Source organism: Ixodes scapularis, unplaced genomic scaffold (genome assembly GCF_016920785.2).
Source record: "Ixodes scapularis isolate PalLabHiFi unplaced genomic scaffold, ASM1692078v2 PGA_scaffold4__175_contigs__length_147842914, whole genome shotgun sequence".
In the NCBI taxonomy this organism is placed as follows: Eukaryota; Metazoa; Arthropoda; class Arachnida; order Ixodida; family Ixodidae; genus Ixodes; species Ixodes scapularis.
In genome coordinates, this window is record NW_024609879.1 from 84067359 (window position 1) to 84139447 (window position 72089).

General features: G+C 47.2%; 1 protein-coding gene and 1 pseudogene across 1 annotated transcript; both read right to left on the bottom strand.

Moving 5' to 3' along the window:
• Positions 1-31416: 31416 nt before the first annotated feature.
• LOC115326852 lies at positions 31417-48790 on the bottom strand (annotated as a pseudogene).
• A 3747-nt stretch (positions 48791-52537) lies between these two features.
• LOC115326843 lies at positions 52538-53719 on the bottom strand. The gene has a single exon (XM_029987772.2). It carries the CDS (start codon positions 53702-53704, stop codon positions 52538-52540), a length of 1167 nt encoding a protein of 388 aa, XP_029843632.2. The 5' UTR covers positions 53705-53719.
• Between the last annotated feature and the right edge of the window lie 18370 nt (positions 53720-72089).

A 72089-nucleotide genomic window follows, 5' to 3' on the forward strand; every position in this document is an offset into this window, starting at 1 on the left:
CAGTCTACAACATGTTTAGCTATTTCTGAATGCTGCGCATTGTCTTTTACCGCCCTTTTATGTTCCAGCAACCTATCATTCAAACAGCGACCAGTTTGGCCTACATAAGACAATCCACACCGCAACGGAATGTCGTATACAACTCCTACTTGACAAGTTTTTTTTTATTTTTCCGTGTCTCCGGTTTACGATGGAAGACAAATTTAGAGCTCGCGACCACCGCTAGGGGCTGTTTCGCGGCCTGTGGTTGGCCCCGCGATGCTCGCCTATTCAAACCAATGTATGGCCAAACTCTCTTGATAAACGGCTCTGCGCTACTCCAGCGCTACTCTGCTCCGAAGGAGCTATGCGGAGGGCAAGTTCGTCTGCTTCTTGCGCAGGGGGTAGCGGTGACGTCAGAACGCCGAGCCCTGATTGGCTGATCGCGACCCCCTATCTGAGCGTCGTCTGCTCGCAACGTCGCCTGCGTCTGTCTTACCTTTCCTGCGGCTTTCGGAAGTGCAGAGGTCAGATTCACGAAACGATCTTACGCCAGAAATGTGCGTAAGACATAACTTAAGAACAAATTCGTATTCACGAAACAAAATTGTCGTAAGTTTTGCGCAGGTTACGACGAAATCCCACGACAGCTCCGAAGCTGTCTTAGCACTTCTTACGATCAAATCAGCATGGCCGACAGCGTCGCGGTCGCGACGACCCACGGACGTTTATTTTTCTACGTGCGCTTCTCACACGTCCCGACTTCAAGCAAGAAGAAAAAAGTAAAAAGCACTTAAAACAGACCACGACGAACAAGAACGCTGGATCCACAAACACCCGGGAAAAGCTCCGACGTCCAGGATTCCACCGAACGCGACCAAGCGAGCTTTGCAGTTAGGCCTAGCGGGCACTCCGCAACTCGAATCCCGGACAAAAGCTCACCGGACAAAAGCTCACCGGACAGAAGCTCACCGGACAAAAGCTCACCCATTTTTTCACAGACCCGGACAAAAGCTCACCCATATTTTCACAGACCCGGACAAAAGCTCACCACGAGAAAATTTCATGTTGGTCTTCACAGGAGTGCGGACAACTTAGGTGCATGCGTGCGACACAAAAAGGCAACGATAAATTAAATCTGGCAGGCGCATGGTTTATTGATTTTAGTAGAAACAAGTTTATTTATCGATTGGTTAGAAGCGAATGCAGTCCCCCACTAGCTCCAGCAGTCTTGGTAGATCTCGATGTACATGCAAGCCCTCGCAAATATTTCTAAGACGATTCTGCAGGTGCAGAGTAATTTTTCGCACCCGCTTTACGGTGGGCTCACCTCTCCGGGCTTTTGTCAATGCCGTGGCAACGAGCGCCTGATTTTGCTGCAGGCATTCAATCAGCCTCAAGACTCTTGGATGGGCGTGGCCGACGAGCTTCTGGAACCCGGTACTCTATCTTTCGCAGGTGTTCATCCGGTTTTTATCTTGAAGATTGGTGTCGTACATATTCCACCGTACCGGGGGAAACTCCGGTCGCCGTCGGCGCAGAGTCGGGTGAAGGGAAGAATTCGCTCTGAGTGCCGCCGCAGATGGAACAGAAGCATGACGGAAGCGGCCGTTGAAATACGTGCAATCAAAATAGTCCAGCAGGTAGCCGATGTCACCGGTAAACTTTTCCCTGGTGGTTAGTCCTTGTGGAACAAGCTGTGGTGGAAGGAACCCGAGCCTATCTAAAATCCCGCACAATTTTTTAAATTGGTCATCTGTCTTGTACTTTTCCAAAAGGCCGAACTCCCGTTCTTTCAAAGTACTTTTAAAAAATCCTAAAAATGGTCGAATGTCCATTGCGTCCGCACTTTACTTCAGCCCGTGTTTCGCCCGGGAAGGAAAAAAAAAAAATCGAGGTGAGCTTTTGCCCGGGTCTGTCAAAAAATGGGTGAGCTTTTGTCCGGGTCTGTCAAAAAACGGGTGAGCTTTTGTCCGGTGAGCTTCTGTCCGGTGAGCTTTTGTCCGGTGAGCTTTTGTCCGGTTACCCCGCGACTCGGCGACCGCCTGCCCACGACCGGCTGGCGTGCTGAATGGAATATGCCCGCGCGACCCTTGTGAACCCTTCCCGTATTATACTTTGATCGCTGACCTCAATTTCAGATTGAGAGATCAATTTCTTCCTCATGTTATCTCCTTGTTTCCCGAGGCAACGGTGACTCTCATCGGTGAAAAAGCGGTACCTTCGACAGACGCAGGAAAGGTAAAGCAGCCATCGCTTTGACTAGCAGACGTAAAGCAGACGACGTTAACTGCGCCAACCCGCCGACGCCTTAAAGAGTGAGGGGTCTCGCCGCACACGAATGGAGGGAAAAAGTATTTGGGAGAGAACTTGCGGACACTAACACACTCGTTGTACTTTTGCAGGCGCTACGAAGCCCTCGCTGGGAGTACGACTGTCGAAAACTCCGCAGAAACCCACAGCGCACAAGCTCCTCGTTCCTAACTCTCAAGTGAACACGCTACAACGCACGAAGGGTTTATATGGCGCTGATCTAAGTGTGCGCGAAGACGGGCGCGAGTTCGTGCATCTGAAACCCACCACTGGTGCACGTTTTATCCCGCTGTTGTGTGGCAGCGACGTACTACGTCGTCAGTAAGAACCGCAATAACGTTCAAACACATACCCGGGAAATCACAACAGCCAAACAAAGTCACGCGGGCTACGAATCAAGGTCCTGGATTGGATTGTCTTGTTTGATTTCTTACAAAAAGTTCAAATCGATTTTATTTTTACTTGGTCAATAATTCAATTTCTTATTCCTTCTCGAAGCTAGAAAACAATAGCTTAGAGAAATTAAACGTTGATTGCTACATAGAGCAGAAATTATGTGTTAGGGTAGTTCCATCAGTTCCACTTTCGTTTTCGAGGAATGCACCAAACGCGCGTGTGACGCCATGGGTCAAAACAAACCGTTGCTAGGGTCGTTGTTACGGAAAAAGACATGTGGCTAGGTTTCGCTACGAAAACCCGACCGTTCAAAAATCAAAAATCAAAGGTACAAAAAGCTTGCACATGACGTCATTTCTGATGCCCTCCAGAGAAAAGGGGAAGAAGGAGCTCCCCTCTTATCAGGACCCTCCTTTGTGGCTCCCGGATTTGCACTCCTCGCAAGTGGGCTCATTTTCGTCTTCTGCGCATGAGAAAGGAAGTAGCGGTGACGTCAGAACGCCGAGCCCTGATTGGCTGATCGCGACCCCCTATCTGCTCCTTTGCAAGGAGCAGACGAGCTCGACTTCGCCTTTCGGAGAGGGCAGACGAACTAGCTCGAGCGGTACGGAAGTCAAACGACTCACTGACGAGGTGTCCCGAGGCGCCGAGGTTTGTTTGCTAAGCACCGAGAGTGAGCGTGTTAGTGTCCGCAAGTTCCCTCCTAAATACCTTTTCCCTCCTTTCCTGTGCGGCGAGACCCCTCATTCTTTAACGGCGTCGGCGGGTTGGTGGTGTGGCGGTGTGGCGCCTGTCAATCCGAAGGTCTGTCGCTCTTCAACTTTCCCAGGAACCCTTGACTGAGGAGTTAATGGATTCGGATGGTCAGCAGGGATCGCTCTAATATCTCCGATTCCACCGTGGTGTGTTCTAGACAGTTCCCACAATATCTGATAGGGACGAAGGCCCAGCCCCGAGTGAAAAGGGGCTCCTTTCCGACGCTGCAGCTGCGAGGAGCGCCGACTGTGAGTACCGGAAGAAAACGATTGCGCAGTCGTGCCGGTGAGTGGCCTTTGGTAATCGCGGCTTGCCGATTTAATCAGTGACCCGAAATCACACTGTTGCCGACGTCAGAAGCTAGTGGGGCCAATAAACCAGCAACAAAAGCGCCTTGCACGTGACGTCATATGGCAAAATAGCAACCGCCATTGCGCCGTACCATGCCCCTGTGCGCGGAACTTATGCAATTTGCAAAGTTGCAATGATGATGATGATGAGGATGCGGCTTGTTCCCTTTGAAACGGGCGAGCGCGAACTAAGTTCGTGCCCAAGCCTGGGAGCGAAGAGGTCCTAATGCCCCCTGAGGTGGATCTTATTCCACCAGTCTTCAAGTCTTCGTTTAGTGGCCACTACAAGCCAGTGCCGGCCGCTAGAAGGCCCCTTTATCTGCGTAGCTGCAGAGCTTTGTGCATCAGAGTAGTCTGCTTGGTTGCGCCCGATTTCAGTAATTGTGAAGCCCAACGCCTCTGCGAGCACTAAGGGGCTCTGCAGGCGTGGGCACTGGGAAGGCTGAAGTCCCGCACAATCTAGCACAACGTGCTCCACCGTTTCATCGTAGTCTCCGCGAACCCGACATGCGCTCGAGGTCACCGTAGCATCAAACCGGCGTCTGTAAACTAGTGTCCGGAGTGCCCCTGCGCGCGCCTCAGACAACAAGCGGCTGCCCAGGCTGTTGTCGTACAGCAGTGCTTCCGATGCGATGGTTGTTTTGTGGGTCAGGTACACTTGGAGCGTCGACTTTGTTTTTGCGTCTCGAAGCCATTGTTGGGCCTCGTTATCACGGACTTTCTTCTTAACCTCTGACGCCCATTCCCTTTCTGATGACGCTTCAACGGGGTCAGAAAAAAAGCCATACTTGTGCTCAAGTTGATGAAGGCGCTTCTGCCAGCGTGTCCGCAGCCCCGTCAGGTGAGTGTACATAAACAACCTCCTGGCCCACTTGCAGCTGTCCATATGGCGAAGACGCCCGTAGTAGGTAATTTTGCTGGTTGCCTCCCGAGCCTCAAAGGAGGACCAGCCCAGCTCTCCCTGAACTGCCTTGTTGGCGACCCCCCCGTGGCAGCCCAATGCCTGGCGTCCAATCTCTCTCTGTCGGCGTTCCATATTGGCTCGGACATCACCGGGAATGCATACTACGGCATTTGCAAATGTCAGTCCAGGTACTACTACCGCATTCCAGAGCTCCCGGGACACAATGAACCGATTGCAGCTCCAAAGGCTTCGCTTACGGAGAATGTTGGCTCCTCGTGTGGCTGCGTGGCGAAGATAAGCGTGGTGGTCTTGTAGGTAGTCTGCCGCATTTGACAGATTTGAAGTCGGGGCTCTTGTAGAAAATTGAAGAAAAACTTGTCCCCTGCCCGCTCCCGCTTTCGCACCGCAGGCTTAACCCAATTCCAATAAAAATGAATAGGATCATGTGATCAAGTGAAAATTTCAGGAAAAAGCCAATTGGGATTAAAGGGATATAAATGAAACCAACTATTGTGTTGTACAGCCAGTGGAACGGCCCGGGAAAACCAACCGGTACTAAAAGTACACACGTGCTCGACTCACTGTCCGGCTCCGCTACTAAGACATGAGTGCGTCTCACAGCGGGTCCGACGGTCACTGAATGGCAACCATGAACCATCTAGCCCCGCCGCTCAGTGATCACTTTTATATCCCTCGGCTCCCCTGGAGATCACCCCCGCCACCATGCGGGGGCACCTCCCTATCTGGGAAGTTAGTGCGATGCCCAAGTACTTATATGAGTCGAGTATTGGCACATCGCATCCGCCGAGGCGAAGGCTGCCGAGTGTTGGCTCGAGGGAGCCTGAAAACACAACCGCCGCAGACTTGCCCGCGTTGAATCTCAAGCCAAGCTCTATAGCCTCATGAGTGCAAATGTCAAGAAGTTGTTGCATTCCAGACACTGATGCCGCTGTCAGTACCACATCGTCTGCATAAGTTAGTCCCGGCAGAACCCAGTTGACGGTCTCGCCATGCTCCAGGTGAGTTAGAGAAAAGCCCAGCCCTGATCGGATGAGCTGCCTCTCTAGAGTGGTCACGTAGAGCATATACAAGAGCGGAGATAGGGGGCATCCTTGCCGCAAGCCCCTCGTCACCAGCACCTCCTCAGACATACCCTCACCGAGCTGGGTTCTAACCGTGTTACCATCGTAAAGACGGTAGATGAGCGCTGTCCACTCCGGTCGCATGTTAAGATCCTGGAGTTGACGAACGAGCCGGGTATGTGGGACGCTATCGTAGGCCTTCGCGATGTCTAGAAAGCAACAGATAAGATTCCTTTTCTCCCTTCGGGCCACCTCAATACATTGTGTAAGGGTGTACAGGTGATCTTCCAATCGGCGCCCCTGTCGGAAGCCTCCTTGGAGTTCCGTCAGTAAACCCTCTTCCTCCGCCCATGCGGTCATGTGCTCTTTCATGATGTAAGCGAAAGTCCTATACACCGTACTTGTTACGGTCAGGGGTCTGTAGTGTCGAAGGTAATGACGGTCACATCCTTTTTTAGGAATCAGTATGACCAGAATGTTCTCGAAGATGTCCGCCAGCTGATCCCTGGACTCCCTCCCCAACGCCTTAAGCACACTTGCCGGAATCTTATCTAAGCCTTGGGCGGTGTTGTTCTTAATATGCGCCAGTGCGCGTATAAGGAACACCCTCCCGATTGTTACACAGGTAGCGTCATCCGGCGTCAAGGCCGTACCTTCCGTCTGGCTTAGATCCTGTAGCGGCGCCGCTTCCGGAGGTGAGAACACCTCTACCAAATGATCTGTAAGACATTGTCCCAGTCGCTCTGTTGGCTGCCCTGTGTCTTCGTCCAGGATAGTGAGGCACTGCTCCCTTTCGTTGAGAGTTCCTATTTACCTCCAGGACTTCCTAGGTGCATCTCTTCCGTTTGCACTGATTTCTCTCATTGTGACCATGTCAGTCTGAGCCATTTTCTCTTGGACAAGTTGCTTTGCGGCTTGTTTCTGGAGTTGGTACGCATGCCACTTTAAAGGAACTTGGTCACTGTGGCCGCCAAGAAGGACCGTGCGGTGCTCCTTGTTCAGCTCTTGTCGCAATCTGATAGCGGCTTGTACTTCCGCGTCCCACCATCGCTTTCTTTGTCGTCGTCCACCTCATTCTTTTGTAGAATGCTGTTTGATGAGGCGCTTTAATTCGTCCACATATTCTGCGTATCCAGACGCACTCACCCTCTTGCTGCTGTTCTCGAACTCCTCCACAACCTTCTCAGCTGCCGTCGGGGATAACCGGAAACCACCTGTCCGAGGCGGCTTTTGTTTTCTTAGTTGTCGTGTTGCCTTTGAGAACTGTAACCTTATTCGGTTGTGGTCGCTCCCAACACTATGGTCACCAGCTTCATCGATGTCTGCGTGGACAAGGTAGCGGGCCAGCTTCTGTGAAACCAAGGCATAGTCAATGCAAGTTTTGCTTCCACGGGCACTCCACGTATATTGCCCTTCACATGAGGCTCTAAGGTTGACTATCTCCAGAGCGTTATCTTCGGACATCTGCATCATCATTCGTCCATTTTCGTCCTCCAGTCCATCCAGTTCATGCAGGTGTCCGTTGAAGTCACCCATAATCAGCATCTCTCTTGTAGCAGCAAGGGCCTTGGCATCGGTTGTCACACAAGCCATTAAACGCTGGTTCTCTCCTCTGCGCGCAGTTCCTACCGACAGGTACACTATGCAAACGGCTACAGGGATACATATTATCTCCCCTGTCACCCAAATATGGTCCCAGCACTCTCGTGGTTCCTTCTGCTATTAGCGCCGAGAAGTTTCGGTGGCGCCCTCTTATGGTTTCCCTCCGTGACGTCACGACTGGGATTTGCCTCGCCGTGACGTCACCAGTTGTTATTCTGGCTACTTACCATCGGGGGCGACGACGAGTTCGATGGTGTGTTTAAAAAGCACAGTAGAAGCTAGGAGCGATCGCAATCCGAAACTAACACCGTCAAAGTTGACAATCTGACAATGCTTATATGCCCATGGTTTGGCCAATCGTGAAAAGCTGACCACAGCGACGCTTTTGGCCGCGCACATCGCTAATACTGATGTATTGCGCCACTATACGCCCACTCCTCCACCTCGGCGCTGACCTTCCACACGATTGCGTCCAGCCCAACACCAATTTTCGTTGGTTGGAGCTTCTTACAGATCACGTAGGTGCGTCTCGGCTACTCCAAAAAGTATAATTTTTTCGTCCTCCAACTGGCTGAACAACTCTTCCCATTTCTGCTGCCGTCGGGCTCCTTGGAGATTGAGATATCCTACCACCTCTGTCGGTCGTCTGCTGCGTCTACGTCGCCTTCGTCTTTTTTTAATACTACTGATTCTGACGCTTACCCCTGACCCCCCTCACTGAAAGTGTCTTTAAACTCCTTGCCGTGGACAGTGGTAGCCCAGCTGCTGGTTCACCATCTCTGTCACGATTGCACGCAGATCGTGGAGGGGGAGGGGAGGCACCACATGTGTATACAACTGGGCGACATGTGCTGTCTTTGGGGAGGTCCAAGGTCCCGAGGAAGGCACCGGAAGTCCCCCGCTTGAATCTGTCTGGCACTGAGGGTGGAGTGGGGGCATCTCGGGAGGCCATCCGAACGCTGCAAGATTGTTGTGTGCGACCTGTGTGGACATCAGTGGTGATAACCCTGGAACTCCAGTCGCCGGTGGTAGGCGTATGTTCGAGTCCACGTAACGAACTTGCTGCTCGAGCCCGGGTGTCGGAGTGTAGTTTACCACAGCAGGATAAGGCAGCTGTTGTCTCACCTCCGCGTCTCTGGGGTGTGGAAAGGGATTGTCTGTTACAGTGTTCCCGTAGGGCCGCACTTGCGGGAAACTTTGTTGGGGCCTCTTTGTGTATGGATGAGCCCTGGAATCTGGCCGACAGGAATGTCTGGATGGCTTGAGCAGGCGAAATGCAGGCGTCCGGTGGCTCTTTTGGTGAGCATCGTTGAAGCCGAAAGGAGGTTTCGTCCTCTGCTCTTCGCGGTTCCATTGGTAGCGCCGCTCAATTTTTTCTGGCGCTTTCCACGATTGGCTTGCTGTCCCTCCAACGCCTCTCCGGACATTGCCTTCTAAAAAACGCCTTGCCACTTGTGCCAGTTGTTGGGACTCCACACAAGGACCCATTTCTCCGTAGTGCACGCCATCTTTGTCCATAGTGTTGTGGCCAGTCAGCTCCGCAGTGAGGTCAACGTACCGTGCACGTATCTTCCTGCACAATCCCTTGATCTTAGCGTTCAGCATCATTGTCGCAGCCTGTACAGCCTTGCCTTTGCTCACGACCTCTGGCACCGAGCAGATAGTCAGCGATGCTTTACGTGAGCTCCATCTTTTACGGAAAACTTCTACAACATCCTCTGGTTGGTGTCCCTTCAGCAGGTCATTAATCCCCACATGTATGATGTACATACGAGGAATTTTCCGGGCTCCTTCCTCGTACTCATCAATCATTGTATGGACCTGCTCTGCTGTCGCCTTTCTGTTGAACATCACCTCAACACTTTGTGGGTTATTCACTGCAGATACGAAAGGCTGGGCAATGCGCTCCACGTTGCTGTCCCCAACAATCAAGACCTCTCGTGTGACCCCAGGGGGAGGTCTGTCCAGTCTTGTGAGGCCCTTACTGACTTCCTGTCGTTTAATGAAACTGGTGAGGCGCAAACCCGTGGTCGCCCCGTCGGGGATCCCAGGTCTCTTCGAATCATCCGGGTTGTTTGAAATGTGCAGGAAGTTTAGATCTTCAGTTGAATCATCCTTCGGCTCATCTATGCCAATCAGCCCTTCAGACTCCGGTCCTGTGACACTGGGTATTTTATTCAGGTCGGTTTCAAGCTCCTCTCCGTGTTGCATGAAATCTGACACGTACTGCGTCAGATCTTCGCACTGTGTTCTACCGGCGCTGTTTCGTCGGTCGCTCAGGTTGCTTATGTCGAAACCCACGAGCGCGTCGTTGGACTGCCCCTCGGACATCGACAGTGTAGCTGGCAGAGTAGTTGACGGCATTGATTTTAGTGACCTAGCCTCCCTACCCTGTAAGAGCTCCCTCCATTCCAACAGCTCTTTAAGCTGTTGCTCCATCAACGTGAACTTCCCTTGCATTTCACGTAGTATGTTTCCTTCCGTCGCCGCCTGCTGCAGTCGTTCGGCGAAACCACCTATGCGTACTTCCAGCTCCTCCATCTCCTGCTTGTGCATCCGCCGCAGTTCAGCAACAGAGTCACAGTCCTTGCATGATACCTGGGACAGACCTCTGATAGTCTGAAGGTGTTCATCGGTGACCGGCTCGATGAAATGGTGCGAAGCGTGTTTGGTGGTTGTATCTTCCGGCGGCTCCTGGGAAGGTCTGCCTTGGCTCCCCGCAGAACTAGGCGCCCTGCTTGGGATTGACAGGAAGTCCTCATCGCGATCACTGAGCGATCCGTTGCCAGCCTCTCCCACCGGCGGGGCGAGCAAGGTGTCTGCGCTCACCTTCACGGTGCTGTCCAGCGGTATACCGTACAGCGATGTGCTGTATGGTATACCGCCATCTCGCTGACACCTGTCTAACCATCCTAACCGCGGACGTGATGCGCCTTCGCGAATTTATGCGAAAACGACAAACTTTTTCATTCCGAGTTTTGGTGTGCCACCGTCCAATCGGGCCGTCCCTTCTGTCGGATCCTTGCCCGTGCCGTCATAGAAATGAAAGTGGGAGAATGATTCGGAACATAGAATGATTTTGATAAGGCTTTCCGCCAGGTTCAAATACTGATGGGACGAATCTTTATCGAATCAAGATTCAGATCCGAATCTGAAGATTCGGAAAGATTTGGAAAAGTAGCCGAATCTCAAGAGATTCGGAAAAGTTTGGAAAAATTCGGAGCGTTGCGATGGTGTCCAGATCACGTTGATGACTGTTTCAACTTTTCGTGATATTAAATTCACTAAATTCTACAAAGTGCACAAAAGATTGTTGTAATATAATATCATAGTAATAAATAAAATTTTCCGCTCTGTTTATAATATTTCGGATGTTTGTCGAGAACGGTAGCCAGACATCGCGGGAAAGTTTTCATCGCCCCGGCCCCGGCGGTTCGGCCAGTTCGGTGACAGTCAATCGTGGGGCAGGCGGGGTCATGGCAGTGACCACCGCGGCTGCCCTTGCGGCGAAATGCAAGCGCGATAAGCTCTTCGTTGATTTCGTCAGGCTTGGCGTGGCCGCCCCAGTCCGGCGGGATTCGGCGGACGTGCAGCAGGTGCAGCGGCGGATCGACGGAGAGGGGTGCATCTCGAAACAACCCATTCTTATTTTAACCCTTCTCGTTTGAACCCATTCGCAAAACGCCCTTCTCGTTTTAACCTTTCGCGTTTCGACCCTTTCTTATTTATACCCGTCTCATTTGAACCCATTCTCATTTGAACCCTTCTCGTCTGAACCCATTCGCAAAACGCTCTTCGCGTTTTAACCTTTCGCAGTTCGACCCTTTCTCATTTGAACCCGTTGTCATTTGAACACCGTAGTGAGGTATAGAAAGAAGGAAAAACAGTTGAAGGATGAAGGTTGAAGATGAAGCGAAGCGGCCCCATCTCTTGCATAGCACATGAAACAATTTTCCTTATGCCTGCGTGCCACCCCGAGTCTGTTGACATAGCTACGTGGTCACATGGTGACGTGGTTTCAAAAGTGCTAGCGCAGATTCGGTACTTCATTTCTCTTCTGTCGCTGTATGTCGTTAAGATGTCGTCATGTGGAGCGGATGGATCATTGTGCTAGTCGTGTGTTATTGCTTGTAATGGCCAATTCGGGTGTTCATTTTCCCTGAAAAAAGGTTTTCCCATATCTTCGGCAAGTGCGTTCGCGTGGTCAAAGGCTGGCGGGTGCAAGCTTTTCGGGTTGCGCTTCTCAGGCGTGTACCGGCAATTTACCAGCAGAAGTTTTCCCAAGCTCCAAGACGTCGGGCAGCTTGTCTGCCAGACTGTATCCAGTATCGTCACTTCCGAATCGAGATAGGGAACCAAACGAAACAATGCTCGCTGAGGCGGCAAATAGCGGGTTCGAGTGGCAAACGAAGCCATCGAGACAGGCACCCTTTTGTGCTCTGAGACAAGATAGCAAAAACAACAAAGAGAAATATAATTTATGTTTCAAAGAAAGTCAGCATTTTTGGAAGAATTTATCCAGCCTCAGCAAGGTATGTTTGCTCTGAGACACGGGCTGCATCATACATCACTTTATTCTACAACTCTGTAATAACAAGTTATTACACCACTGAAAAAAAAGTATGCATAGTGATGCAGTTTGAAACTTGAACACGCATTACAATTTCAAGGAGGGTGGGTCCAATGAGGAGGTTGAGGATTCCAAAAAGGTACTAGAGAGTTTTATTAGACCGTTCCGATACCCCTGTTAGCCCCAATAACGATACTATGCATGCGCAAGGGAGGCGGTGGTGGAGTATTGGGTATCGTTATCGGAGTCATGAGAACGATCTACTAAAACTCTCGACTAACAGTAAACAGAATATGGAAAGCGACGCTGGCAAGCCTCCGAGGCAACAGTTAATCGAAAATCCAAACAAAGTTTATTGAAATTTGATGCGCGTGCGGGCAGCACCACACTGATTACTACATCTGCCCTTTCATTGATTTTATATTTTAATATTCTGTCAGCTGTACGGACTGTGGTAATGCCAATATTTTGAAAAGTTTTGTGAAGCCGCTTCTGTTTACACACATCTCAAAGAGTCGTAATTTATGTTGTTGGCGTATGCAGCGTGCTCATGGTACCATAGAATGATCGAAGAAGAAGTTAACAGAGCTCACTCGCGACCCAGTCAAATAAAAACGCCAGTTCATTGTGCTTTGCATTCGGGTGGAGAGAGTCACGTGATGCGCCGCTGGCGCGTTGGTCGCCGGTGCCATAGGCAAGGGCTCGAAGGCAATTAATTACCCGAATTCGCCATAAATACCGCAGAAAGATTGCGTGATCACGATGGATTAATTTGGGTTCGAAATGAGAGAGGTTAAAATGAGAAAAGTCTTTCTGACAATGGTCAAAACCAGAAAGTATGTTTTGAGAATTTGAAATGAGAAAAGTTAAAATGAGAAATGTCGTTTTGAGAAGGGTCAAAACCCGAAAGTTCGTTTTGAGGACGGTTTAAACCAGAAAGGGAGAAACGCGAAAGTTGTTTTGCACTGGGTTGGAATGAGAAGGTAAAAACGAGAAGGTAGAAATGTGAACGGGTTGAAATGAACCACCCATTAATACGTTGAAGTAAACAAGAGAAATCTGATTATATGCAGTAACAGTACCTAAAAACAACACAACTGACCGCATTCGCGAGGTTTACGAAAGGGTTCACGCTGCCGTTTGCAACCAGCGACAAACCTGACGAATATCCGAATCTGCCGAATATTCATTGCGGGAAGTTTGGAACTTTCCGAATCTGTCCAATCCGAATCTCTGGTGATTCGTCCCATCACTAGTTTCAAATTGTTTATAAACACTAAAAAAAGCGACAAGGTCAGTGGAAGCTGTCAACGCCCACCTGTCAGTGGAAGCCGTGAAACTCAAAAAAAAAAAATAAAAAAGCTTTATTCTCCAATGCGATGCTCACCTGCAAGCGCTTTGGATTTCACCGGACTACCGGTCGTGCTTGCATTTTGGGGGAGGGGGATTGCAGTAGGGTGAAGACTTGGGCGATCGAGTGGCCGGCTGGCGCGGTTTTCTCATGGGAGAGCCCACTGCGCTAGGTGAACTTAGCTTTCCGAAACCTTTGCGATTCCAACCTGGCGCACGCATGAGCCCGAGATTATTTTAGAACGGAGCAAGGGGTGGAAGCCTAGCTCGTCATTACGACCCACGGCTCACGGCTGTAAATTCGAGATGTTCCCGTGGCAAAACATGTGTTTTTGACACACCAATCTGTTTCGAAACAAGTTTCATTTCAGGTCCGGGAGTCGGAATGAAAACGTCCAAGCGTCGTTTTCTCATAAATTTGTGAGAGGGCACCTGATGTCTGTGGTTCATATAGCATTGCTCATAGATCAGTCAACCGCAGTGAAGGCAGCGTGACCACGCTTTTTAGTGTGCGTGTTTGGATTTGTATTTATTCCAGCTTTTGACTACGCTCCGACTGATCGAAACGCAGTGTAGTGTAACTCATAGTCGCTCATCAAAGGCTTGCCTCCCGTGGCAATTCTCAGCGGCCCAGGGTTAAAGTCCGACGCACAAAATGAAATTCTTCCTGGCAGAAAATTCCTCTTCTTTCCTTTGTTTCCCCCTTCCATTTTTTTCTTACTTCTTTACGTCCTTCTCGCATGCTAAGCGGTTTATAGCCCCCAAACCTGAACAGAGGGGATTAGTCACACGGAAAGGGAAATGAGCACCGAAAAGTGCTGTTGCTATTGCTTGACTTGGTTTTGTGGATCGCTCTTCGTACTATTCTGCGACGGGATCACAAGTTTCTTTTCGGGACGGAACACACTTCTTTCATTCTTAAGCTATCAGAACAGTGGAAAATATGTGTTTGTCGGACCATTCCTATGTCTCTCTTTAGCCACACAAACAAGTGACTAAGACAATTTGCTCGGTCAACCCACCTCCAGAAAGGATTCAATGCGACCACAATACCACCCTATTGGCCCAATTCAGTACCAGCAGAGGTTGCCCTCAAGCATTCAAAATGTAATTCCTTTGCAATATAATGATATAACTTGTCCACCTGAAGTCACATTGGGAGGCCAGCATAAAACTTAATTAATATTCATTCAATAATAATAATAATAATAATAATCCTTTGTTTGTATAATGCCCCTGTTGCGCTTTGAGGCGCTCTTTCGCTGGGTACTCGTTGAGGACATTGAGGTCGAGAAAGAATAACAGCACAACCGGCTTGTGTTAAACGGTTTATCCGACTGCTCGTTCCCTCGCGCTCGCGATTCCCCATCCCCCTCGTCTTCTTTTAGCTCCAGGCTAAATGACTCGTGTCAGTGGTGTTCATTGTTAGTTTTTCAACATCCTCCAACCGCTCACGAAGTGAGGAAATTGGAGATAAGATTTACAAAGTTTCCAAAGGGTAGAGCAGCTGCACTGGCTGTCGGATTACACAACCAGACGGCAGCTTCACAGCACACGCCCTTACATTTCCATCTCTTCCTGAAAAAACTTCAACGACACGTACCAAGGTCCAAAGATGTCTTGGAGTGATGCGGTCATGCAACAGTACTACATCACCAACGTTCGGTGCACGGCTGCTGAGCGGTGGTGCAAGGTGGGCCGAACGAAGCTCTAGTAGGTATTCTTTCTTCCAACGTACCCAGAAGTTGTTCATGAGCCTCTGCCTATATTTCCACCGGCGTGTTAGTGAATCTCTCGATGACGCGTGGGTTGGCTCCGCCTCTTGAAGAGTTATCAATCGCCTTCCTATGAGTAGGTGAGCGGGGGTCAAGACCGCTGGTTCACTATTATCGGCATGAAGGTAGGTGAGTGGCCGAGAGTTCAGCGCTGCCTCGATGTCAGTTAGTACCGTCGTTAGTTCTTCAAACGACAAGCTCTGCCGTCCAAGAATTTTCCGGAGGCACGTTTTCACCGACCTCACCATCCTTTCCCACCAGCCTCTCCACCAGGCTGCCCGTTCTACAATGAACTTCCAGGTGATTCGGTTAACACTGCAGAAGTCTTGAGATTCTGCACTGCGAAAAGCCTCCCACAAGGCCGGCAGGTCCTTCGCTGCTCTCTTGAATGTCAGCGCATTGTCGCTATAAATGGTGCTTGAGAGACCTCTTCGTGACACGAAGCGTCGCAGGGCCAAAAGAAATGGCGCCGTGGCCGCGGTAGATACCAGCTCGAGGTGTAGTGCCCGAGTGGTCGCGCAAGTGAATAAGGCAACGTAGGCCTTAACGCACTGCCCTGCTGAGTTGACCAACAGTGGCCCCGCGAAGTCGATTCCCACGACTTGAAAGGGTTGACTCTCTTCCACTCTGTCCCGTGGTAGCGGAGCTACGGGGGCTGTGGCCGGTTTTGCTTGGAATCGTCGACAGATGCGACATTCCGCGATGATCTTCTTCACGGCTCGTCGTGAATTTAAGAGCCAAAATCTGTCACGAATTTCTGTCAGAGTGGCCTGCAAGCCTCCATGTAATACCCTGATGTGAGCATTCATGACATGCAACTTGGTAAAAGGGTGATCTCCTAACAGGAGAGTAGAATGTCTCACCTCCTCCGAGACTGTGGCTTGGTGAAGTCTGCCTCGAATACGCAAGGTTCCTGTGTCGTCAAGAAAGGGCTGCAGATCGGTTATTCTCGATCCTTTTGAGATACTTCCGCCTTGAACCAGCTCCTGGGTCTCTCTGCCGAAGCATTCTCGTTGAACATTCTTGATCCAGAAAGCTTCTGCATCTCTAATATCATCTGCCGTTAGGGGCAGTTCAGGTGACTTGTTCTGTCGACGACAACCTTGAACAAATCGTTTTATCCACGCTGTGACACGCAGCATCTTGGTATAGCTGCTGAAATTCTCCAATGTCAAGAGTGCGGTTGGTGCACTCACAGTGGTCAGCAGTATTTCCCCGACCTGGTGTCGTCTCTCCCCATCAATTCCGTTGAGGTTTTCATCTTCTGAGGTACTGCCAATTGGCCAGTTTCCTTCTTCTCGGGAAAGCCACTCAGGCCCAGACCACCATAACTGATACGCACTTAGCTGCATTACCGTCTTCCCTTTAGTTAGGCCGTCTGCTGGGTTCGCGCTGCCCTGGCAGTGGTGCCAATTAGAGGGATCGCTTAGTGCTTGTATTTCTGTCACTCGGTTACCGACGAAAGGTTTCCATGCAGTTGCTGATCCTTTAATCCAACCGAGGGTTATCATTGAATCTGTCAAGTACCATAGCGTAACTACGACACCAAACAAAACAGTACACAGATATTTAGCCATGCGTGCTCCCAAGAGGGCTCCCATCAGTTCTAGTCGTGGGAGGGTCCGCGTCTTAAGCGGGGCAACTCTGGACTTGGCAAACACCAGAGTGACGCTGACGTTTTCTTTTCTGTCCACGGCACGAAGATAGGCACAGGCACCATAAGCCTGAGGGCTGGCGTCTGTGAAAACGTGAAGCTCCAGCTTGCTCTCACCATCCGCATTCTGTAAGTGTCTCGGAGCCATAATGCGTGGCAAGTCCTTTAACTCTGCGCACCACGTTGTCCACTCTTGCCGTAGTGCTTCTGGTAGTTCTTCATCCCATCCGAGACCATGTTGCCATATACGTTGAAACAAAATCTTTACTCGTATGACATAAGGTGAGAGGAACCCTAGGGGATCGAAGATCCTAGCAGAGGCTCTGAGGACGAAGCGTTTTGTAGTCATGCTTGTCGAGAGAATATCCAAGAGATGGTCACTAGAGAACGTGAAGGAATCTGTGGTTTTGTCCCACACCAGTCCCAGTACCTTTGTGACTTCGTGTGACTTGATTGACGTAATGTGAGGTGAATTATCGACGTTCCCCTCCTTTTTATTGAATAGGTTCTGCAGTTGGCTGGAATTGGTATTCCATTTGCGAAGTTCCATGCCGGCCTCTCTGAGCAATGTCTGTGCTCCGTCAGCGAGTTTTCGGGCTTCTTCGGTGCTTGCGGCTCCAATCGGTAGGTCGTCCACGTAAAATGAGTCCAGCAAAAGAGCCGCGATGTCTTTGTTCGAATCACTCACGTTCTTTAAGTGATGACGAATTGTCGCTCCAAGTAGGAATGGACTGGCAGTTGTTCCAAAAGGAACTCGCGTCATGCGCCACTCTTTGATATCGGACAGCGGCTCGCCTGGTCTGGGTGTCTTCTCAAACCAAATAAACCGGAGAGCATCTCTGTCATACTCTGCAATTTCTATCTGCAAGAAGGCCTTTTGGATGTCAGCTGTGAGAGCCACCTTTTGCATACGAAATCGGAGCAGCACCGGCAAAAGTTCTGTGTTAATGGTAGGCTCTTTCTCAAGATGGTCGTTGAGAGATCCGGTGTTTGGCGCGTGTGATGAAGCGTCGAACACCACTCGAATTCTTGTCGATTCCGAGTTTTCCCGAATCACCGCTCGATGAGGCATATAATAAACACGTCCATCACATGGGGACTTTTCGTTCACCTCTTCCGCGTGTCCGTCCTCAAAGTAATGGCGTATCGCTTTGTCATATAGTGCGATGGAGCCATCGTGCTTGAGACGTTGGATCGGGCTGCGGAGTCTAGACCTGGCAGTGATGTAATTATTTCCAAGTGTTGTTGCTGTCTCCTTCCAGGGTAGAGCGACTTCGTAGCGGCCATTCTTCCAACTTATTTTCTCTGTGAATTGTTCGAGTACCGTACTATCTTGCTCTTTCGTACTGGTCGGTTCATCCATGATTCCAATGGACTCCGCCTCCCAGAAGTTTCTTAACGTTGCCCCGTCGTCTTCGGCGGTCAATGCCACTCCTAACACGCATACCATCAAGTTCGCGGTAGTATTCGACAAGACTCTCACGGTGCCTGTTGGACCCTGAAAGGTCCATCCTAGGCTAGTTGAAATGGCCACCAGGCCGGGGATGGATGATGAGCGGCGTGTTTCGCCAGTCAACAATCTCCACATTTGGTCAGCGCCAATGAGCAGGCTTATGCCTTCCTCTGCTTGGACGGAGGGAAACATCAACTCGTCAGCGATGGACCCCGTGATCGCTTTAAGGAACGAGTGTTCGACGGGTGTTTCGATGAGATCTTGGCAGATAAATGGGACGACAACGGCTTCTAAAACATACTCCGTCATCGCATACTGGCCTCGAAGTCGTAGTCTGACCAGTGTGAAGTTCTGTTTTATTACGTCCGAGCAGCTGTTGGCAAAGGTGTTAAGCTTCATGCTTCGTTGGCCTATAATTTTCAAGTTAAGTTTCCTTGCCAAGTCTTCTCTGATGAACGTCTTCTGGCTTCCACCATCGATAATACCGCGGATATATGCGCAGCTCTCATCACTGATGGCCCAGCTCCTGAAAGTTTGCAGTAGAACGCTCGATGCTCGGTGAGGCGTCGTATTACTGGTGGTGAGTATATTGGCGGTCTCTTCCGGAACTGGTCTTGTTGTCTGCCAAACAGGATTGCACATTGACGAGACATGTCGTCCCCTGCATCCACAACATCTCGCTTGCCTGCGGCAGTCTTCGGACCGATGCCCTCGTTTGGTGCAGCGAAAACATCTCATGTCTTGCGCTAATCTTCCTTTCTTTTCACCAAGTGCGATGTCAGCAGTACAGGCGCCGGTACTGTGACTCTGCTGGTTGCAAAAAAAGCAGTAGTTGTCTGTCCCGCTGGTTTGTAACGCGAACATTGATGGTGGATAAACAGTTTGTATCGGTTTAGGAGCTATCCTCGGCACGCTTGCTGGTCTTTTCTCGAGCGGTACTGATCGTTCTCTGCTCTCGATTTCCGCGCGAAGAAACCGCAAAAGTTTCGCCAGCTCCTCACCGGCATCCGTTGTCGATGCAGCGACGTTGACTGCTCCATCGCCAGACGTGCTAGCCCCCTCCTCTCTGCCGGCGGAAACTACAAGTGGTGTTCCGTAGCTTTTGTGTCGATGGTAATCCACAACGATGTCCGTTGGAAGACTGGACAGGAGTATGTCCGTCATCATTGTGGCGTACGTCGCGCCTGAAACATCCAAGGAGCGCAAACCGCGAATTGCAGAAGTGTAGTAAGTTGGGCGAGTTGGTATGATGACATGATGAACAGAACAGCGCACACAAAGACAAGGACAGAGAAAAGGAACATGCAGGACACACAAGCGCTGACTCGTAACTGAAATTTATACACAAAAGAAAGAAGAAGAAAACGTTCTGAAAGACACGCAGGGCACGCAGTGCTTATGACACGCGACACAACACCATCTAACTGCAATGTCTTTGCCCCATAGTTCTTTCTAAAAACAAGGTTTCAGTGTTTAGTAGTGTCACTGATGGGTGGCTGACGCAGCAGTCCCCCAGGCTGTTGATGCAATGTGCTTCTAAGATTTCGCGAGTTGTCTTGTCTCGATAGTGTCCAATTATTGTTGTGCCTTTTAGAATCGGAACGCACGAGCAGGAATTGCAGTGAACTGGAAGGTGACCACCCACCGTAGATTTTAGCGAACGATCATGCTCGAGAAGGCGATCGTTTAGGCACCGTCCGGTTTGGCCCACATAGCTTTTACCACACGTTAATGGGATTTTGTACACCACACCAATTGAACATGGCACATAAGGGTGGCTGTGGCGTTTCTGGCACTTGCCTTTGTTGAGGTTATCCGCTATCGAGCGAACCTTTGAACAGATTTGTGCCATTCTTTTTGGAGCCGAAAACACCACAGGCACATCGTACCTTTGGGCTGCTCTTTTTAAATTATGAGAGGTTTTGTGCATGTATGGTACAACAACCTTTCGTTTCTGTGGTTCTCGAGGTTTCTTTCTCCGAATCACTTTAGTCTTGCGTACTAAGACCGCCACCACCTCGTTTAAGACCTGTGATGGAAAGCCCGACTTTTGGAGTCTCTCAACTTGAGCATTAAAACTTTCACGAACAGTGTGAAAGCAGGACTTCGTAAGTGCAGCCCCAAGTATGGTAACCGCAATCCCCCTTTTAACAACTTTGGAATGTGCGGATGTGTAGTGAAGGATGCCCTTTTTTGACCTAGGGGAGAAACTCCAGCAGATATGGTTTGTTTGAAGAGATAACGAAAGGTCCAGGAACTGTAACTTTCCGTCCGAAGGTTTTTCAACAGTGAACTTAAGCCCAAAGCCGCACCTGGAAAATACGCTCATAACCTTATCAACGTAATCACCTTCAACAGACTTGGGATACACTAGCAAAAAATCGTCAACGTATCGGAACACCTTTGACACTTCTGATGTGCTAAGGGCACCTTCAATAGCTCTATCAACACTTGCTAGAAAAATATCACTAAGAACGGGGGCCACGCATGATCCTATGCACACCCCTGACCGCTGCGTAAAGGTACCATTGTTCCAGCCAACGATCATAGAGTTCAAATAGAATTGCAGAAGTTCTAGAAAGCCTTCTAAAGAAACACCACTAGAGTTTCTGAAGGAGAGCTCCCCTTGCTCTTCAATGCAGGACTTGACTGAGGCAAGTAATGCTTGGTGTGGAAGAGAATAAAAAAGGTCTTGCACGTCAACACTGAACACAGAGTGGTTGTTGAAATTATTGTTCTTGAAAGCTTCCACTACTGCTTCAGAATTGCTGACTAAAAAGGGGTCCTCGATTTGCAAACCTGATAGGTGTTTTTGAAGAAAGCCCGCCATCTGGCGCTGCCACGTGCCTCTCTCAGTGATGATGGCACGGAATGGGCAGGCTTCCTTATGGATTTTCACACTAAAGAACACCTCAAGGTTAAGCCCTGTTGCTTTCTTGATGTTTCCGGACAAGCTTGTCAAGGAATGGCGTTCACAGAGCTTTAATGCCTGCGCCTTAATCTGCTTGGGGGACACTTGTACCCGCTTGAAGTTCTTGCTCATGGCGGTACAGGCTTCCTTTTCTTCTTCTTTCTTTTGTGTATAAATTTCAGTTACGAGTCAGCGCTTGTGTGTCCTGCATGTTCCTTTTCTCTGTCCTTGTCTTTGTGTGCGCTGTTCTGTTCATCATGAAACCGCGAATGTTTGTCTGGACGTGATCGTACACATTGCGCAGTCCTTGGACATCACGCACTGACTTTACCGTTGGAAGGTTTCGAAGCCGTTCCAGATATTCCCGCTGAATGTTTTGCTTGTCGCCAAAGCGTTCAGTAAGTATCTCTATTGCATCTCTGTAGCACGCTGCCGTAGCCTGCAGCCCGGAAACGGCACTGGCGGCAGGCCCATTCAGAAGCGACCGCAGGTACTAGAATTTTTCTCCATCAGAGAGCTTGGTGTTCCGATGTATTGAGGCGTCGAACTACTCCCAGAAGGGTTGCCACTGCGTGAGCTCGCCTTGATAGTGTAGAAGTTGCAGTTTGGGGAGCTTCACTCCCGTAGCTTGGGATGGGTGGCCCCTGTCACCGTCGGCTCCCGTAGCGGATGTGGTTGGCGTTGCCTGCAACCGCGCGATCTTGTTGCGCAGTTCGCTGAGGGTCCTAGCCACTTCGTCTTCATATTCTGCGACAGTGATGTAGTCTGTATCCAGGTCACTATCGCTGATGTGTGGTTTGATCTCCTCGTTGACTTTACGGAGTTCCTCGTTGCTGGTTACCAGTCTGTCTCTCAGGTTCTCGAGAGAAGAGGCATCAACGGTGACGGACTGGAGCATGGTCGTTATCTCGTTGATTATCTTCGTATTCTGATTGCGTCGGACTTTACGCTTGGTCTTGAGCCGATCCATTTTCAGGTTGATTCCTCAAGTCCAAGTCCCGGTTTTCGGCACCAAATAATTGTTGCGCTTTGAGGCGCTCTTTCGCTGGGTACTCGTTGAGGACATTGAGGTCGAGAAAGAATAACAGCACAACCGGCTTGTGTTAAACGGTTTATCCGACTGCTCGTTCGCTCGCGCTCGCGATTCTCCATCCCCCTCGTCTTCTTTTAGCTCCAGGCTAAATGTCTCGTGTCAGTGGTGTTCATTGTTAGTTTTTCAACAGCCCCAGAACAACCTATTGGTTACAGTGTGGTGGCACATAAAAAGTTTAAAAAGGGGGAAAAAAACACCTGAAACAGTACACAATCTCAACACCCCGCCCCCCCCCCCTCCCCCCCCCCCCCCCCCGACATATGCTCTCGAAATTAAAACATTTCACAATCACAAACCAAAAATATGCATATCAAGTAGTCGTTTGAACGCAGCAAAATTTAAGAATATGTCTGCATGAGTCGGAAATTCATTTAAACAAATTTGCATTCTAGCCAAAGGGGACGGTCTCGTTTGGATAGATCTATAAAACACGCTTGAGTTTCTAACGACTCGGGCCGGTACATGAAAGTTTAAAGACGACACAAGATTGCTATCAATTTGGCCGTGAACCACTTTGTATAAAAATATAATGTCACGAGCAATCCTTCTTTTTGAAAGGTTCTGGAGTGAAAGTTATCTAAGAAGGTATTCATAATCAAAATAACATTTTCTATCAAAATATCTATCGTAAACAAGGCGTATAAATCACTTCTGAACTCTTTCTATCCGTGCAGCGTCGGTCATTGTTAGCGAATTCCACACTGAACTACAAAACTCAAGTTTAACTCGTACAAGGGAACAAAACAATCGAACTACGCACATTATATTTGAAAAATCATGCGTCAAACGTGATACCATCCCCATTGTTCTAAAGGCAGAAGCAACAATTTGTTTAACATGATATGAAAAGGTACGATTACTATCGAAATAAACACCAAGGTCACGAACTTGTTCCACACGTTCAATAGTGGAATTCCCGATAAAATATTGATGTAAAACTCTTTCGCGTTTTCTACACATAAATAGCACTTTTGTTTTATCTGGATTGACCAGCAAAAAGTTACATGAGCACCAGTTTGAGATACGTGATACATCTTGCAAAAGAGCACAATCATCTTCCGACTGGATACTAAGATAAAACTTAATATCGCCCGCAAATAAGACCAGTTTCGCATTTTGTATGCACAATTCTATATCACTGAGGAATATAAGAAAAAGTAGCGGCCCCAAATTCGATCCCGGAGGGACTCCAGAAGTTGGAGTAAATACATCTGAGAAGCTAGTCAAGATTATTATTCTACTCTTTCTATCCGACAGATAACTACGACATAAGTTTAAAAGAGACGACGAAACGCCGTATAAAGAGAGCTTATACGAGAGTAAGTCATGATTTACCTTATCGAAGGCTTTTGATAAGTCAAAATACACAATATCAACTTGCCCACGTGTAAGAACAAATGGGACAGTATACTCAAGGAGAGAACAAAGGTTCGATCGTTTCTACTGAACGCCCTTTTATAAATCCATGCTGAACGGTGCTTAGTTTTCGACAATAGTAAAAAGAAAGACGGGCATGTAAAACTATCTCAAAAACCTTTGAAAAGGTTTTTGAGATAGTTTTGAGACAGTCAATTATAAATACTTGGTTAAAATTCATGACACAGTGAAAATCATTGCATTCTTTGCTTTTCCTGTCTATTGTTGCAACTTGTCAGCAAACATTTTAGAACAGGCAATTTGATTCCCTCAAACACTTGGCTAGCTGTCCATTCGGGTTTGCAAGCACCAGATGGGGAAAAAGGATTATTGTGACAAGATGCATCATTTTTCCGTTGAAAGGTTCATTGCAGGAGATAAGGAGGAAACCAGTCTAAAAGGTAAGAAATAATCATATTCCACTAAGATATGATAGAATGAAAAATATGTTACCCCGAAATTGGACATTTTCTAAAGTTCTTAAAGGGGAACTGACACATCAAAATCATAATTTATTTTATTATCCGAAACGATTGAAAATGATGCCGGGACATTACCCTCAAAATTCGAAACTTGGGAATTCCGTATTTCTGAATTAAAAAAACAATTTCCAAATGCCGAATTTGAAGTTCCCGCGCGATCCGCGCCAGTGCAGTGAGTCAAATTTTGCGGTCTCCTGCGACTCGACTTTCTTTCGGACCTCCGCACCACGCTGTGAAGCAAAGCGCCGTTGCTAACGCGACCCGAAGAGAGGAGGAAGTGAGCAAGCGGGATAGAAGGGAGCCGGCGCGGGGGCGGGAAAAAACCGGTGTCTTCCCCGACTCGGCGATAAGCCTCTGCTCGAGCGCCGCCAAGTTTTCTGAGGGAGAACACAAATCCAGGAAGCGACATCACACCGAAATCTGATTTTTGGTATTTCAAAAAGAAAGGCCGTAGTGAGTTCGTCGTTGCGTTAAAAAACATGTTTTACGATTGCCGTTATTAAATGTTATAGAGATGTCGCCTACAAGGCTTCTAAATTTCCTGATTTTTGACGTCACCGATCAAAAGAAGCAAGGAGGTGAGCGCGGGAAATATAAACGCCAAAAATAAAAAGGCGCGCGCGCGCGCGGGGAAATCTTTTTTCGCGATGCGGTTTTTTTTGCGTGTCTATGAGTACAACTTGCATCGTTTTAGACAATAAAAAAGAATACGACCTTTGGGGTGTCAGTGCCCCTTTAAGGTTACAATGGTTGCAAAAATATTCTAAAAACCGGGACTCATCTTGAAACTAGAGCGACATCACATAACAAATATAAGAATTGGACGTTTCATCTCCCGTACATAAAACCAGATATGTGATGCCAAGTTGGCAAAAATGCCAACTTAGCATATTTGATATTGTCACGGGTGGTGACCAAAAAAACAGTAAATGAACAGAATGAAATAAACGTTTAATGTGGCGAACTTGTGCCAAAAATAAAAGGGGTACAAAGAATAATAACAGAGCGTCGCGAGCGTCGAAGTCGGCGAAAACGCAGGATCGAGCGCTGGGGCGAGACTGACTCGACAAGGTCGCGGGCGGCCTCTTATCTAGAGCGCGTCGCTATCTCGAAGATTCGGCGAAAGCGGTTCGAGCGTCGCGTGATCGGGGCGAGAATGAACACGCACTTTCTAGAAAACAAAAGCAGGGATAAATGATAGAAGTTACTTGCGGTACATGAATAAACGGGAACTTTCTGGAGGACCGTGACCGAGCGTTGCTTTCTCAGCCTTGCGCGCGGCATTACTCCCCCCTTTAAAAGTGCATCGCCCCGATGCAGTGTAAAACAAATCAAAATAAAAAAGAACGATAAACTAAAGAGTCTTTTGGAGCACAAAAGGTCCACATTCCTACCGAGCGTAGTACGGCTTCAGGCGCACGACGTGGACGACCTCAGGTCGTGGTGGGCGGCGTGACGATGTTCGTGTTCCGTCGGGCATCACCTCGTAGTTCAGCTCGCCGAGGCGACGAAGTACCTTGTATGGTCCAAAGTACCGTTTCAGCAGTTTCTCACTGAGGCCGCGACGACGGATGGGCGTCCATACCCACACCCTGTCTCCGGGCTGGAAGTGGACATTCCTGCGACGAAGGTTGTAGCGGCCCGCGTCGACGCGTTGCTGGTCTTGAATCAGGAGTCGGGCGAGCTGGTGGACTTATTCGGCCCGTTGAGCAACCACCTGGGCGTCGTCGCTCTCACTGTCAGCTGGCTTATGGGGTAGCATCGCGTCCAGCATGGTCGTTACTTTGCGCCCATGCACTAGTTGAAAGGGTGTCACTCCGGTGGTCTCCTGTACGGCCGTGTTGTAGGCAAATGTGACGTACGGCAACACCTCGTCCCATGTCTTGTGCTCCACGTCGACGTACATGGAGATCATGTCGGCGATGGTTTTGTTGAGTCTTTCCGTCAGCCCGTTGGTCTGCGGGTGGTACGCCGTGGTGCGACGATGGCTGGTGTGGCTGAGACGAAGGACTTCTTGAGTCAGCTGGGCCATGAATGATGATCCACAGTCTGAGATCAGGACTTCGGGAGCGCCATGCCGGAGGACAATGGACTCGATGAAAAACTTGGCGACTTCAACAGCCGTTCCTAATGGAAGGGCTTTTGTCTCGGCGTACCGCGTGAGATAATCGGTTGCAACGATTATCCATCGGTTTCCTTGCGTCGACGGTGGGAAAGGTCCGAGTAAACCCATACCGATTTGCTGGAATGGGGCAGATGGCGGCGCAATAGGCTGAAGAAGTCCTGCCGGTCTCGTCGGTGGCTTTTTCCGTCGTTGACACTCGTGGCAAGATCGGGTGTAGTGGTGTACTGTCTTCGCAAGCTTGGGCCAGTAGTACTTTTCGCGTATCCTCGCAAGAGTCCTGCTGTAACCAAGGTGTCCCGCCGTCGGGTCATCGTGGCAGGCTTGAAAAATTTCTTCTCGAAGACTGGAAGGGATCACCAACAGCCACGCCGTGTTGTTGTCGCTGAAGTTCTCCTTGTACAGTACGCCTTGTCGGATGGAGAAGGTTGGCAGTGTTCGTACAAAACCGCGGGGAACGGCGCTTCCTTGTCCCTCTAGGTGCTCGATGAGTGCTCGCAGCTCAGGGTCGTCTCGTTGGAGTGCTGCCATGTCGCTGACATCCAGAGCGCCGAGGAAACACTCATCGTCGTCCTCTTTGGTGCAGGCAGGACCGGCCTCGACTGGGGCCCTTGACAGGCAGTCAGCGTCATTGTGCTTCTGGCCGGACTTGTACACCACGGTCATGTCGAGCTCCTGCAGTCGTAGGCTCCACCGAGCGAGGCGTCCGGAGGGGTCCTTCAGATTCGCCAGCCAGCAGAGCGAGTGGTGGTCTGTGACCACATGAAAAGGACTTCCATACAAATATGGGCGAAACTTTGTTATTGCCCAGACGACAGCAAGGCACTCCTTTTCAGTCGTTGAATAGTTCGTCTCCACGTCAGACAGCGTCCGACTTGCGTATGCGATAACTCGCTCTGCACAGTCCTGCACTTGGACTAGTACCGCACCAGTCCGGTGTTACTGGCGTCGGTGTGGATCTCGGTTTCAGCAAACTGGTCGAAATGGCCAAGAATCGGGGGCGTCTGGAGTCTTCGTTTGAGCTCGCCGAATGACCTTTGGTGTTCTTCTGTCCACTCGAACTTTGCGGCGTCCTTTGTGAGGTGTGTCAGCGGTGCGGGTAGTTTGGCGAAGTCTCGAAGAAAGCGCCTGTAATAGGCACAGAGTCCGAGAAATCGTCTTACTGCCTTTTTGCCAGACGGCGGCGCAAATGCAGCTACGGCGCGGGTCTTCTCGGGGTCAGGTAGAACACCTTTGTTGTTCACGACGTGGCCGAAGAACTTTAGTTCCCCATAGGCGAACCGACACTTTGTTGGCTTGAGTGACAGGCCGGCGGTCTTGATGGTTTGAAGCACGGCTCGAAGTCGTCTGAGGTGTTCATCGAAATCTCGTGAGAATACCATGACGTCGTCCAGGTAGACGAGGCAGCTCTGCCATTTCAGACCTGCCAGCACGGTGTCCATGACGCGCTGGAAGGTGGCTGGTGCTGTACAAAGTCCGAACGGCATCACTTTGAATTCGTACGGTCCGTCGGGAGTGACGAAGGCAGTTTTCTCCTGGTCACGTTCGTCGACTTCAATCTGCCAGTAACCACTCTTCAGGTCCATCGACGAAAAATATCGGGAGTGGCGCAGTCGGTCTAACGTATCGTCGATGCGGGGGAGCGGATAGACGTCCTTCTTCGTCACAGCGTTCAGTCGACGATAGTCCACGCAGAACCGCAGGGTCCCATCCTTCTTCTTTACAAGGACGACTGGGGAAACCCATGGACTTCTTGAGGGTTGAATGATGTCGTCGTCGAGCACCTCCTGGATTTGATCTTGAATCACTTTCCTTTCCTTTAAGGAGACTCGATACGGCGACTGGTGGACAGGGAGTGCGTCGTCGTCAGTAATAATGCGATGTTTCGCCATTGGTGTTTGGCGAACTTTCGATGTCGTGGCAAAACAGTCACTGTATTCGGCGAGGAGGTCAACCAGTTGCCGGCGCTTCGGAGCTGGGAGCTCGGGGTCGATGTCGAGCGGCGGCGGCGGCGTGCTCTTCTACTGGGGCGACGAGGTTTCCTCGGAGATTGTGGTGACCACGGCTGGCGCCTGAAGCTCCTCGATGTGGCCCACGGTGGTACCCTTCGTTAGGTGCTGCGGCTCCTCTCGAAAGTTCGTCACAAGAACCGTTGTAAGTCTTTCTTGGAGATGCGTCACGCCTCTTCCGACACGAATTCCTTTTTCGAGGAGCAGTTGGACGCTGCCTTCCAGAAGAGCTTCACCGTGCATGGCTGCGTCGGTTATAACGGTGACGAAAACACTCGACCGCGGCGGTAGGTTCACACGGTCGGCGATAACTCGGATCGCGGTTGACGTCGTGTTGATCTCCACCGGCGGCACGACGGGCTTTCGAAGCGTCAATTGGTTTGCAGCGAGGTCGATGACGGCGCCACACTCGCAGAGAAAGTCCATTCCGAGGATAACGTCCCTCGAACAGTCTTGCAGAACGACGGACTTCACAGGGCACGCCTCACCGTGGATCTCGACGCGAGCAGTGCACCTCCCGACTGGTGTGATGAGGTGCCCTTCGGCGGTTCGTATTTGAGGTCCATCCCACGGCGTCGTGACTTTTCGAAGGCGGCGGGAGAGCCTCGATCCACTCAAGACTGAGTAGTCTGCTCCGGTGTCCACGAGTGCCGATGCGTTGTGGCCGTCGATGATGACGTTTAGGTTGTTGGACACCGTTTCAGGAGCGTCGTTTCGGTCTCCGGTAGCGTTCGAGTGGGGGCCCTCCGACGTTCGTGGAGGATCTTGGCGTCGGTCGTCTTCGGCAACTCCACCTCCAGGGGTTGTCGCGCCTAGTTTCCCCGGCGTGGAGCGAGGGGCGACAGGCTTTCACGTCGGGGTCGGTGCATCGGCGAAGCTGGACGTCGTGGTGAAGGCGATCGGAACTCTCGGCGGGACGCAGGCTCGGGGGACTGGGGTCGTCGCAAGTACTCGTCGATCTCCCGAGGGCGTTCACCATACCTGGGGCGCGGATCGCTTGGGTGGAATCCGCGCAGCCCGAGTCGTCGGTATGGGCATCGGCATTACACATGGTCAGCTTCCCCGCAGTGGTAACACAGCGGGCGTCGGTCGGCCGTCCTCCAGACGTCTGTCTTCCTCGGCGCAGGTCGGTCTGGGTGAACGTGCGCCTGATCTTCCTGTCGTCGGGGATACTGCGGCGTTGGGGCGTCTCTTCGGGGTGGCGCCGCGGCTTGGCGGGGAGCTTGCGGTGGTCGTCGGGCTATGGCAGCGTAGCTCAACGTCGGTTCCTCCGGTGCCACCGTGGTGACGGGAAGCTCTGGTTGGAGCGCCCGTTCTACTCCCTCGCGCACAGCCTCGGCAATGGAGAGTGTCGCTGGACGACTTGCGGCTGGCAGCAACTGGCGGAGTTCCTCCCGGACGACCTCCCGGATAATTTCGCGGATGTCCGTACCAGGAGCGTTCTCGCCGCCAAGCAGCGCGGTTGCAGCGACACTTGGATGTCGCTGGTAGTGGGAAGCGCGCGCTTGGAGGGCGCGCTCGATGTTTGTCGCCTCGGTGACGAAGGCTTCGACGGTGCCCGGCGGGTTGCGCACGAGGCCTCCAAAGATGTCGTCTCTCACCCCGCGCATGAGGACCCGCAGCTTCTTGTCGTCTGTGGCTCGTGGGTCGGCACGGGCGCTCAGGCGGAGGACATCTTCTACGAAGCTTGTGACGCTTTCGTCGGGGCCCTGCGTTCGAATTCGGAGGATATCTTCTGCCTTCTCCCGTCGGTGTAGGGCGGCGAACGTCCGCTGCAACTCGGCCACATAGATGTCCCACGACGTAAGCGATGCCTCGTGATTCTAGAACCAATGCCTCGCAGTACCCTCCAGAGAAAAGTAGAGGTTCTGGAGGCACTGCTCCGCAGTCCATCCGTTGTGCCGCGCCACACGCTTGTAGTGCTTGATCCAGTCTTCGACATCCTCATGGATCTCGCCGTGGAAGGGAGTCGGCGTACGGGGAGCGGCGGGCAGGTAGACGACGGCAGGAGCGGCGGGGGTCGGCGACTGGTCGGCCATCGTCGGCTTCGTTGGCTGCTTGGTCCTGGGCGGCAGAAGTCCGAATTCCGGGTGTAGGCCTTGCGTGCGACGACTGAACCGGATCTCGGTAGTGCCTTCGTTGGTTCTTCGTGGGCTTGGCGTCGGACTTGCACTGCGGGCCCTCGGAGGGGAACGCTGCACGGGCATGCGTTACCCCGCACCTCCACCAAAATGTCACGGGTGGTGACCATAAAAACAGTAAATGAACAGAAAGAAATAAACGTTTAATGTGGCGAACTTCTGCCAAAAATAAAAGGGGTACAAAGAATAATAACAGAGCGTCGCGGGCGTCGAAGTCGGCGAAAACGCAGGATCGAGCGCTGGGGCGAGACTGACTCGACAAGGTCGCGGGCGGCCTCTTATCTAGAGTGCGTCGCTATCTCGAAGATTCGGCGAAAGCGGTTCGAGCGTCGCGTGATCGGGGCGAGAATGAACACGCACTTTCTAGAAAACAAAAGCAGGGATAAATGGTAGAAGTTACGTGCGGTGCATGAATAAACGGGAACTTTCTGGAGGACCGTGACCGAGCGTTGCTTTCTGGGCCTTGCGCGCGGCAATATCTCTCCTGTATGCTAGACAAAACGTCTCAACTTCAAGTGTTATAATTGTAACGTAAAGTTGGTGTAGTTTGTTTCATTTCAATGATGCAAAATGACCATGCCGATATCTATACACATAAATCTAGCTCAACTCATTGATAGTATTGAAAAGCATTCATTTCTGTACCACTCCAGCCTTTTAGATTAGATTTCAACTAGAGAGCTGGTGCCCTTGAATAGTTTTAGAGCTATGGTAGAGACAAACATAAAAGTAGCGACAGAACATAAAAATTATTCCTTTAGAGTCTAGCGAAACCCCTGGCAAAAAGATGCACTGCAGCGAAGTGAAATATGCAGGGATGCAGTCTACCTACAGCTGGTGCTTCTTCGCAGTGCACGAGCACTTGAAGTGACCTAAATTTGGCTGTACAAAATACCCAAAGCGAACGCAAAAATGAGAAATGTAGCAGATTTTTCAATGACATTGTGTGTTTGAGGCAAGTAGCAAACGCAATAGTATGTTACTCGAAGTGACAATAACACGTTCCAAATTTACACGCCAATCATGACAAATAGCAGTGTTGCGGAACAAAAATAATTTTGACGCAAATGGTCCAACCGTGACATCACCAAGCATACTTCCATTCTCAGCTGGCAAAGATCAATCAAGTCCAAAAAAAGTTGAAATCAAAGCTTACATTGGCATTGCCCATTGCTTGTAGAATATTCATCAACAGTAGCGAGGCAGTAAGGCAATGCCTTGTAGAGGAAAGTAGTTTATTCACGATTCACTGAATCCACAAAGAACGGAGGAGAATCAAAGAACTAGGTTAACAATACATGAAATCCAGAGAACTTCGGAGGAACCACTTTTCAAAATGTCGTCACAAAAATCTAGACATAGAATTCAAGGTGCCTTACTATGCCGCAATGCAATTCATTCAAAATTAACAATTAAAAGTAGCTCTATACTTCAATAAACAAAAATGATCACAAAGCTTTTCAAAAGCTGCCAAAGTGTATTAAACAAAAAATGCTATATAGCAGTACTGCAGCTGTTGCCTAATTGTAACTGATAATGTTTACAGATGATAAATGTGCCTCCATTTCAGAATTTCATTTAAACAAACAACAGACAGGCAGTGAAGTGCAAGGTGAAACATGAAAGAATTCTTCCATAACTCCAGATGTTGCATGACACGGACCCCTCACTCGTGCACTTGTTTCCGGTGGCTATTTAAATGGCAACGCTGTATATACGTTTTCCCACAGGCATCACACTTGTAAGGCCGCTCCCCACTGTGGGTTCTCTCGTGACACAACAAGCCGGATTTATGTGAAAATTCTTTCTCACAGGTGCCACACTTGTACGGTTTCTCGCCCGTATGTACTCTTTTGTGAATCATCAGGACATTACTTCTGGCGAACGCCTTCTGGCAAACCTTGCAACGGAATGGTTTCTCCCCCGTGTGAGTCCTCATGTGAATCCGTAAGTTACCGCGTACAGCAAACGCTATTTCGCAAACAGAGCAGTGGAAAGGCTTCTCTCCAGTGTGTCTCCTTTCGTGCTTGGTGACATCACAAAGCTTATGACTGGAGTAAGGGCAGAACTCGCAGTGTTACATGCCCTCATATCGTGGCCCCGTCGTGGGTTGCGACTCGACCAGTTTGTTTGTTGGGGAAGAGGAGTCGCTCTCGCTGTCCCCATCGTCCCGGAAGGCTGCTTCGACCGGCACTGTTGGGGAGATCAGAGAAACGAGACAAGGAAAGTCAAAGACAACAAAATTCCAATGTCAAGGTGCAAACATTAGACAAGCTTGACGAGTCTGCACTGCCTTCAGCAGAAAGTATCACATACAAAACAAGCAGTTCCGACTCCTGTTCGTATAAGAAAGAAAGTTCGGCAAAGAAAAATTAAAGTATTAAGAAAGACTCTTATTAAGGTCATGTGATATCGCCAGTGATGTGATTGGCCTAAGCCATTTTGAAGCACCCTTCGGAGCAGCCAAAACAGTGTTTTGGAGCAGCGAAATTGGCGTTTGGAGCAGATATTCCTAGAAAAATAAGAATGTGTTGTGCACTGATGGGACGTGTTGTGACAGAACTCGCTGCTTGTGTTTTTACTGCTGAGACATCCCACATTGCTGTAGGCGTTGCCGAGCGATTCCGAAAAACCGTTTAATGGTTCCCTACATGCCAGATTTTCGTCAAAAGTAGGCAAACGTAAAGCAATAAATTGCAAGCGCCCCGGCTGGTGCACCTGTCGTGCAATCACGTTCGCATGCACGTGAGGGCAACCTTGGCAGGCTTCCAGTTGCGCGTGTATCGTCGCGCGAGCGGAGACAAGGGCTGTTTGATCGAAACCGAAACCCTGCCACTCCGCTCCGTCGCCAACTGATTCTCAAAATTGTATGCAAAATGTGCTTGCCAGGCTCTCAAACAAGGTACAAGCTAAACACACACACAAAAAGCCTGACCGCATCCATGCAAGACATAGCAGCCAGGGTCAAAAAGTTCTTGGAGCGCTTTGTGAAACGACTGAACTCGAGACAAACAAGCGCGCTGTGCGGGTTCAGCGTTCAGACATTACCTTTTTTTCGCTTTAGCTCACTTTACCAACTTTCATTCGCGGTAGATTTTTGACGTACACGGGCCTCCCTAGAAAGAAAGCCCACCGATAGAAACCTAGGTAATCAATACTTCGACGCAGCAGCCTTTGAGTTAAAGATGAATTCTTGTGGTAACGTACGATTTAAACAAGAACGGGGATGTTGATGAACATGCGGCAGTACTTAGTTTCATTTTAGAAAGTGCCGTATCTGCAGCGACGTGGGGACATCAACACCCGATGTCGCGCGACCACGGTGACTGGAAAGCAGGGAGCAAAATATAGTTTTCCCACAGCCGTTGCTTTCAGGAGCGAGTGCCTCAACTCGCAAAGTAACTCCCGCCGCACAAAATCGTGGTTTTTTTCATTTCACAGCATGACGGCATGGCTGGTAGCCGGCACGCTAGCGTCGGAATGTCCGCACCCACCCGGGTCTGCTGCTGAAAATGTTTAAAAAAGAGACGCGAGACGAGACCATCGAGACGACGAGAGCGCGAAACGCGAGACGGCGGGAAAACCATACAAGACCGGATGGACAAATGATACAGGGTATTTTGTATCGGGCGGCCGCTTGTACCACATAACAGAGGCATGCTCATTTACGGTACTCAATTTAGTTTTGGTTTAAAAAGTCGACCGAATTTTTTTTTTTGGCGCAGGCTTGGCGCAGATTACCCGTGTTTTGGCAAAATGTAGCAAGGTTAGTCCCTTGGCGCAGCAATCACATCACTGCATCACACTTCAAGTTAATAAAACAATTGATGAGCATTGCCAATTCATGCCGCAAAGTTTCATGTATGTGTACTTTATCGTTCATTGAAGCAGCTCATCTCACATCCTAATTGCCATGAGCAACAAAAGAGAGCCTTGTTTTTGGGCTTCGGAATTGCTACGACATATAAGGCTGCAGTGAATGCTATACTCCTGTGAAGGTACCATATAGTGACGTCTGCTCATTGTAATACAGTTCTACAAAATGACAGTTTAAATGTATAAAAAATCACAAGCTACTCGAGTAGGCAAGAACTGTTTCCAGTACAAGAATGCAATTAACAAAACAAACGGCTAACACCTTGTAGCCTTAAGCACCAGACAAGAGCATGCGTTGCAAGACAACTGCATCACACTTGTTTTGTTTTGCACAAATGGAGCGGTGGTGAATGCACTCAGGTAGGTCGAGCGCTTGTCTTCATCTAAATGACTGAGTTCCATTTTATGCTATGAGACACTCATTTCGATGATGCTGGACTGGTTAAGAACATTGCACAGAAAATGCAAAATCCCAAAAGGTGAGTCGGCCAGCAAAGCAACAATGGGCCATTTGCCAGATCTTGCGATGGTTGCCAGCATCGACCTGCGAGGTTCAGAAAATAATAAATTGCAAATAGACTGTGGCTCATGTGAGGCAAGCATTTGACCTCTTTGTAACACCCCGAACATGGCACACTGACGTGAACACCCAAGGCATATGGTAGCAAAAAAAGTGGTAACAGGGGTGCCCACAAAAAACAATCACAAGTAAAACAAACAGGACCAGTCTTCATATAGCCCGACCCTGTACCTCTCCTGACACTGACGGTACATATGCTAAAATCTTTTAGGCACCCGTTTCCAAGTTGAGCGGCGTCGCTGTCGGCGTAATTGCGCGTTGCATTATGGGACGCTTCTGATAACGATGTCACACGTGACGTCACGAGGGTAAAATTTCTCCGCTAAATTTAGCGGAAAAAATTCCTCCCAAAATTGAGCGGGAAAATTGCCCCGCTAAATTTAGGATGAAAAATTCCCTACTAAATTTAGCAAGAAAATTTCCCCGCTAAATATAGTGAGAAAAATTCCCTGCTATATTTAGCGGAAAAAATTCCCTCCTTAATTTAGCAGAAAAAATTCCCACTAAATTTAGCGGAAATATTTTCCTGCAAACTTTAGCGGAAAAAAATTACTTACTAAGTTTAGTGGAAAACTTTCCCTGCTAAATTAAGATAAAAAAAACTCCGCTAAATTTAGCGGAAAATTTTTCTCGTTATATCTAGTGGAAAAAGTTCCCCACTAAGTTTAGCAGAAATATTTCCCTGCTAAATAAAAAAAACACTCCTAGGCCGCTGCCATGTTGCTGATGCTAATGCGGAAGTCCTAATTGCCAAAGAATTCAACATTAAGGCATCGGCTGCTTGACGCTGTCCACCATTTTGCAGAGGAAACAAGGCATATTGGATGGGTTCGAGAAGTTTCTCGTGCAGAAAAGAGCGCGCCTGCTGCCCGAAGATGAAAGATCGGCAACTGCTTCGCGCACGACATATGTTTTCTCGCGAGCATGCTTGCCGAGCCAGTGCACAATTTCCATAGCTGCACCAATCTCTACAAAAGTGCGTGAAAACATGGTGGCAAACCCATCGAGAATAACTTTGATTTATCCGATCTTGTTGACGCGGACGTTCCCGTTGTTGCTCCTGCCACAGATGCTGTGATCATAGAATTGTGTGCGGCCAGGGTAAACACGAAGTGACGTCGAAGAGGCACCTCGGGAAATGTTGACGACTGCGGAGACGCGAAACATCTGCTTCGAAATAAAGTGGAGAGCAGCGGCGGTGACACTGTGCTTGCGATGCCTGGAGCAATTCGAGGAGAACTGATGCATTACGGGACGTTCCTCTTAATGACGTCACACGTGACGTCACGAGGGCCACTTGTGAAGGTCACGACGAAGGTCGCGGCCTTCAGAGAAGGTCATGTGTAGGCCACAACCTTCACGAGGGTTGAGTGACGTCTCGAGGGAGGAGGAGGATGGGAGGAGGAGGAGGGAGAAGGAAAAGGAGGGGCATACCCTACCCTCCTCCTCGAGAGAGCTGCACTCTCATTCGGCATTATAGGGAATTGTAAACGTCTTTCATTTTTTGACGTCCTGTTGGCTTCATTATAATGAGGGATTACTGTATGTACATTCACAACCGCAACCCCTGACTTCTGCCCACACTTTGTCGTTAGGAGGAAATGGCCAAAATATCACCAAATTAAACAAACACGATTTTGAAAACTATTTTTATCATCTTCCATAACTGACAAGGAAGGTTCTGAGAAAGTTTTATTTTCATGTGCATAGTATTTACTGACATATAAAATGGTTTAGATGTGCCGGCGGGCGCATGCAGGTGCTGGCCAAAGACTTGTGCGGACCCACAGTCTTAAATTTTCAAAGCATGCTCGCCCCGCGTTGGTTAGGCCTAGTGCAGAGCAGGACCGCTCTTTACCTTGGAAAGAGTAATTCTTCTTTTATTCTTTATTCAAAGATTACCCCGCATTGCCCGGAGGCGTTATTGCGGGGGGTTACAGTTTTGAAAAAAAAAATACATCTTCATTTGTAGAGCACACCTGGTCTTCTTTTGTTCGTAGTCTAGTTGATTGTTCACGTCGTGCATTTAGTTGACAAAACCTTGTAAAAAAATCTTCTCTAAGCCCTTTGAAACGCTGTATGCACTCCCATCGGGCAGCTCAATTTAGCCAGCAGCTCCAATTTTCACTCGTAAACAATGTGTGTAAACAAATAAAAAAAGGAGGGGGGGGGGGGGGGGTTACGGAGGGGACGGTACGCCCCTCCTCCTCATCCCTACCCTCTCCTCCTCCCTCCTCATCTACTCTTCCCGTGCTCCTCGCCTCTTCCTCCTCTCCTCCCTCCTCTCTCCTGCGCGGTGCTGAAACGTCCGCATGGCGCCGAAACGTCCGCACGGTGCACTATGGGAAACCTCCCATAATGCACCGCGGTGACGTTTCGGCAAGATGCCGAAACGTCGCCCTCGTTACGTCACGAGGCTGACACGTGACGTCACGACGGTGCTGCGCGGTGCATCATGGGACGTTTCTCATAATGCACCGCGCGGTTACGCAGACGCTGCTCAAGCCGGAAACGGGCACATAAGAGCTGCGCTCTAAAAGAGAGATGCGCGCATCTTAGTTTGTGTTTTGGTTTCTAACTTCTTCGTGTTGTTTTTTGTAATTTCACATGGTTTGCCTCTATCGCTACGATGCCGGTGGCTAATGGTAGGAATTCATTTGGGTATATACTCAGAAGTGCAAGCATAGGAAACCAAGAGGTGGCCGGGGGTGGTAAACTTGGGAAAACCGCCACACCGCCGTTTGGAGTCACTCAACGTCCCCGACCCTGATCGCCCCAGCACTCGAAGATATGAGTCAACAGCAATTGAGCGGAAGATAGCAATCTTGAGGCGAGAAGTGCACCCCAAAAAGCCGGCACTAGGACTAGCTAGCGGCAGCGACCTCCATAAGCTCGCAGACTTGCTCAACATTTTGTGTGTCCAGACTACTGCGTCCGCAATATAATGGACCCGTGAAGAGGAAGGACTTTCTTCTATACCTGGAGCGTTTTAGGTGATATGGTGAGCACCATATCCAGGAGAACGGTGCGTGAACTTTAAAATGTTTTTCTTGGTTTTGCGTTTTGAGCATGCTTTCACTTTTAAAAGCCTATACCAGAGGTGGCCAGGCTGACCCTGCCTGAGAGCCGCAAACAAAACTACTAAACTGCCAAGAGGTGCCTGGAAGAGGAAAGGCAGAAAGCGGGGGGGGGGCACTTTTGTTTAGAGCAATAGTTTAAATTTGAACTACTTTAGATCTATCTGAGTCAAAAGCAGTCCAACTGCATGTAAGGTAGCAGTAGCACAAGACAACCAAACCTCAACCTGTTTGACAATTTAAACTGCATTGCATTTCTCTTCTCGAGGAAGTGCTCGTGTGACGGGGAGGGAGGCTGGGGGGGGGGGGGGGGGGGGGTATGTTTATAAGGGAGTTGTGAGCCGCATTTCAACATGAAAAAAGCGGCATGCAGCTCACGATCCCCAGCTTGGCCACCCCTGGGCTATATTTTTTTAGTTTATCTGCCCACACAACTCAAATGGTATATTTCTAGGCTGAAATTTAGTGGAGAATTCAGAAAAGTACTTGGTATACATTCTTTTACATTTCTTCATCACAAAAAAGCTAACTTTTGTTAAAGTCATATAAAAGGGAAATTAAGCCGATGGATCATTTCAGGAAATTGCAGGTTCAGGAGGTTCTGGTAGGAAAACATGTGACCAAGGTATGGCTAGCTCTATTGAGCTGCAGTAACCTAGGTTGGACTCCCCCAAAGTCACTTTTGTCCCTATTGTGGCTAATCTTTTTCTCCCGTTTGACCTTGACGAGGGTCAGTGCACTGTCCCACCCCGCTGTTGTGGCTCGACCGCTGCAGCTTTTTTTCGAGCACCTCCATGTCCTCTGTCCGGTGTTCTCGTTCAGTCTATCCAGGCGATAGGAATAACCATTGTGTTGCAAAAGTGGATGATCTTTCTTGGACTTCGTGATCGATAGCATTTCCACGTCCTGAACAGCACTCCGTTGGAAGATCCCACTTAGTCGTCACGAACGCCCGCAGTGCCCAGCTCCCCTTTTATATTCGCCTCTATACACCTTTCCAAAAAACACTCGACCCCAGGGGCAACAAACCGTTTTCAAGCCCAGTCACTGAGTTTGAGGCTAGACTCTCACCGGCGTCCCTCCTAACCCTAACCGAGGGGACTGTGATTTCAACAGGCGCAGCCTGCGTAGGCGCAGTTTCAAACGCTGCTGGCGGCTGAATTCTCGTATTTTCCCGCTATATTTTGTGTTTCATGGTACATGTATGTTCCCGAGGACATTGAAAAAGCATTGTGCCACATTTGAAAAACAAAAAAAAAAAAAAGCTGTAAACTATTTTTGTTGGGTACGCGCACGACAGGACGAATGCGACTGGAATGTTTAGTTCTAGTTATTTGTTTTTTTCTTCAGATAAGTCTTGACGGCGCCGCGGGATTCGCCGCATGTGAAACGACAAAGCGCTTTGCTGTCAAAAATAAATTGCAACAGAAGAGGGCCGAAAGGCATGCATTTTTCACGCTCACAAATAACGTGTTTACCGATGGACAGGACACGGACATACAATTAAGAAGTGTTAACATCCGAACAATATATCGTACGTACCACACGATGCAGCGTTATCCGAAAAGAATTTATTTGAGAAAGATCTCAAATAACACAGTCACAGTCGACGACAGTCACATCTTGACGATCGGACGGAATCCGAGATGACTTCGTTTTGGGGCAGGTTTTGGGGAGAGCTTCCTTTTTTCACAACCGCACCAAGGCAAAGAAACAAACGCGACTGACCCGTTTCTCACCCCAACCCGGACAACTATTTTCGGAGATGACTGAGGATTCTACGCGGATCATCTCTGGGAGGGGGGAGAACAATGTTCGCAAAATCGCGTCGAGGGTCGTTCGACGTCCTTCACCTCCTTCGTTTCCCGCGAATGTCGAGCAGAAAAGCTTGAATGGCAGGCACTTACCAGCCTTCTTTCTCACAATGGAAGATAACACAAAAAGGGTACGCAGCACGCATAAAAAAAAATTAAGTGGAAACTTTCAAGAGAGCCGAGAAAACGTCGAATGCAAAACCGCAAAAACGTAGGTAGAGAACCGCGCTGAGCGGGTCTTCACAGTCCCAGAGAGTGGCAGAAAATTTCTAGCTGATAGAGGGCGCGAGAGTCGCACCAGCCGCATCAGCATCAGCAACATGGCGGCGGCCTAGGAGTGTTTTTTGGAAAGGTGTATACCCACGGTTGACGATTGATTAACCTTGAAAGGGTTTCTCCCAATAACGATAGGTGTTATTGGTGGACAGTTTGACCTCTGTTACGTATGAACAAAGGCCGACCGACATGGAAGTTGTAACCCCTTTCACCGTATCTCCAGAATCGCGTCCCGGAACTTCGCGTCCCGGAACTCCTTAGAAAATTCGGGTTAAACCTGAACGTTTAACCCGCTTTCCAGTAAAAGAACACAAAGGTTGTCCTCTCCAATGCTTGTATTTCTTTCGTTCAGGTTTAGTGCGACGAAGAGATCGTCTTTCCATTGTTCTCCAAAGTTATTTTCGAACCTGTGAAAAGAAGCAGCCCTTTGTTCAGAGATAAGTGGAAAGGGAAAAAGGTCTTAGGGTTCACGTTCTCATGAACTGCATTCAATTTTTCAGTGTCAAACGTTCTTCAAACAATACAGTTAATGTCCAGGCGAGCTGGGGATAGTTAATCATGATGTGCAAACGCGAAATTGAGGCGGAAAATTTGGATACCATGAAGCCGAAGAAAAACTACAGAAAAAGACGTCTCTAACGCAGCTAACCAAAACGTTTTACGGAATATGACCTTAGGATTTTTGTTTTTCTGTGTGTCCGGTAATTGCAAAGGGTATGTCCGCGGAATGTTTGGTTACATTTTACGGCGTTTAGCCGTACAATTGTATTTTTTAAACTTCCCACAGGTCTGCGTCCTCAACCAATAAAATGACGTACAAAGCGTTCGATTCGAGAAAACAAGGCACGCACATACGCTCTCGTGGCGCGCGCTCTAATGGCAGGCGCTCTCGTGTCGCGACGCTTTCCCGTCGTGCGCTCTGGTGTCGCGGCGCTCTCCCGTCGTGCGCTCTCGTGTCGCAGCGCTCTCCTGTCGCGCGCTCTCCCGTCGGCGCTCTCGTGTCGTGCGCTCTCGTGGCGCCCTTCCAGGAAACCAAGAGGGGGCGAAGGGGGTAAACTTGGGAAAACCGCCACACCGCCGTTTGGAGTCACTCAACGTCCCCGGCTCCCATCGCACCAGCGCTCGGAGGTACGGACCATACGTATCTCCGATACGTATGGCCCCTAGAAGCTTGTGTTTTCTTTGCCAATCAATGACATCCCGAGAGAAAACGATTCAACAGCAATTGAGCGGAAGATAGCAATGTTGAGGCGAGAAGTGCACCCCAAAAAGCCGGCACTAGGACTAGCTGATGGCCGCGACCTCCATAAGCTCGCAGGCTTGCTCAACATTTTGTGTGTCCAGACTCTGGCGGGAGCTCTACTGCGCCCACAATGTGATGGACCCGTGAAGAAGGACTTTCTTCTGTACTGGAGCGTTTCAGGTGATATGGTGAGCACCATATCCAGGAGAACGGTGCATAAACTTTCGAGCTACATGACGAATGTCAGAAGAGCTTACCTTCTTTCACTGCACAATTCCTATTCTGCCCTCCCTCTAAGTGCAGTGAAGTGGCAGACGATCCAGCATAGTCCTCGGAATGCAGCCTTCCACCTGTTGGAGCGGCAAGCATCTCCATGGGCTCTGTTGGGATAGACAGCACGAGAATGTCGGAGAGAGTATGGGTGAAAGCAGAGCCAGTTTGACTTAAAATAGATATCTCCATTGTAACTCTGCCAAAGTGCAAATGCAGATGTGGGGTGAACAGCCATCTAGCTGCCAGAGGGGAGTTTGAAATAGGACAGTTGGCACATAGATAACTGAAAGTCCAATAATGAGTAAAGTGTTTTTGTTCCTATTTTGATGTGGTCTACAAACTTGGATTGCTCATTACTTATCATTAACATTGGTCCATATGAGAAAGATTGCCTTGAATTACTTTTTCTTCTTTATTCCACAATTTGAAATGATACAGTCACAAGGTCATTCACTGAACAAGGTCCTCTACTCTCCTCAATGGATGCTTTGTAGAGAAGCCTTTCACCCGCGAAGGTTACTGCCAGCTCCAAAGACGGAACCGTCTCGTGGTAAGAGACATCTGCCCAGAACGCGATACTGTCGCCACTTGAAGAATTTAACTCTTCATCTCCAGTTATACCCAGACCACCACATGACCAGCCCACTGGCATGCGCTCTCACCTCCCCCACTTCAAAGTAATTAGTGCCTCACAGTGCCACGAGTCAGACGACGGCACAACCTCAACATCTGAGAGCACTCTGAAGAAAAAGAAGAAACTTAGGTGTTTAATGGCACAGCGGCAACTAAGGCCATAGTGTGCCAAACACAAGGTAAGTTAAAGGCAATACTGAAAAGACCTATAGTAGGTAGTTCCATCTTAAAACTATGGAAAATAAATGATTAAAACCTTACAAGATACAGGCCTATTAAGGCCTCCAGAAATTTGAACCAATGCTCCACTAACCAGAGGCACTCTGAAGGAATTTCATTCACGCAAGGAAGTATGGAAAATGTGCCGACGATACAAGATCGCCGGCTCTCTGCCACCACTAATTTTCAGGTAAACGTAATAGCAAAAAAAACAAACTAAATTTCATAGTCGATGTAGGATGCCAATGCTATCTAAAAACTTAAAAACTTGACGGTGCGGCTCAAGAGGTTCATCACCCAATAATAATGCCGGGTGGAACGGGACGCGATTCCGGAAAAAGGTAGAGAAAAAAGTGGTGCGTTCGTGATGGTACTTAGGACATACGATAAGAATATGCAAGACGCTCAAAGACTCGTTACAGTGTTCACATTTCGGAGCTGCCTCTGCCCGTGGGAGGTACCCATGCGTGAGATGGGTGTGTCCCAGTCTCAGACGACAGAGCACAACCTCAAAGAAGCGCTCCCTGTGTCGGCAACTTGCCCATTCCCGCAGGGTAGGTTTCACACAATGAAGCTTGTTGTGTATTTCCGTGTCCCATTCTAACTGCCACTTTTTCTGGATTGCTTTTTTAAGACTGTGTTTGTAATCAGTGTACGGAATGTCCTTGATATCCACTTGCCTCTCAATGCACGTACTGGCAGCTCTATCAGCATCCTCATTTCCTTGAATACCGACGTGACTAGGCACCCAACAGAAATTGATGTGTAAATCTAATTTTGCTGCAGTGTGCACAATGTTCCGGAGCCTAGTAACGAAGGTATTCTTTGGTACTTCCAAAGAAGCAAGTGCCTTTAAAGCGCTGAGAGAATCAGAGTAGATAACAGAATGCTGGATAGCGTTTTCTATAATGAATTCAACAGCTAAAATTAAAGCACATAATTCTGCAGTAAATATTGAGGCTCTGGCATCAAGACGCCTAACAACCTTCCATGTCTCGCTTATAACAGTACAACCGACAGCACAGTCACTCTTAGTACCATCTGTGAAGAAACTCCTATAGTCACTGTACGTATAAGCAACCTAGGAAAACTCCTGCTGCAGGGCAGCAACAGGAGTTTGCCGCTTATTATATTTGATCAGAATAAAATTGATTATGGGTGCTACGCACTCCCAAGGAGCCACTGCCAGTGGAAGTTGGGCAACTAGGCTGAAACTGTCAAGGTTGTAAGCCTGTGAATATGTTTTAATTCTCTGCGTAAAAGGGGGTACGACAGATGGCTTGTTCTGGAATGTAGTTTCATAGCGAGAATCCTGAATTGCTTCCTGGATCGGATGAGAAGGGACAGAGCGAATTCTTAATGCATACTGGAAGCCTAAATAAAACCGTCTTTTTTCAAGTGAATATTCATTACTCTCAGCATATAGGCTAGGAATAGGGGACGTCCGAAAAACACCTGTGGAAAGCCTCAGACCTTGATGGTGGATTGGGTCCAACACCTGAAGGGTAGATTGACGTGCGGATCCATAGACTACACATCCGTAATCCAATTTTGAAAGAACCAAGCAGCGATAGAGACGAAGGAGACATTCCCGATCGCTACCCCAAGACTTGTGTGAAAGCACCTTTAGGAGGTTCATTGACCTTGAGCATTTCTGTTTCAGGTAGAGTGCATGACTACGTAAATTCAACTTTTTATCGAATATCATTGCCTGCCCCCTTAAGGTCAGACTAGGCTCTAGGATCATGCCCCTACGTAATGAAAAGTTGACACATACTGACTTCTCTGGTGAAAAACTAAACCCATTGGCATCAGCCCACCTCATCAGACTATTAATTCCCAGCTGAAGTTGTCTCTCGCAGACCGAAATGTTACACGAACAGCAAGAGATCTACAAGTCATCCACGTAAAGAGAATAGGAAAGTGATTGTGGGATAGACTTTCCAATAGAGTTCATTTTTATTAAAAATAGTGTTACGCTAAGAACACCACCTTGTGGAACACCATTCTCTTGGACTTGGACAAAACTACGAGAGAAGGTTGTACCAAGCTTGACATGAAAGTATCTGTCTTCCAAAAAGCTTTTGATGAGTGAGAGCATTCGGCCACGAATTCCGTACGAGACAAGATCGTTCAAAATTCCATACCTCCATGTTGTGTCATAAGCCTTCTCTATATCAAAGAAGACAGAAACACAATGCTGTCTATTAACGAAAGCCTCACGAATAGTTTTCTCAAGTCGTACGAGGTGGTCCACCGTTGATCTGTGGGCACGGAAACCGCACTGAAACTTGTCGAGGAGGTTATTTTCCTCTAAAAGATGGACCAATCTTGAGTTTACCATTCGTTCAAAGGTTTTCCCTAAGGAACTTGTGAGGGCTATGGGCCGGTAACTTGAGGGTAATGATGGATCTTTTCCTTGCTTGAGGAGCGGGATAACCTCAGCTCTTTTCCAAGAATCTGGGAAGACCCCTTCTCTCCAGATCTGGTTAAAAAAGCTTAAAAGCACCTGCAGGGTATTGGAATGCAAATGCTTGAACATACAGTAGTGAATTCGATCTGTTCCCGGGGACGTGTTTTTACTTTTATTTAATGCTGCCTGTAACTCTCGAAAAGTAAAAGGTCGATTACAGGGTTCTTGTAGTCCTCCAGAGCAATTTATTCTCTTCTTCTCTATAACACTTTTATGCTTTAAAAATGCAGCCGAGTAATGCGATGAACCTGATACAGATGCGAAGTGCTCCCCTAGAATATTGGCCTGCTGCTCAAGACTAGGCAGTGCACCACCTGGCAGAACAAAAAGCGGTATGGAGAAGGCTCGATAATCCCCATTAATCTTGTGCACTTTTTCCCAGACAACTTTTACACTGGTGTGACTGTTAACGGAGGAGGTGTATTTCTTCCATGTCGTCTTTTTTGATTGACGACGGACATATCGAGCCTTCGCCCGAGCCTGTTTGAAGGCAAAAACATTTGGAGGGGTCGGGTACCGGCGTAGCACATCCCATGAACAATTTTTTTTTTTTTTTCAAATCTCACTGCACTCCTTAGTCCACCAAGGTTTTGGCTTAGCAGGAAGGCGTGTAGAAGACTGCGGAATAGCTTTATGAGCTGCCTCAATTATAGAGGCAGTAAGGCATTTGCAGGCATCATTTACATCCAAGCCAACTAAAGTCTCAGGGTTAATCTCAGATGCACTTTCAAACATGGCCCAGTTTGGCTGGTCTACTTTCCAGCGTGGTGAACGTGTCATGAGAGAAGATGAAAAAGCAGTAACTTTAAAATAATGGGGAAATGGTCGCTACCATATGGGTTAGGATGCACATGCCATGAGAAGTTAGGGAAAAGTGTGGCAGTCCCAATAGAGAGATCAATGCATGTTGAAGAAAGGTGTTGACAGCTAAAAAAGGTAGGCTCACCAGTGTTAAAAAGACAAAGTGTTCGAGAGAATAACACAGACTCAATCATTTTTTCTCGGATGTCACGACGTGTACTCCCCCATAGAGGGTTGTGACAATTAAAATCACCCATCAAAAGGAATGGCTCAGGAAGCTGGTCTAAAAACGAATTAAAATCTGAGGATTTCAAAGTAAAGGATGGTGGTAGATACAAAGAGCACACTGTCAGAGCTTTGTGAAGCATGAACCGTACAGCCACTGCTTCCAGTGAGGTAGACAGTGGGACTTGTACGCAGGGCACTTCTCTCGGGAGAAGCACCGCAACTCCTCCAGAAGAACTGACAAAGCACGGACGATCCTTTCGGAATACCTGGTACCGTCTGAGGAAGTTGGTATGGCTGGGATTTAAATGAGTCTCCTGTAAGCAAAGCACACGTGGCTTGTGTTCCTCCAGCAAAAACTCCACATCATCCAGGTTATGTAGTAGCCCTCGACAGTTCCACTGCATTAGCATTGAAACCATTATTAAGATATGAAATTATGAGCACACGGATGAACAGTAAAAAAAAAAAACATCCCTTCGGAGGGATCACAGGTTTTTTAGTTTTTTGCTTGGTTTTCGGATTCTGCCACTCCATCTCCTCCTGGTCAGACTCAGGGGTAGATGGGGAGGTGGATAGGGCAGGAGCACCGCTCTCCTGAGCTCCGCAAGCAGGCTTGCCTGCCGACTTGGGAGAGTCGGAGCTGCGAGATCCTAACCTGCGGCCACGACCAGAACCTGACGGGAGGGTGGCAGTTGTACTGAAGAGGGATTCAACCCCGTCCATCTTCTCCACCTCCTTCTGTGTTACAGAAGCTGCATGAGGGCCATGCAGCTCCTTGGTTGCAGGCGGTCTCTCCAGGGAGTGGGGCCGAGGGCCTCGCTTTTTCTCCCTGGTAGGAGACCGTGCAGACTGTACAGTCGCAGCAGACGCTGGCCTGTCTTGGGATGTGGGAGCAGCCCGCGAACCCTCTCCCCGAAGAGAGGGAGCCTGCTGCCCCTGGGTAGGCTTTGGGGTCCTGAGGGCGGCAGCCAGGTCTTCGAGCAAGACCTGGGTTGCCCTCGACTCCATACGCGGCGCAGGACCCCGGCGCGCCACGTCGGCATACGAGCCTTGTGCAAGGAATGACCAGCGTTTCCTGGCCTCAAGTTATGTAATGTTCTCTTTAGCCTTTAAACTCAGTATCTCCTTTTCCTGCTTCCACAGGGGACAGGCACGGGAGTACGCTGCTTGGGTGCCTTTGCAGTTGGAGCAGCACACAGTGCTTTCAAACGTCTGCGACATGTTCGTTGCTGCCACACTTGGCGCAGATCTCTCTTCCACGGCAGCTCCTGGACCCATGCCCGAACCTTTGGCACCTGAAACACCTTTGGGGGTTCGGCACATAAGGACGGACACGGCAGTTCAGATAGCCTGCCTTTACTGTTGCTGGGAGACAGTGCCGTTCAATATAAAGAATAAGATGTTTTGAGGGAATCTCCTGACCCTCGCGGCGAAGTATAATCCGCTTTACTGCAATGACACCCGAGTTTCGTAGGCCTTCAAGGATCTCATCCTCACTTACATCTAGCAGGTCCTCTTCGGAGATGACACCACGCACAGTGTTCAAAGTCCTGTGCGGTGTTACCGTGACTGAGGTCTCCACGATGCTCTTCATCTTCTGAATGGCCACACTTTGTTCTTGTGTGGTGACCTCAACAAGGAGGTCCCCAGAATGAACTTTTTTGCTTGGTAGGAGTGTCCGATCAAATGCTCAAGAACCTTGGCAACAATGAACGGAGACAGCTTGGCGGCAGGGCGTTGATTGTCTTCAGAGTGGACTACAAAAAGCTTAACAAAGTGTTCTGTTTCTGGTGCTTTGGCGATGACTTGTTCCGGACAGGGCCGTTTGGATGCCTGCCTGGAACCGGGTTTAGAGAGAGAGGGAGCCATAAGAGGCGGAAAGTGTTCAGAACCTGTGGTGTGCCGCCCACCACGGAGCCCAACAAGGGAATAGTTAACGGACCATAACAAAAATGGCTTTGCTGGAACCGTTAGACTATTAGCACTGCCCAGGTACTATAACCAAATGTGGTTTTGGACGAGGAGTCTGTCGCCACCCAAGGTTAGCCCTTGCCGCCAAAGGAAATGAAAAAAGGAAAGAAGAGAAAATGAGAAGAGTGAAAAGAAGGAGAAGACAAAAGTAAAAGAGGGGAGGGGATAGTAGAAGTGGCGACTGACTGAATCATCCTGGTCGGGCCAAGCCAGGACACCCGTCTACGGGAAGCGGGGGCCGAAGTGGTGTATTGCCTCACCCGGGGGGCCCCGAAGGGTCCAAACCTACCCCCGGTTCGACTCAACCACCAGGATGCCCTTTTCCCCGGACACGGGAAAGCCACGCACAGCCAGACGTGGGCGGGCGAACCCGCATGGCTCGGGGTCCGTGGAGACGCCACTCTCCAAACACCTGTTTTCACAGGTGCCCCCTGCGGGGGAGAGCACTCTGAAGGAACCATTTGAATGCAGTTAGGGCGCTCGACTTCGTCCAATCAAATGGGCATAAGTTTTTCAGAGTGCTCCAAGAGGCTGAAAATCGACCAGTCGAATACACCACGAAAAAGACCACAAGCCGAGCCTGTGAGCGTGCTGCCCGCCTATCGTCCCTTTCTGCCCTGGTGCCCTATGGATTAAAAAAAAAGATCTTCACAAAGGTCCCGAGGGGTGACCACAGCACTCTGTCCACTCATCAGATTATCGCTTGGCCTCCCGGATTCGTTATTCAGTTCACAGAAGAATCGGTGGTAATGTGAACTGTAAGAGGGGAAAGGAGCGACTCAGGTTTTGTTTCTTCTCTTTCATTGTTTTTGTAAAAATGGTGTACGTAACGGGACACTACTACTTCGCCTGTTCATCGCTTCTTATCAATTCAACTCAACCGAAGGCCACTTACCGGTACGACTGCGCACTGGTCTCCTCCTCCTGCGTTTCGAAGTTGGCGCTTCTTTGAGTTGAAGCGCCGGAAATACGCCCACTGACGACGACTCCGCTGGAACACACAGAGCACTAGCGGCACTAGCTGCTCGCCTGTGAACTCTCAATTCAACCACTCAACGCTCTCCAGAGTTCATTTCAAGCGTTCAGTCCACGTAGCACATTGTAGGAGAGCTGAGAGAGCCACAGGCATGTTCAAGAACTACGCGGGCACCGCGGGCACTATGCAGCCAAAGCTAACAATGGTCAACATCTTGGATTGGATTGTCTCGTTTTGCGAAAATTGAATACTTCAAAACGGAAAATTATTTTGTATTTATAAATATTTATTTTACTCCCCAGAGCTAGAACAGAAAACGAAAAGTATAATTGTTCACTTTTCTTATAATCCGCCAAAGTCACAGGCCACTTATAGTTACGGTTTCGTTTTTGTACAATCCACGCGCCAAGGGTTGAGTAAAGGTTATTTTAACAAAATAATTCACATCGAGGTTTGTACGACCATATCTCTCGAGATTTTATGATTTTTTCGCAGCCTCACAAATCTTCCACACCACCTCAGTGTCGGTGCCGGGGAAATAGAAAATCGTATTTCAATTTCATCGCCATTTATGCTACGCAATGTGGATCGAAATTCTATAACAAAACGTTAAAGAAACATTCGCAGTGAAAAGACAAAAAGCTTTCAAAGTAAAGAAGATATATAAGAGTTTGCTTTTCTTTTAAAAGTTCTATGGCGAAAAAACTTTTTTTTTGCTCACCATTTTTTATGTTTTGGTTTTCTCTTTACACCTTTTACAACGAGCGGTGGATGAAATTTGATTTCCAAATCCAATTTGCTTCATTGCGCTAACGTATTTATTTATTTATTTTTATTTCCAATACTACTAATCCCATTCGGGATTATTGTAGGGTGGTACATGATACTGAAATATATATCTTTTAATACACATTTGAAGATAATGGTATGCAAGCCTCTGTCGACAGGTGCGCTTCCAAGTTCCTAAGAAACTGCTCTACACTAGTGGAATGCACAATGTTTCGCGGCAAGTGATTCTGTTCGTTGATAGCGCGGGGGAAGAAGGAATATTTGAAGCAATTATTGTGGGTTGGAAGTTCTTCGTAAAGCTTACCATGGTTATATCTTGTTAGCCGTTTACTAGTAGGAGTTAGATAATTTTCCGTGGGGATGTTGAAGTTGCTGTTAGCTAATTCATATAAAAATTTAAGCCTTGCAATTTTCGCCCTTTTTTCTAGTGACAACAGTTCCAATTGCTTACATAACTCGGAGGGGGAATCATGCCAACTATATTTGTTAGATATAAACCTTGCAGCCATTCTTTGTATTCTTTCTAACTTACTAACACCAGAGGCCGTGTATGGGAACCAGACGACGTTGGCGTACTCAAGCATAGGGCGGACTAGCGTCTTGTAGGCTAATAATTTCGTCTCAGTCGATCCACTTTTTAAGGTTCTTTTTAGAAAATTAAGTTTGTTTAGCGCTTTTTGAGTTACAGAGTCTATGTGTAAGTCCCAACGGAGGTCATGGGTTATATGTGGGCCGAGGTACTTGTACTCTGTGACTTTCTCCAGGGGTTTATTGTTGATGTGGTAGGAAAACGATTTAGGTTGCTTTTTGTTAGTTATGGTCATAGATACAGTTTTATCTAAATTTAACAACATCTGCCAGTCATGACACCATTGTACAATATGTTGAAGTGCAGTGTTAAGGTTGATTTGATCCTGTTCATTGTTGATTTGTGAGTACAGTATACAATCGTCAGCAAAAAGACGGATTTTTACATTAACGTTTTCAACTATGTCATTTATGTAAATAAGAAACAGAAAAGGTGCCAGTACCGATCCCTGTGGAACACCAGATGAAACTTTTCCCTTTGACGATGAATGAGCGTGAATTGTCACAAACTGATAGCGATCAGAAAGGTAGTTTCTTATCCAATTAAGTATTTTGCCTGCTCCCAGAATAGTTTCTAGCTTAAATAGTAGTTTTGTGTGGGATACTCTGTCGAATGCTTTCGATAGATCTATGAATATAACGTCAACCTGACCCCTGTTGTTAATTACGGTAGAAAAATCATGAATGCTTTCGGTCAGATGAGTAACAGTCGATAACTGACGCCTGAAGCCGTGCTGGAATGGGGTTATTATATTATTGTTCTCGACGAAGGTTGAAATGTGTTTTAGTATAATGTGCTCGAGTATTTTGGAGCAAGTTGAAGTGAGAGATATAGGCCTGTAATTAGTAAACTCCTTTTTGTTTCCAGATTTATATATGGGGATTACTTTAGCCAATTTCCAGTCCTCAGGAATTTCCCCTGTGTTGAGGGAGTGTCTAAAGATGAGTACGAGATACTTTGCTATCCATTCCGCGTACCTTTTTAAAAATTCATTGGGTAGATTGTCAGGGCCAGCACTCTTTTTACTATTGAGGTTAAGTAAGAGCTGCAAGACACCTTGTTCGGTAACTACTACATCGTCCAATGTGGGCAGAGCTGAACAAGAGACAAAAGAAGGTATATTATCATTATCCATAGTAAATACAGAAAGAAAGTACTCGTTGAACATCTTCGCTAGATTGGTTTTATCATTTGACAGTGATTCTAGGTGTGACTTAGTTTTAGGGTTAACGTGACTCCAGAATTTACGAGGTGACGACTTAATAAACGACTGAAGTGTCACATTGAAAAATGAATGCTTAGCTGATCTAACTTTGAGGCCAAGTTCTGCATTCAGCTGTGCCAACTTATCTTTATTAAGAGGTGTTTTAGTTTTCTTTGCACATTTGCGCAGCCTGTTTATTTTACGTTTCACGTGAATAATTTCCCGCGTTATCCAAGGGTTTTTTCTGTCAATTCTTTTCGTCTTAGTTGGGAAAAGTTTGAAATGCAGAACTGAATGGCTACTTTAAATTCGTTCCAAAGGGTATCGGTAGTGGTAAGAGCGTTGGAGAAGAGTAATTGGAAGGTATCAAAATGCATATCAAAGTAATCGAGTACGCCAACGTCGTCTGCATTGCTATAGTCCAGTACTGTAGAAACTTGCGGCGCTGCAGAAGCTACAGAGTTCATTTTAAAAGAGCACAAAACCATTTCGTGGTCAGATATACCATCTAAGACGTCGATATTGTACTCGTGGCTCAGAAAATGATCACTAACAAAAACCAAATCGAGCACTGTTTGTGTCGAGCCTTGAATACGAGTGTTTTCGGTAACAATTTGAGTTAGGTTATAATGAAAACATAGTTCTGAAAGAATATCAACACCATGGGATAATTTCTGGGGTTTAGAAAAGGACCAATCAACTAGAGGTAAATTAAAGTCACCTGCTATTATGATCTTACTGCTCATGTTAAGATTCTTACGCATATAATCATACATATTACGAAAGAACTCTGGGGCTGTGTTTGGGGGTCTGTAGGCCACAGCAATGAAGCAGCAACTGTTCTCATAGCTGATTTTACACCATAAGCACTTAATTCCCTGGGAATCGGGCAGCAATGTACATGAAATCCCATTTCGAGCAAGAATCGCAACTCCGCCGCCACGTGATCCCCTATCTTTGCGCAAGATTGTGTAGTTGGGAGGCGTGATTTCGCTATCTTGTATACTGTCTGACAGCCACGTTTCGGTGATTACAACAATATCAGGTTCGGTATTCAGAATAGCTGTTTCAAGTTTATCAGTTTTATTCCCGATACTCCTCGCGTTTAAGTTGAGTAGGCGAAATTCGTAATCATTATTGATACGGCTAGGCTTTAGTCATGGACTTGAAGCCTGTGCAACATCAGCTACCAAACTCTTGTCGTTTTTGACGTCGTCCCAAGTATACACTTTTCCGTTTATTTTAACTTTGTCGTACATCAAAGTGACCTTTTCACCGGCAAGCTTATTCGATTTCGAGCTTTCGAGCAGTTTTTTTCTGATTCCCTGAACTCGTTTCGAGTAGTCCTCGCTGATTGATAATGGTTCATTCATTAACCTATTACAGTTACGTAGAATTTTCATCTTGTCTCTGAAGTCAAGTAGTTTGAAAATCACTGGACGAGTTTTACCTTCAGTTGGTTTTCCCAGGCGATGTATGCGTTCAATTCCATTGGTTTTTACGGACAGTTTGTCCTCAAGGACCTCCTTTGTTACTCGCTCTTCGAGTTTGCTGCTGTCTTCGTTTGGCAGCTCAGAAAGACCGAACATAATTAGATTATTTCTTCTACTGCGATTTTCTAAGTCATCAATCTTATACACGAGTGATGCAACAGTAGATTCGAGTTGTTTTGTCCTGTCTTGGTTTTGGTTCACAGCTGACCTCAGACCTTCAAGGCTTTTAATTTGCAACTCTATGGTCTCTAGTCTGGATTTTGTTTCCGCTTGGCTCAATTTGATTTCCCTGACGTCAGCGGAGATAATATCTAGTTTTTGCAATATTGTTTCTAGAGTAGGCCCGGGATTTACTTCTACATCACCACACAACAAAAGTAGGTTTTTCGGCAACATTTCAAATTCACACAGCACACTCAAACAGCTCCGTGGGCACGGTAGCAGGAAGAGACAAATATTGTTACTGCGGAGGCAACAAGGATATTGTTTCCCTACCTGTGCAATGAACACGAAGTGGTTTAGAAGCGTCATCTTGACGATGCAACCGTGCCCACGAAGAAGTGCAGGTTCCGGCCAGTCTTTTATAGTGCCGAGCGGCGCTAGAGTAGCTGCTGTCACTGTCGATATGGGTCGTGGAAAATCCAAATGTCCGTTGAAGTTCCACAGGAAAAAGTTGTCCAGATCCGACACATTTCGCTCCGCGTTATCGGCTGGAACGGCGAAGCCGCCGCGATGATCAGCCGCTTGATAGTGCTGGGAGATGCCCATATCCTGGTGCAGCGGCAGAAGCAGCATCTGTGCAATGAACACGAAGTGGTTTAGAAGCGTCATCTTGACGATGCAACCGTGCCCACGAAGAAGTGCAGGTTCCGGCCTGTCTTTTATAGTGCCGAGCGGCGCTAGAGTAGCTGCTGTCACTGTCGATATGGGTCGTGGAAAATCCAAATGTCCGTTGAAGTTCCACAGGAAAAAGTTGTCCAGATCCGTCACATTTCGCTCCGTGTTATCGGCTGGAACGGCGAAGCCGCCGCGATGATCAGCCGCTTGATAGTGCTGGGAGATGCCCATATCCTGGTGCAGCGGCAGAAGCAGCATCTGTGCAATGAACACGAAGTGGTTTAGAAGCGTCATCTTGACGATGCAACCGTGCCCACGAAGAAGTGCAGGTTCCGGCCAGTCTTTTATAGTGCCGAGCGGCGCTAGAGTAGCTGCTGTCACTGTCGATATGGGTCGTGGAAAATCCAAATGTCCGTTGAAGTTCCACAGGAAAAAGTTGTCCAGATCCGTCACATTTCGCTTCGCGTTATCGGCTGGAACGGCGAAGCCGCCGCGATGATCAGCCGCTTGATAGTGCTCGGAGATGCCCATATCCTGGTGCAGCGGCAGAAGCAGCATCTGTGCAATGAACACGAAGTGGTTTAGAAGCGTCATCTTGACGATGCAACCGTGCCAACGGTTGCATCGTTATGCAATGAGATTGTTGGTCGCATGGGGGTGAAAAACCGAAGCTCTTTATTGAGGGTCTGAAAGTGAGGGTTTGGAGTTGAAGCTGTGAAATGTGGAAAGCGAGTAGCACTCCCTTCATTTTCTAGAGATCGAAAGAAGGATATGTGTCTGTCAAGATAAAGCGCAAATCAAACACGTATCAAACAGATTTATTTGGAAATCAACTATTATTTTCACACAGCTCGGGGACTCGTGTCTGTACGAGCTTTAGCATATCAAATGTCGGCACCAGTTTCACGCATTTTGATTTAGTCCGACGCAGACGTGCGCAACTATCTTCCTTGCGTGCAACTAAATAACACTAATTACCTTTTTTATTTTAGGACTTTGCAGTTTGACGTTTATTTAAAATAAATACTTCTAAAAGAAACAGTCGAAACAGTTCTTAATTCAGCAACAGTTTTGATTTTATTGGCCATAAAATCAAAACAGCCTCCGAGGATCCGAGGTCTCGAAATGAGATACGGTATCAAAATGTCTCCGGAACCAGAAATATTTCATTGGGAACATAACTACAATCTTTAACTTTAATTAATAAAAAAACAACTGTTAGAGACTTATACCAGTTGTTAGAGAATACCATCCCACGCTTGTGACTCAATATAAAATACATTCCCAAATATATTTCGCTCAAAAGTCAAAGTGAAGAATCGCTGAAATTTCTCTTTCGGAGCCTCAGCAAGGAGGGAGTTCGTCATGCAGAATAAATTTAGAGCAACAAAAACATTTGCAATAAAAAGCTTGAAAGAAACAAGCATTTAAAACAAGCTACCCAGATTCCGTAATGCAATCATATGTGCATCCTTATATGAATTAATATATTTCATAATACATAAAACAGTACACTGATGACAACCTGAACAAAAACTACAGCATTTTGACAAAATTGTGAATGCCCAGTTCCAAACAGGTTCACAGATTAGACTGCAGTGAATTGGGGAAACAAAATAATGCCAAAGTTCGAAGCTGAAGTGGAAATAAAAAAAAACATTCACTTTTCAAACAAGTGACCAAGAAAATTTGCATGGTCAATCCACCTCCAGAAAAGATTCAATGCAACCACAATACCACCCTATTGGCCTAACTCAGTACCAGCAGAGGTTGACCTCAAGCAATCAAAATATAATTCCTTTGCAATAGATATGACTTGTCCACCTGAAGTCACCTTGGGAGGCCAGCATAAAACTTAGTTCATATTCATTCCACTATAAATACTTGGTTAAAATTCATGTGACATGAAAATCATTGCATTCTTTGCTTTTCCTGTTTATTGTTGCAACCTGTCAGCAAACATTTTAGAACAAGCAATTTGATTCCCTCAAACACTTGGCTAGCTGTCCATTTGTGTTTGCAAGCACCAGATGGGGAAAAAAGATTATTGTGACAAGATGCATCATTTTTCTTTAGAAAGGTTCTTTGCAGAAGATAAAGGGTAAACCAGTCTAAAAGGTAAAAAATAATCATATTGCACTAAGATATGATAGAATGAAAAATGTGTTACCACAAAATTTCATGTTTTCTTAAAGTTCGTAAGGTTACAATGGTTGCAAAAATATTCTAGTAACCGGGACCCATCTTCAAGCTAGATCGACATCACATAACAAATATAACAATTAGACGTTTCATCTCCCGTACATGAAACCAGATATGTGATGCCAAGTTGGCAGGATTGATTGATTGATTTTGGGGGTTTAATGGCGCAAGAGCTACGAGGCCATCTGCGCCAAACGATAGTAACAATCAGCATGCTTTGGTGAGTTTTACCAACGTGCAACCTAGGATTTGGTAAAGCTATATTTTGTATAAAATGCCAATGCTAGTAAGAAAGTCTATTACCGTGCTAAAAGGGACTATAGGATTCTCTCCCAGCAGAAGGGCCGGATAAAACGGGATCTGTTGTCGAAACTACTCGTGAAAATAAACACTATGTTTGTGCTCCAGAGCGGGACAGGAACACAAGATATGTAAGTTTGTAAGAGTATCACCACACTGATCACAAATAGGAGGATCTTCCCCCCAAAGTAGGTATTTATGAGTGATAAAAGAATGCCCAATTCTCAGACGGCACAGCAAGGTTTCATAAAGACGACTCTTGCATGAAGAGCTTTCCCAGGCTCCAAGAACAGGCTTTGTAACGTAGAGCTTGTTTTCGCACTCCCTGTCCCATTCCAACTGTCAACAACGAAAAAGTGATTACTTTATTAAAGGCTTTATACCCTGATATGGTAAGTAGAAAGACGATTGGACAAGGTTTCCCACAGACCCTGCAAGCCTGTCGGCCTACTCGTTGCCCTCTATGCCAACGTGACTAGGTACCAACAAAAATATTATGCTTTGACCGTCATGGAGAGCAGCATTGAGTTTGCTCTGAATTTGTTGTACAAGCATGTTTTTAGTGTCTTTAACAGAGCAAACTGCAACAATCACACTCTGAGAATCAAAAAACAGAACATCCCTACTTATTTTCCTATGTAGAATGTAGTCTATTGCCATTGATACTGCATAGAGTTCTTCAGTAAAAATGCTGGCAAACGAATTAAGTCGCTTAACTTTAGAGAAGTGTTCTGAATACACAGCGCAGCCAACAAAAGATGGAGTCTTGGCGCCATTTGTGTAAACATGAAGATAACCATCATACTTGATTTGTACTTCACAAAACTCTTTCAGTATTACAGCATGGGAAATGCCATGTTGGTTCAATTTTGTGAGCGACCAGTAACAGGCAACTGGCAGTGTCTTCCCGGGTGGAATACGGTCGTCGACATTTCGAATGAGGCCGACCTGGTCCAATGAAAGATGCAGTGAAGTGCAAAGTTCTTCAATGCGGGAGCCTAATGGTGTCACAATGCTTGGCTTGTTGTTAAAGAGACGGGAAAACCTCGACCTTGTAAGGGAAGAATAGGTGGGGTGTTGAGGGTCAGCCAGAATCTTAAAAGCATACGTTAGGCTAAGATAGGTACGTCGTTTGTTCAGTGATAGCTCATTAGCTTCTGCATATAAACTGGAGACAGGGGATGTTCGGAACGCATTAGTTGCTAGTCTCAACCCCAGGTGGTGAACTGGGTTCAACATCCTGAGGGCAGATGGCCGGGTCGATCCACACACTAACGCATCATAGTCAAGACGAGATCTTACAAGAGCATTGTACAACCGCAGAATACATTTCCTGTCAGAACCCCATGACTTGTGAGATAGAACTTTCAAAAGATTCATAGATTGAAGACATTTAGTTTATAAAGCTTTCAGGTGTGAAATAAAATTAAGCTTTTTATCAAATATCACACCAAGAAATCTGTGCTCTTTCCTGACAGGTACAGGGTTTCCATTTAGTTCCAGTGATGGGTCCAATGACAGCCCACGACGCAAAGAAAAGGGCACACAGACTGTTTTGTATGCAGAGAACCGAAACCCGTTCTCATCAGCCCACTTGGAAAGTTTTTTTATGGCTATCTGCAATTGGCACTCATAGCTGGAAAGGTTAATTATAAGAGGAAGACGAGATATGTATATCATCAGCGTAAAGAGAATATGAAACAGAAGAACGTAGCAGTCATGCAATTGAATTCATTTTTAGCACAAATAAAGTCACGCTCAAGACTCCTCCTTGAGGGGCTCCATTTTCTTGCACGTAGGAATCAGATAGGTTGGAGCCAAGACGAGCTTGAAAAGTCCTGTTTGTTAAATATTCCGTTATGCATTGCAGCATACGGCCATTGATATTACATGCATACATATCTTGAAGAATCCCATGTCTCCACGCTGTATCATATGCCTTCTCCAAATCGAAAAAAAAAACTGCGACACAGTGCTGCCGGTTTACAAATGCCTCACGTATCACAGTTTCCAAGCATACCAAGTGATCGAGAGTAGAACGACCTCGGTGGAATCCACACTGGCTGTTATCAAAGGCCCCCTGTTGTTCCAATGCATAAACCAGTCGCCTGTTTATAAGCCTTTCAAACGTTTTTCCGAGGCAGCTTGTCAGTGCGATTGGGTGGTAACTTGATGGCTGTGAAGGATCTTTATTAGGTTTTAGAAGGGGAATAATATGTCCATGCCTCCAAGTCTGAGGAAAGCAAGCCTTTTCTCATAAGGAATTAAAAAAAAGAAGAAGGTTTTCAAGGGATTCCGTGGACAGGTTCCGAGAAGCATTTCATAGTCAAGCCCATCGGGGCCAGGAGCAGATAGAATTTTTACATTAAGGGCCATCTAAAGTTCATATCGCGTAAATGGCCGATTATAAGAGGCTGCCTTCTCTCCAGTTACGACTAGCTTTTGTTGCTCCGCACGGGCTTTAAACTGTGCGAAGTTTGCGCTGTAGTTGACTGAGCTGGATAAATTATAAAAATGTTCTCCGAGGATGTTAGTTATGTCTTTTAATGACGAACAAGGAGCATTAAACGTTGGGATGGCAAAGCACCTATAATCCGCATTTACTTTCCTATATCTATCCCAAGCCTCTTTGGCAGGGACAAAACTAGTTAGAGAAGACAGGTACTTCATCCAAGACTTCCGTCTTGCCCGCTCCAACGAGCCTTGGCTTTTCGGTGCTTGAACTCCACAAGGTTGTGCGAAGTGGGATATCTACGAAATCTTTCCCTGGCAGACTCCTTGCTCCACCAAGGTTTACATTTTTTTGGCACATTACCAGAAGTTTGTGGAATAGAGCGCTGAGCAGCCCTTAGTATCTGCTCAGTAACATGAAGTGTAGTGTTTTCGGGTGACAAAGAAGAAAGAATCGAAGGATCTAAAGTGGAGTGAAGATTAAAGAGTCTCCAGTCAGCCTTCTCTAATTTCCACCTAAGGGGACGCTTTAAAATATTAGGCAATGAAACAGTACTTTCTAAAACAAAAGGGTTATGGAGAACCTTCCATGAAAAGCAAGGAAGTAATGAAGGTGAAGCGACTGAAAGATCAATAGATGTGAATGAGTTGTGCGCCGCCCTAAAAAAGTTGGTTCCTTCCCGTTCAGAATACACAGCCCAGAAGACAATAAAAGACGTTCAAGAACACCACCCCGGGAGTCTTGACGGGTACTACCCCACATGGGATGATGAGCGTTAAAATCACTCAAAATTAAAAACGGTTGAGGAAGCTGTCCTACAAGTCCCTGCAGCTTCTTGAAGATTCAAAGGAATATTTGGTGGTAAGTATAAAGAAACAAGCGTTACAAGGCGGTCCACGAGGAGACGCACTGCAACAGCCTCCAGAGGTGTGCGGAGTGGAACTTGAGAGCAAGCGACTCCACTCTGCACAACTACTGCAACGCCACCAGAAGGAGTGGAAGCGGGACGGTCTTTCCTAAAAACCTGATGACGTCTTAAAATGTTAAAAGAATTAGAGTGAAGATGGGTTTCTTGCAAGGCAAGAGCGATCCCCAGTAGCACCATATGTTGCCATAACGTGACTGCAATGTCACAAATGTAATGTAACGTTGGGGCATATTTGGGTATGTTACAGCATTGTTTGAAAACTAACGTAACAGAAACATTCTCCTCTAACGTTGTTTGACTGTCACTGAATGTCATGTAACGTTACATGACATAGGCAAACGTTCCAGGAATGTTAGAGAAGCAACATTGGAGCAACGTTTAGAAATAACCTCTTGGTAACATTTCCATCCTGACAGACGGGCAATGTTATGCCGCGATGTTGGCCTAATGTGACGCATCACCACATCACACAGAGGCTGGTCCAAGATACACGAAGATACCAAACTTATAATGGTTCAATGTTGATTTTCTTGTTCAAACATTTTTATTTTTATACAAACAGAAAGAACGCTCTAATGCTTGTGACTGGCGTGTTTGAAACAAATGTTCAAAATGTACTCTGGAAAGATTGCAGAAAACTAAAAAAATATCTGTCCAAAAGGTTTATAATAAAATTGAATTCATTTGTGTGTGCGGCATTTCCTTGCACAATTTTATAATCAAGTTTAGCATCATACCTTGGTTTAACGCCTTGGTTTAACGCACCTTGGTTTAACGCACGCCTTAAGCGTCTGCGAAATAAAAAGAAACGGTTATTTCGGCGCGCAAAATTGACAAAAAGTGCTGAGCGCTGGGACGCTTACGAAGCTGCTGATACGGAATATAAACAAGCTGTCGCACAATCAAAGCAGGAGTTTTATCAGTGTACACTTTTTTCTCTTTTAAAAGATAACCCACGAAAGTTTTGGAGCGTGGTCAGCGGTAGTAGATCCAGTGCGGTTGAGCTTTGTGATGCGAATAATGTTCCTGTAGAATATACGATTGTTGCAATGTCCTGAATGATGTGTTTGCTTCTTATTTTTCCCACACGACTCCTACCTGTTACCCCATTGTTTTCAGCCCTAATTATAGTCCTATGTTTCCTGTTAGTATTGATTCATTTGGTGTCGACTGTTTAATCCAGAAGCTTAAAATTTCTGCGTGTGCTGGGATTGACGGAATCAACTCAAAATTCCTGAAGAGCACCGCCACCTATTCATCTTTGATTCTTTCCGAAATTTTTTCACAGTCTTTGCAGTGTTGCACGTTACCCAACGATTGGAAGGTAGGGAAGGTGGTTCCTTTGCATAAATCAGGTACTGCTCACTCCCCACTTAACTACAGGCCCATATCATTGACTAGTGTGCCGTGTAAATTACTTGAACATATCATTTACTCTCACCTTGTTGCCTTTCTCGAGTCCAATTCTTTTTTTACTAATTGTCAAAACGGGTTCCGAAAATTTTTTTCTTGTGAAACACAGCTCGTGTCGTTTACTAATGACCTGATGGTTGCCATTGATGCCGGGCTAATAGTTGACTGCATTTTCTTAGATTTTGCTAAGGCTTTCGATTCTGTCTCGCACGACCTACTTCTCTTGAAACTGAGTAAACTTAATATCGATCCTAACATCTTGGGCTGGATTAAATGTTTTTTATCTAACCGCTCACAATATGTTTCTGTCAATGGGCATGATTCTTCTACTACTCCTGTAACGTCCGGGGTACCACAGGGATCTGTCCTAGGGCCTCTCTTGTTTTTAGTCTACATTATAACGACCTCCCATCGCAAATTGTCTCCTCTATTAAATTGTTCGCGGATGACTGTGTACTTTATCGCGTAATTACTAATGCCATAGAGTGTGCTATACTACAGTCAGACCTCGACGTAGTTTCTTCTTGGTGCGCTGAATCCCTAATGAAGCTTAACGTTACTAAATGTAAAAGCATGCGTGTTTCGCGACTCTCTAAAAACACTGACCCTGCCATATACATCCTTAATGATATACCATTAGATGCTGTTGCTTCATACAAGTATCTTGGTATTCACATAACTCATAACCTTTCCTGGAACATGCACGTCGACTATGTCTCTAATAATGCTAATCGTATGCTTGGGTTTTTGCGGCGCCATTTTCGTTCCGCTAATCTTCGCGTCAAACTGCAATTATATAAAGCCTTAGTCAGGCCAAAACTCGAATACGCCTGTTCCGTTTGGGATCCGGGTCATGTAACATTATCACACATTCTCGAATCAGTCCAGAACCGAGCAGCCCGTTTTATCCTTTCTAATTATTCTCGTACTGCTAGTGTTTCATCAATGAAGACAACTTTGGACTTACCTGACCTTGCTTTACGCCGTAAATACTTTCGTCTTTGTCTTTTCCATAAAGTCTATTATTCTAATCCAATTCTAAAAGATCAACTACTTTTTCATCCGTCATATGTGTCACCTCGCCACGATCACCAGTGTAAGGTTGGCACGCCGACATGTCATACGAACATCTATTTTGACTCTTTTATTCCAAGAACATCTAGCGAATGGAACCACCTCCCTGCCTCCATCGTGTCCATCCAGGACGTCACATACTTCAACAAGCTTGTCAACAATTTCATCTGTACCACCCACTCCTCTCTGTAGAGCCTCCGGGCATTGAGAGTATGACAATAAATAAAATAAATAAATAATGAGCTAAGTGGTAGTGCAAGGCAGGCAAACTGATAATGATCATGCCTTACCTTTCGTTGCCATAGAATTGTCCAGTGAGCTTTAACTCGGGAATTAAGGTGAACAAAATGTTTTGATGTCGCCTCACTAAAGCAGACGCAAACACACTAAGGCACCCTACTGTGGTTTTTGTCCCCCCCCCCCCCCCCCATACTACGAACGAAAACACAAACCAACAGATCTTGTCAAGAAGTCTGTTGAGACTTGCCTGTTTGAACTGGTTTCCTTCCTGCCCCTTAACTCGTCTCGGGTTGGCGAATCTGCTCAATATTCACGAGCTAGCATGCACCGTCATCGTTGCTTTTAGGTTAGGGTCATTCGGATGTCCAGCTTTTGGGACGCATGCTAAAGATAACAAGAGGGTGAAGTCATAAGGTGTTATTGTGTTATCAAAGGTGGAAAACTCACGCTGGTGACGTGACGTCCCAAAGACCTCCCGAACATGTATAGGATAACATGAGAGTGGTACCCTGTAAATTAATTTGGAACAAGCAGCTAGCTGAAATTATCACCAAAGGTGTATTTTAGTTGTGTGCTCTATTACGTTATTTTCGAAGCGTAGCTCTGTTTCTGTGAAAAATATGATCATGATTACCCTACGGCCAGGCCGCAGAGTGCTCTTGGGGGGGACCGACTGCTCTATCCGACCCCAGCTTGCTGCAAAATCATTTCTACTTTTTAAAATAGAAGCAAGGACTAATTTCACAACGGACTCGAGTCAAATCGAGCGATTGGGTAGTTCTTACTCTGGCCCTGTCTTGGTTGTCTGCGCCAGTGCTTGCCATAGAGATTTAGAGAAATATTGGAGCGTGCTGTATGAAATATACCCTGGTTGAAAATTTGTAATAGTTACATGCGGAAGCTCATATTTCAGTCCAATTTACAGCTTAGCACTCTATTTATTTGGAAAACTCAAAAAGTGGCGGCTCATTGCAGCATACTGCAAGTGAGACGACTAGCGGTAGCCATTGTCTCATAGACAGAGGAGGGGAAAAGGGAGACGGTTGAGGGGGAAGGTGAGCGAGGAGATGGGAAGGAGAATAGTGGCAGGACGAAAGAGGTCAAGTGTGAAGGTCGAAGGTCAAAAACACACGCTCACACAAGGAAGAGAGGAGATGGAAGGAAAGGGGGGGGGGGGGGGGACTGAGGATGAGAGGCCGGGGGAGCATGAAGAGAAAGATGAAGAGAAGTGGGGCAGGGAGGAGCAAGATCGGACGGAGGAGAGAGGAAAGAGGGGAGGAAGAGCACACAGAGGGAATATGAGACCAATGGGGGAGAAGGAGTGGAGGGGAATGAGGAGATGGGACGGAGTGGGGCCAGGTAAGACGTAAAACATCGCAGGTCATAGGCCTCGGTTGCATGGACACAAGGTCACACCTCCCCGACCACTCAAAATATAGAGCCATATGCAGCTGCCAGCAAAAAGAATAGGTCAAAGGCCATGAACACAGACTCGCTCAAACGAGAGAGAAGGGGGAAGAGGGGAGGAAAGGTGAGGTGGATGGGTAGCGAGAAGAGGAAGGTGGACGGGAGTAGAGGAAGAGTGGAGGGAGGAACAGGGAGACCGAGGAGATAGAAGGGGAGATGGCGAGGAGGAGCAGTCAAGGGTCCGAAGTCGAGATCAAAGGTCAAAGGCAACAAACATATAATCCTATGGAGGTGGGGGAGGGGGAGCGAGGGGCCACAGGCCTTAAATCATGCGAGGAAATGAGGAGGGAAAGGTTAGGAGAGGCAACATAGGAGAGATGGGACGGGAATGGGGTGAGATGAAAGAAAAGTGAGTGAGAGGGGGGGAGGGGGGGACAGGTAGGAAGGAGATCCAGCATCAAGAACCACGGATACACGGACGTACTCCGCCGACCACTCAAAATGAAGGGCCCCAAGGGGGGAGGCACTCACTTGATCGAAAGACGTGTTAGCGAACGCCCACGTTTCACTGAATGACACTTTAGCGAAACTTGGGACGCCTCGAAGCGGCATTTTCGGGTGGGCCAAGTAGGTTCACATTTTTGTAAATAACCGCCGCAGACTGTCGCCGCGAAACGGCGTAAGCGCAGCGCGGCGGATGGGTTAACGCGCGCCCCCGTTATTCGCTAAAATGTCGATTCGCTCAAATGTCGCTGTTCGCTAAAACGTCATTTGCTCATATGATATGGACCCCCCTTTGGGCCATGCACGGCCATTACCGTAAAAGACGACGAGAAGTGAAGCGCGCGGACGAGTGAGTGAGTCTGATGTCTGCCAAGTTATGCTGAAGTGGGGCATGAAATTGTCGATATTTCACTGTGGCAGTTGACGTTGTGTTGTAATTATATACTTTTGAAACAGAAGCTTTGCGCACCTGATTTAAACAGAAGGCAGAAAACAATAAGCCAGCCATCATCGTGCAGGAAGCCGACGCCAAACGGGTTGTTGCTGATGCAGGCATGCACCAGCTAGGACCAAGAAAATGGTAATATGATATTCCTAATTTTGCTTAAACTCCCAAAAAAAAAATAGTTTTGCATCCTAAAACAAGCCCAGATTTCAAACAGAGGCATTAGTTTACTTTACACAGAGACATTTTAAGTATTAAGAAATTTATTTAGCCAATGAAAGAACATCATGGTATGACATGGTCTGCAATGAGCTTGACATTGTAGAAAACATGAGGCTCATTGACATTGCCCCTGGGTCCGGACAGTTCATCAAACGCTGTTTCATTGAACATCGTTTCACCGAAGCCGTTTCATTGAACGCAATTTCATCGAACGCTGTTTCATTGAACGCCATTTCATGGAAGTTGTTTCATTGAACGCAGCCTACTTGAGCAGTAGAAATATTTTTCTTTTTAGTGCCGGGAGGATAGCGGTGTTTTAATATTTATTATAACTTATAAACTTATATATATATAAAAGGAAGGAACCTTTTTTTGTCACCTTCTATTCTTTTTTTTTTTTTTAGTAAATGATGACTTCTGTTAATGAGGCCAATAAGACACGGGAACACTGACGACACTTTTAAAAGCTGTGATCATCAGGTGCAGTGATGAACGTACGTCCATTCAAAAGCGTGTATATCTTCGTCCTTGAAGAGACCTATTCTGCTTCAATACGAAGCCGTCCTCGATGCAGTGATCTGTCTCCGTGGCCCATGATACGGGGGAAAAAAAAGACGTGTCTCCCCTCTTTGTTAATTTATTATAACCGACAAACAGAGTGTCGAACCGAAATTTTTATCGGTTCGGTTCCGGTTCGGGTTCACGAATTTCGGTTCAGCTCCGGTTCAGTTCCAAGGACCTAAAAATAACGGTTGGAACCGGTTCGAACCGGTTCAAACCGCTAAGCTGAGAATATGTTTTCCGCGTTCCTTTGGCTATAGGCACTTTTCAGGAGTGAAACGAGTAACTATATACCTTCCTTTTTTCATTTGTTGAATCCACTTTTATTTCCAGGTACCAAAAATGAATGGCGTTGTTTCATTTGGATGAAACAGTAAATGAAAGGCTAGATTAACATATATGACTGAACATCTATTTCTTTATACCTCAGTCGCACATTTTTCACCTGAATCTGAAGGTTATCAGTCTGGTGTGTCGCCTAAAATGCACAACATCCGTTTGCACCTCCTCAGACGGTCAAACACAAAAAATTGCAGCTCATGCAATGAACCCGAAGACATCGACCATATATTTTGGACCTGCCCAGCGCATGAGGATCAGAGAAAGACGCTACTAGGAACCTTCGGAAAACTTCACATCAACGCCAGAACTACGCAAGAACTCCTATTCCCGAGAGGACCACGGGCCAAGCGGGCCGCTGCACTCCAGGCGGTGCTTGACTTCGTGGACGAGGCAGGACTCTCTTCTCGACTTCGAAAAATAACAGCCTGATCAGCTCAAATCACGACATCGAGAACCCGCCCTGACTCTTTTATGCGCCCTGCCTAAGGGTCAATGTACAGTTTTTTTTATGTGTTTTTTAACCTTTTCTACCTATATCTTTTCCCCTCTCCCTCTTCCTGTAGGACGAAAAAGCCGACCCCGCTTACGGGAGACTAACCTTTCGTTCTACGCGTTTCCGTTTCCTTCCCTTTTCACTATATTTATTTTCTTTAGTACAAAATAAACAACAACAACAAAATGCACGTGATTAGTAGACCATTGCGTCGCAATATTAAAAGTCAAGTCCTACTGTGCTCTTGTACTTAAAAAATTAATTACAGTGCATACCATCATAAAATGGGCACATTCTCACCATATATATCCTGAAATCCAGATTATAAAATACGTTTCAAAATATATATGATGACGATACAACTAAGCTAAAAGCAATATTATTTTCAAAATGTCAGGAAAGTTTTAGGATAAAACCTTTCAGTCTACTTTTTATAGAACACTGAGCGGCAAGCACAACGCTTGCTTTCCTGACTAATATTGTTTTCCTTCAGCACCATGACGCAGGCGAATAATTATGCAGAAAAGAGTGACCTTCATATTCCGTACGGATCTGGCCTAGAATGGAGCGCATTGTAGTGCATATTTTCGACATAGCTTGGCGTTTGATGTTTGTTCTTGATAAGATGCCGGTCAATTCACTTTGTAAATAAGCATCACCCTTGCTAATTGGTGATGTGTTGTTAAATAGAACAAAGTAGTATTTCATAGTCTACTCGACATTACAGCTGCTTAATTGGTCACTTTCTGACGGTCTGCGTGCGCAATCGTCATAATTCCGCCACGCGCCACTGTGTGCTTTGTTTTCATCCAGCTCACAGACACATAAAATCGTTGTTTAAATAAAAGAACCAACAGACTTCTATATTTTTGAGAAATTGAATACTCGTCAGGAACACTTAAACTGAAAAAAAAAAAATTGCTAAATTTCTTTCAAATAACTTATGCAAGTGCCTCTCCATGATAAAAATGCCGGAAAAGATTTCCAGAGCATATTTCAGATAATATGTGGGTGCATTAACTTATGTATATCTTTAGAGTGATCGTCCCTTTATCTGTGTTGTCAAGTCTTCAGGTAGTAAATAAATATTTGTTATTGTCATCAATCAATTTGACTGTATGAAGTTCACATAAACGCTTGAGACTCACACGGGAGGACGATACTCGAAAATAGCCATCCATTGAGTCTGCGGAACGCGCTTATTTGTTCGCTCTTTGGCAGTGTGAAACACCGGGTCGCGGGGTATGCCAAAAAGAACTGTGTGCTTACGTTTTAGATTTGAGATTAGATCTGCCCACAAAATGGGCAGAAATAGAGATAATAAATGATATTCTTCTAAATAATGCCATTCAAGACGCCAATTACTGCAAAAAGAAATATATAGGAATGCATGTTTTAAACGTAAACACGTTTGACGGAACTTCGTCTGGTTGGGTCAAAAAGTTGAGAAATACAGACTTTCACAAACCAAGTCCTAAACATTTAGTGGACCGACGTTTCAATTGGTCGAGCTCAATAGGTCGAAAGCCGCTTAACCCTCGGCGTGTGTCAACGGACTGGGGCAGTTGAAGAAGTGGGTGAATCAAACGACACACCGTAGATAGAAAAGGAGCTGCTGCTCTCCACGTGCAAATAGTCGTGCACTTGTTTTGGGGCCTAATTTTACAACTCCGTGCTTTATCAGTCATGCGCGCTCTAACATGTTATTAGGCTGCAGAACATCGTCGCGAGACTGCTATATATACTGCACAACTTTACAATTTGCTGCTTGGAAGGGCGTGCCTGTCAGTGTCAAACACGAACGTTCAGTGCCGACGTTGGTCTAGAACGTCGGAAAATGATGACATAGAATTCTACAGGTAGGACAGGCGGAATAGGCGCAAGGACCCCTTCTGATCCTTTCAAGCACGTGACTCTCACACAAATATTTGCTTGTAACACCCGTAAATTGGTGGGGCGCTTACATCCTCATAACTGGATGTTAATTTCCAACACTTAGGAAGATCGCGTATGGTTGTTGCACGCTCTTGTCGTTTCGGTTCTCTACTGGTTCAGACCAAGGACGTCATCAACAAAAGAAAATTTGCACAAAATTCTGAATCTCTTTAACCTATTGTGTCCAAAATGCGCTAGATTTACTGTTTATTTTATGTGTAATCTGTTGCTAGGGTCCCAGTCACTTTTTCGAGCGAAAGCAATGCAAATTAAAAAAAAAAAATGGTCGGAAACGCTTTGCATGGCCTTTTCAAGTACAGATGCAGCCGATGCTACAAGCGCGAGCCTTTGGTCCCGAACACTCGCACTGCAGGAACGCGCGTGCTCGGACACTGAAAGCCCAGAGTTTGCTTTTTTAGCTTCTGGAGTACTTACACTTATAGTGGAACGGAGCATTGTGTTGAGAACATCACATTTCAGCAGAAAACTGGACTGTTTAAAATGGTTCGCATTTTGCTGAGCAAATCAAATTCCGAGGTGCAAAATGCACGCTGCAAAAGGTTCGCGCTCAGCGCAACCCATGTAATCAGAAATTTTTCTTGCATGGCGCAGCGTAGTGAGGGACGGCGCGAGCGCCTGGCACCCCGAAAACGCGCTTTCTGGCAGGAGTGATTTCGCAAACGAAGTAGTTTTGCAGGATCACGCTGCCTGCTCTGCGCCGAAGATGCGGAGCAGAGGAACCTTTACAACACATTAGGTTTTTAACCCCCCCCCCCCCCCCTTTGTTTTTTTTTTTCATTTGGCGGTGCTCCTCTACAGAATACTTTTTAGTTTTGAGAGACCCCTTTCTTTGTTTGGGGGTGCCGATTCGACAATTATATTTCTGTCATTTGTTTTCAGTAATTCTCTATTTCTTTTATTTTGCACCCAAAAACTGTGAACTTTTAATAAACTCCGAGATTTTGGGTGACTGCCGACGTTCGGCTGTCCCTCAAAAGCCACTAGAATCTTTTTTTTTTTTTTTTTTCAGTTATCTCTGCCATACACAGTTGTAGTTTTATTTATCGTCAGATTAATAAGTCATATTTAGTCCTTTCAATCCTTTTATTCTCGGGGACAATTTTCTGAGACTCTTCACCAACGACGAAAACATGTCTGAGTGCCTCAATGATGTCTACATATAAAATGATTCATGAATCAATTTTTGCACTTTCAGTAAATGCCGCTAAGGGGTAATCTCTGACGTTGATAGCTTGCAGAAACACCCGTTAGTTTCCTTCTCTGCTCAATGGCAGACGCAGAAAAAAATAAAGGAAAGAACAGCTTTCCCTTTCTCAACTCGCCGTTCGAACAAGCGGCGATGTGATCTGGCGCTAATTGTATACCGCCAGTGTTCATCATAGTCATGCGCTGGGGTTGGCAAAGAATAAAGCATGGGTTGAGCTTTAGGCATTATTAGAGTTCGGTTATTCTCATCTTTGATTGAACACGAGTAAACACGAATGTTTGGCGATGCTAATTGTCAAAAACCCTTAACACTCGGCTCGGGCTCATGACAACCGAGTACGTCATGGTGTCCCATTACTCGCAGTGAGAAGTCGTGATGGCATGTGACGTCACGGTGTCAACAACGCTAATACATCTAGATTTCTTTGCAACTCAAGAAGGTAAGGCGAGAGAAAAGATTGCCGGGGAGGAAAAAGCGCACGAAACTTTGGAGAAGACAGGGAGAAAATGACGTTCTTAATTTAAGAAGACTTGACGCGGTGAGTCATGTGACCACGCGACGGGACCACGGGGTGTGACATTATTTGACAGCATGTCTTGAAACCATGACGTCACGTGACCACGTGGCACACGATTAACCGTAGTGCCAATACAAAAGCGCCACGAAAACCCGCAATTTCTTATACATTGCAATTTGGTACATAAAAATGCCAGTTGCCAATTTTTACTTCTCAAACACTCACTTTGTAATAAAAAAAGAATTACCGTGAACCGTTTTGAACCGGTTACCGTTATATTTTTTCCGGTTCAGTTCCGGTTCAGTTCCAAGATGGCGGCGAAGATATCGGTTCGGTTCAGTTCCGGTTTTCGGTTCGGTTCGGTTCCGGTTCGACACTCTGCCGACAGAACCGTGGACCTGCTGGATATTCAACATACAGTAATATACTGCATGTCGAAGATCCGACAGGTCCACGGTTCTGTCGGTTACAAAAAATTGACGAAGAGGGCAGACACGTCTTTTAAGAACATCTGTGTTCTTAAAAAGAAAGCTATTCTCTTAGGATAAAATGAAAACAAAGTTAAATCGACAAATACAAAATAAAAAATATGAAAGCCGTTTACAATTCACTGTAACGCCGGTTGGAGCGCAGCTCATGAGGAGGAGGATGGAAGTGTACTGAGGGATAGGTGATTAAGGTCACGTGACCTCAGGCGGTCACGTGACCTCAGGAATCACGTGACCTCAGGCGGTCACGTGACCCGGGGGCACGTGACCTGGGGGGTCACGTTACCTTCGGGGGGTGACCTGAGGGGGGTCATGTGACCTCAGGTGGTCACGTGACCTCGCGGTTACGCCGAAGCCGACGCCGCTCAAGCCGCAAACGGGCCGCTAAGAGCTGCACTCTAAGGGGCCCGTTTGATGAAATGAAAGCCGTTTACAATTCTCTGTAACGCCGGTTGGAGCGCAGCTCATGAGGAGGAGGATGGAAGCGTACTGAGGTATAGGTGACTCCTTAAAGGGGCGGTGCAACAATTTGCGGACTTTGGCTAATTAATTGCGGGAATTCATCCCGGCCACATATAAAACGAAGGACCGAGAACTATTCTTTCCTTCTTGCCCTAGTTTTCATTAAAAAAAATACAAGAAATCGGTATCTCTGGCACCCCTCAACTCAACATTGAAGCGGCACCAGCTTCGCCTGTGACGCCATTCGGAGTGGCGTTGGTTTCCGGTTGGGTTCTTCTGGCTTCCGTTTCCCCGGCGATCGCCGGCTCGCCAGGCTCGCCGCTCTCCCGCTCTCCCGCCGATTCCCGACCAACATGGCGGCATGGGCGGACGGCCTGAGCGACGTCGAGCGCAAGATGCTTGCGACGCGGCGGGCAGTCAAAGTCGAAGTCGTGGTTGAGACACCAGTAACAATAACGATACCACGATACTACGGACCACGACCGACGCACTCCGTCGAGCGAGGAAAAGACAAAACGTCCGGGTTGCTCGTGTAGCCGCCGTAGGCGCCTCGGGCGTCGACAGATGACGGCGACGGCAGGTTTTGTTGACTTGCGGTAGATGGCGCCACAAATAATTCATACCCTTTTAGCGGCAATATTAGGCTTTTGAAGCGTTTCTGCACGCCTAAACAACAAGATTTTTTAAACTTAACCTTAAATCAAGCTTACAATTGCCTAACACTATCACTTACAAAAAACACTCCGAATGACGTCACACCACAGGTTCCATTTGCGGCCACCATGTGGCCGCAGGTTGGGAAAAAAAGCGTTTTTTATTTTACGATTACGCAGCGAAATAGAGGTATTTTGGGATATGGTGGCACTTTTTCTCTTACTTATGCCGAAGTAAACAATATAAAAAATACAAGCTGCACATTCGTTCAGTATTAAAATAATTGCACCGCCCCTTTAATGTCACGTGACCTCAGGGGGGGGGTCGTGTGACGTCAGGGGGGTCACGTGACCTCGCGGCTACGCCTACGCCGACGGCGACGGTGACGCCGCTCAAGCCGGAAACGGGCCCCTAAGAGCTGCGCTCTAAAAAGGCGCTGCGGAAAATAGCTCTTTCCCTCTTAAGAAAGTGCCTTTCACGCGTGAATAAATAGAGGGTTGAAGTGGGAAAAA

Excerpts from the sequence above, each read along its gene's own strand:
- LOC115326843 (XM_029987772.2), bottom strand. The coding sequence starts at position 53,704 with ATGACGCTTCTAAACCACTTCGTGTTCATTGCACAGATGCTGCTTCTG.